Source organism: Cupressus sempervirens, chromosome 6, assembly GCF_028749045.1.
Source record: "Cupressus sempervirens isolate cs-2001-9-10 chromosome 6, ASM2874904v1, whole genome shotgun sequence".
Classification (NCBI taxonomy): Eukaryota; Viridiplantae; Streptophyta; class Pinopsida; order Cupressales; family Cupressaceae; genus Cupressus; species Cupressus sempervirens.
The window spans coordinates 640,252,574-640,324,662 of NC_143123.1; the positions used below are offsets into that span (position 1 = coordinate 640,252,574).

At 33.7% G+C, this 72,089-nt stretch overlaps 1 protein-coding gene and 1 pseudogene across 1 annotated transcript; both read right to left on the reverse strand.

The window, feature by feature from the left end:
• Positions 1-10,378: 10,378 nt before the first annotated feature.
• On the reverse strand, positions 10,379-11,317 carry LOC149553852 (purine permease 1 pseudogene; annotated as a pseudogene).
• A 1,548-nt stretch (positions 11,318-12,865) lies between these two features.
• LOC149553853 (geraniol 8-hydroxylase-like) lies at positions 12,866-34,746 on the reverse strand. The gene is made up of 3 exons (XM_089789210.1): positions 34,164-34,746; positions 14,588-15,963; positions 12,866-13,752 (listed from the first exon to the last, which is right to left on the reverse strand). Exons 2-3 carry the CDS (start codon positions 15,248-15,250, stop codon positions 13,120-13,122), a joined length of 1,296 nt encoding a protein of 431 aa, XP_089645336.1. The 5' UTR covers positions 15,251-15,963; positions 34,164-34,746; the 3' UTR covers positions 12,866-13,119.
• Positions 34,747-72,089: the final 37,343 nt, after the last annotated feature.

Genomic DNA, 72,089 nt, shown 5'->3' on the forward strand with positions numbered 1-72,089 from the left:
TCAACAATTGGTTACATAAGGATGCATCTCCAAGAAATCAAGCACACCTTGATCACTTCAGCCAGAAGTATCCCCAAGCACATAAGCTCATCACTGAAAAATGGAACTATCAAGGTGGTGGTCCAGGACCAGAGGAAAGAGGCATGCAGTGTCCCATCAAAGCACACAAATGGGAAAAGAAGTTAGGTCTAGGCTTTGGCATACCCACAACTGGGGGCACCAATACAGACGGTCATGCTTTTTTGAACATCCATTGTAACCTTGTAGAAATCGAAGACATTCCGAAGGAAGTTGAAAAGAGAGCCTACGATGATATCCTAGACCAAATTTCCCTGGGAGACTCTGTTCTCCAAGAACTATCCATCCATTTCATCGACCTACCACTTGCTCACCCTGAACTCATAGATTGGGACCAACCAAGCGTCATACACATTGATGTGTTCACATTAGAGGAAGCGCTTCTAAGATTCATGGGAGCCAAAAATCCTCACAAGAAAACAAAGCTAGATTCTGCCTATATCTATAAGCTAGATCTCAAGGGGTATTTTGGAGAAAATCCCCAACCTAGTTTCGATACACCCTAAACTAGAACTAAGGTGAATCCAAGACTAGCTCAGGCAGCGAAGAGAGCCCCTCAGCGAGAAAATCCAGAGTCACAAGTAGAACATGAGGATGTAGCATTGCCTCCTCAAGATAATTGACTAGAGGTGTCTTCTATTCTAATTGAGGTACTAGAGAAGTCAACATCGGTTCTTTAGAGATCCCCATACTTGTTCACATTGTTGCATCCCTATCACAAGACCGAGCTGATCTCCTCTTTGAGGTCTTAAGAAAGAACATTGGCCAATTTGCATGGTCATATCAGGACATGCCAGGACTTGATCCAAAGCTTGTAGTTCATCATCTTGTAGTCAATCCAAAGATCAGGCCCGTCAGACAAAAGGTTAAAAAAATGCACCCCAAGGTGGCATTACTAGTCAAAGCTGAATTAGAAAGAATTTTAGCTGCTAAGGTTATCCGACCTATTGACTACTCAGAGTGGATCTCCAACATGGTCCCCATCACTAAGCCTTCTGGTGACATCAGAATCTGCACTAATTTCAGAGATCTTAACAAAGCTTGTCCAAAAGATGATTTTCCCTTACCCAACATAGATATGATTGTAGACCTTACAGCTGGACATGAAATTTTGTCCCTCATGGATGGATTTTCTGGGTATAATCAAATCAGGATTGCAGAAGAGGATCAGCATAAGACAACATTCACTACCCCTTGGGGAACCTTTTGCTACAACATGATGCCTTTTGGCCTAAAGAATGCTGGAGCTACCTATCAAAGAGCTATGATAGCCATTTTCCATGATCTTATCCATAGCATTTTGGAGGATTATGTGGATGATATCTTGGTTAAATCTCACACCTTCATGGATCATCTTGCTGACCTAGAGAAAGTCTTTGATAGGTTAGCCAAATATCATCTCATGCTGAATCCCAAGAAATATGTCTTTGGGTCACATCTGGCAAGCTTCTAGGCTTTATAGTTTCTAAACGAGGTATAGAGATCGGCCCCAAGAAGGTCAAGGCTATCTTAGACATGCCTCCTCCCTAGACACTGCGACGGCTTCATACTCTTCAGGGAAAGCTTCAATCCGTCTGGCGCTTCATCTTCCAACTTGCAGATAAGTGTACGCCATTTGCACATCTACTAAAGAAAGATGAGAACTTCAAGTGGGATTCTTTATGTCAACGTAGCTTCGATCAACTCAAGCAGTATCTCGCCAATCCCCCTATCTTGGTTCCACCAGTTCCTAGTCGTCCCTTCATCTTGTACATGTTAGCAATGCCTATTGCTCTAGGGGCACTTCTAGCACAACACGATGACTACGACAGAGAAAGAGCCATCTACTATATCAGTAGAACCCTAGTTGGTTATGAACTCAATTACACTCATATGGAAAAAGCTTGTTTGGCAGTTGTTTTCTCAACTCAAAAGCTTCGCCACTACATGCTAAGTCATACCATCCAGCTAGTATCCAAAATTGATGCTCTCAAGTATATGCTCTCTAGAACAGCACTTACAGGTCGTTTGGCCAAATGGGTTATGCTCCTTAGCGAATTTGACATCCAGTATGTGGACAAAAAGGCAATCAAAGGGCAAGCTATAGAAGATCACCTAGTTGATGCACCTCTAGTAGATACATATCCTTTGGTCACAGAATTTTTAGATGAGCATATCTGTCTAATTGAAGAACAGCCCCCATGGAAACTTTATTTTGATGGCTCATACACATCTCATGGATCAGGGGCAAGAATATTGTTGGTCACACCTCAAGGAGATTACATTCCAAAAGCTTTTAAGCTACAATTTCCTAGCACCAACAATATAGCTGAATATGAGACTCTCACAGTAGGATTAAAGATAGCCGCAGAATGGAACATCACTGAGTTAAAAATCTTTGGCGATTCTCAGCTCATCATCAAGCAAGTCCTAAATGAATATCAAACCAAAGATGAAAAGCTATTACCCTACAAAGAGCTAGTTGATCAGCTAACCCAGCATTTTACAAAGCTTCAGTTTATACAAGTGCCTCGAATGCAGAACAAAGTAGTGAACACTATGGCTACTATCGGCTCGCTCTTGAAAATACCCCAAGAGGCTACGCAGTATGAGTTTTTAGTCGAGAAGCTCCTCACACCTGCCTATGCGAATGAGGATTCAAATCTTGTTTGCATCTTGGTTGGTCCCCAATCCCCTTGGTACCATGAAATCCATGCTTACCTTAAAGATGGTATCATATCCCCTCACCTCACACGAACCCAACGCCAAAACCTCATCCAAAAATCATCCTGCTATGTCATCATAGCCAATACCCTATATCGTCGAGGTTATCACGATACTCTCTCTAAGTGTTTAGACCAAAACGAGGCCGCGATGGCGTTAAAAGAATTACACTCCAGACTTTGCGGTGCCCACATGAGCGGTATTGTCCTAGCGCGACAAATCCTTAGAGCAGGCTACTATTGGCCTACCATCGAAGAAGACTCCTGTGACTTTTTCAGAAAATGTCTCCCATGTCAGCAGCACACCAATCTTGTGCACGCTCCAGCACAAGATCTACAACCTATTGCACCACCTTGGCCCTTTGCATGTTGGGGCCTTGATCTAGTTGGAACTACACAGCTCTCTCATCTGATGGACATAAATGGATAATAACAGCTACAAACTATTTCACTAAATGGGTGGAAGCAGTCCCCCTAGTCTCAGTTATAGGAGTTCAGGTCTCCAAGTTCATCTTGTACCACATTGTTTGCTGCTTCGGCATCCCATTCACCATCTTCATCGACCATCGAGGTAACTTTGAAAATATCAACATGGAAGAATTATGCACTTCCCTCCACATCCATCATCGCTTTGCTAGCCCATATTTCCCACAAGGTAACGGCCAGGCAGAGGCAACTAACAAAACCCTCCTCAAAATCCTAAAGAAAGTTGTCAATGATTCCAACCGCGATTGGCACCTACAAATAAATCCAACCCTATGGGCCTATTGAACCTCCTTCTGTACATCCACAGGAACAACTCCATACTCCCTAGTCTATGGTGCCGAAGCAGTACTACCCATAGAGGTTGAACTTCCCTCCTTGCACATATCTTTGCGAGGGCAAATATCAGATGAAGAATATAGAGTAGCTCGGTTCACCCAGCTAGATCTCCTAGACTCACAGTCTACTAAACTCATCTCAAAAGGAAGTTTCAAAAGAAGGTGCTTCCACGACACTTTCAGTCGGGCGACATGATCCTCAAAGAAAACATGAAAGTCCAAGCAGATCAAGAAAAGAAAGGTAAGTTTGAACCTACATGGCTTGGCCCTTATGTTGTCATTGCTTCCTTCGACTCTGGAGCCTATCAGCTATCTACACCAGAAGGAGAACTCTTGAATGATCCTACTAACATCATTCATCTCAAGAAGTTCTATGCTTGAAGATCCTTGGTATACCCAGCTTTTGAAAAATATAAAAAATAGTAAAGAGAAATAAGCGTCCAATGGTGAAAACTTGGCAATTCAAGCGCCTTGGATAGGTACCTTGGTGAAAACCTGGTAATTCAGGTGCCTTGTGTACTAAAGACTAATCCATTATCTATCACTATCTTATCCCTCATACATCCACTCACCATCCCATAAAACACCTGCTTGTTCCCTTGGTGTTCCAACCAAATATCCAAAATCTAATGAAGCTTGTAAATACCTCCTGTACAGCTTGTAAATCTTATACCTTAGCTTGTAAATCTTGTACCAAAGCTTGTATCATCCCTTGTATCATACCTTGTATATCCAAATCTTGTCCACAGCTTGTACCATATTCCAAACTTGTATTATATGCCATCTTGTGTCCCCCTCTTGTAATTATCCTTGTTTATATTCTTGCTTGTACCATATTCTAGCTTGTAAATAATCTTGTATCCTAGTTTGTATCCTATCACATGCACAAAAAGAATCCAATTTTCCTTAAGCTTTTCACAAAACCCTCAATTTATCCAACTATCCATCTATCACACATTGCAAACATCCAACACACTCTAAAACATTTCCATCTCACAAAACCAACACATGAACAACCTTGTACATTTATAACATATCTTGGTCTGTCAGCTTGTACATCCTCTTTAGCTTAGTACCATTGTATCTATCCAGCTTTCATGTTAGTTCATCCTTGATCAGTATCTTGCACACATCGCACAACCCTTGGTTAGCTATTCCAATACATCCTTTAGCTAGATCTCCTATCACCAAAGTGTTATCCTTATTAGTTCAGCTTGCCAGACGCATCACTCATCCAGATCCATTAGCTTAGGTGCTCTTCGATAGATCCTTGTAGGATATAGCTTTCCTCATGTCTAATCTTGGTCCGTTCGTACCTCGTCCTACCCATCTCGTTGGCAAACGGTTCTCTTTTGAATTTTCACTTTCTTTTGATTTGGAATCTTCCCTTTGGGTCTTGAAGTATCTTTTCCAAGCAATCTTTTTGTTCCCTCCTCAAGGTTGTCATGATCTTCCATATCATGGTATACTGCGAATGGGGCAATCTGAGTGTAAGGTTTTGATCAAGTTTTTTGTTTGTTTTTCTTTTCTGCTTGTGGATTACCTAGTGTCAGTTCCACGTTGCTTCCTCTGGAATTCATGTGTGCTATTGGGGCAATCCTTGCGTGTTTGTTTTGAGTCAAGTCCGTCAATCCTATAGACAGTTGGTGAAAAGGCCTTGATGTTCTTGGTAACCTTGGCGATTAACCAACAGTCCTATAACAAATCTAGTGCTCAACTACATGGTGGTACTTCTCTTTGAAGTATCCCCCCGCTCAAAAAGCTTCAATGGAATCCCTTCATCTCCATTATTCCCCATCCATATCCAGCATCTGTCTCTCCTACCCCAGCTTATGCATCAGTATCTCTTTGAATCAATCATCACTCTTAGCTTTAGGGATCCACAATCCTAGTCTTAGGATCCACCAATCAAATCAATCCACCAAGCCTCATCTTTCGAGATCCACAATCCTAGTCCTAGGGATCTCCGAAACCCATCTCTCGCCAATCTAGCTCTTTAAAATCCTGTTGCATCAGCTTTATCATCCCATCATCCATCTCCCTATCCTAGATTCTTTTTTATAGCACTCTGCTCCTTCATCCTCCCCCCAATCCTAAAAGTCTTAAGCTTATTTACTCTTGTGCCTATGATTTTTTCCCCTCTATCATTCTCCCATAGTGAGAGTTTGAGCTAACTAAACCTCTTCTCTTAAGCCACTCTTCATCGTCCCATCCACCAAGATTCTTGTACTTTTCAAGAAGTCGTCGAGCCTCGCTTTCTCTCCCCACCGCCTTCTTGAGGGGGCATCTCGTAGTCCATTCTCTCATCTTCTGCTCTAGCCTTGGGCATCTTATTTTCTTATCTTTGATGCCATACCACTTGCGGCATCACATCAAAAAGGGGCAAAATGTAGACACCTAAAAATCCTTTAGAAAATAAAATATTTTTATTTTTCTAGAAAAAAGTCCCTAATGACATCATCATTTATTAATTAATTAATTATTTAATTAATTAATTAATTAATTAATTTTTATGCCATTAAATCCCTTTATCTTAATTAAAAATATTTAATTAAGGAATCCCTCCCAAAAATGTTTAAATCTTATTTAAACATTATTTCCTTATTTATTAATTATTTAATTAATAAATTGACCAAAAATTTCAAAATAAATAATTAATTTTTTTTTGCTCAAAACTTGGCCAATTTCCTTAAGACCACTAACCTCTTCCAAAATCTTCTAATCCTTCTTTAATTTCGATTAAAGGCTAATCCCATCATTTCCTACCCCTAATCCCAACTCAAAATATTTAATTAAGATTAAATATTAATCCTCATGTTTATTAAAAATGTTTTAATAAATATCTCCTCAACCCAAACCCTTGAAATAAATAAAACTTTATTTGTTTTTTAAAAAATCTTTGTTATCCTCATCCTAGGAAGTTCTAGACTCTTTTAGAAAGTCTTCATCCTCATCCAAAGCCTAGACTCTTCTAGAAGATGTCAATCCTTATCTTTAATCCTAATCCTAATCCTCTCCTAACCTTGTCACATTCCCTAAACATGGGTTAAGACTTGCTAACCCAAGCCAAAGTTAACAAATATCTCCTCCTTCACCCACCCTCATTTATTTCCATCCACTTGCCTATCCCTAAGCTAATCCTAAACCATCCTAATCCATCCTCTAATCATTTGCACAATCCCAAGCAAGCTTAAAACCTTCCTAATCCAACCCAAGTCGAAATTCCTCACCCTCCAACATAAATGACCTTCAAATATCTTTTACACTCTTCTTCAATGCTCTTACAAAGCACTTATGAAGGGTCTTTATGAAGATATTATCCCTTGAGCCTCCTTTGTTGACTCATCCTTGCCCTTTCCTCCATCCTCTCACCCTGTGACACGTGTCACTCCCTGATTGGCTATAAGAAAGCACAATCCATGTGCTCTCCTCTCATTCAATTTGAGCCCTCCATAAGCTTTCTCCTTTCCTTCCATCTTAGCCCTCCATCTCTCAAGCCTCTTGCCTATAAATTGGATCCTTCCCCTTTGCAAAACAACACAATCTAGAAAGTAAAGCCATAATGCCATTTTGAGAAACCATTTTTTACATAAAATCTATTCACCAAAATCTATCAAAAATCCTCCATTGAAGCCCATTTGAGCATTTGAGCATTTGAGCATACATACATAATCAAGCCATCTTAGCTATTAGACACACCTCTACATCAAGTGATCATCCTCATTGAGAGAGCCTATCCATGGCTCATATTCTCATTTGAGGACTTCACTTTGTCTCTCATGAAGTTATGTTAAATTACTATACAAATACTTTTTGATTGTTTTAATTTAGTGTTTCTAACATTCTAAAGTAGCATATACACAAACAATGCAGAAAGAGCAAGGAGACTACAATGTAATGTGGAAAGCAAACTTGGGTCCGGACAACACGACCTGATGAGGTACCCAATCACAATCAAATCTCTATGAAATAGAGAAATAGAGAAAACTTAGGGGAAAAAACCCTACTCCAAAAAGAGATAGAAAAGAACGCACAAATGAAACATTTCAAGAGAATCTCTCAAGACCATAAGTACAATGAAAGCCTCCATAATAGAAGTTTAAGACTCCATAGCCCCCCCAGAATGGTAGAACTCCTATGTTGATAAACATACCAATGTGGTTTCAATCTGAAGGAAACAAAGGAAGTGGACAAGGATGATAAAACCTATGTATGTAAGGTGCAGTTGGAAGTCCTAGTTGATTCTCAAAGGAGAAAGCATGAGAATCCCGAAATAGAATCTCCAATGGAGGTGGGATAACAGGTGTGTTAATCTATCATCTAAGAGGAGATGCATGTCCTCTGATATATCCTCAACAACTGCAATAGGTGGCTCGATGACTGGAGCTGCAATAGTAGGCAATGTTGAAGAGTAATCATGTGCAAGAGATGGAATCTAAACATGAGGTGGAGCTGTAGAAGTCACAACATTGGTCTTAGGAATGACACATAAGTTCAAGCGACTTGACTTCACCTTAGTAGACTCTCGTGAAGAAAGAGAGTGAGTCTCCAATAGTGGAGATGGTGGACCAAAATGTGAGAAGGAATATAGGTAGGAAGCATGATCAACAGTCTCTATAGCAATAATATTGTCTGTCTCACTATCTTTGATGTGCACTGAATCTTGTGCAAACTCAATTGTCTTCCCTATCCCATTGTGTGTAATCTGATAAATAGAGAGAAGGTTAGAGGACAAAGATGGAACACAAAGTACATCATGAAATGTACCATCATCAATGTCAATATAACCTTTCCCACATACAGTCATAATAGTGTTGTTCCCCATCAAAATGTGTGGAGTAGGAGAAGCCTCAAAAGAAGAGAACAAATCCTGAGAAGATGTTATATTGTGTGAAACACTTAAATCTAGTAACCATCTAGAAGAATGAGGAATAGTAGTTGCACAAAGTGCATGACCCTTTCCTATATCTTTACCATCTAACTGAAATGATGATGATGAAGAAGATCTATGAGAAGTAGAAGGAATATCAATGTTGCTCTTCTGAAAGAGAGCTGTCAAATCTAAAACCTATTTAGCATAGCCATCTAACTTCTTCTCATAGCAATGTGACTCATCATGATTAGGCTTATTACAATAAGCACACTTCAATCTTTCTGGCTTTAGTTTACCTTCTTTAGGAGGAAGTGGCCTTGATGAACTGTGAGTGCTAGAATCAATTTGACTTTGTAGAATGAGATTTATGTGTCTTCTCCTTCATCCTCGAAGATGGTCAAGCTATTAATGCATAAGTCTATGAGCCTGTGAGAGAATCCAACTGAGAGAGCTTAGCTTGCTCTTGAGTCAAAAAATCACAAAAAATCTCAAAGGATGACATGGTAAATCTATTACCCAAAAGCATCTTTGGTGGAATAGAAGGTAGAAGCAAAAATTTAAAAGTTTCCATGAAGTTTCGAAAGAATCAGGTATATGCACTCAGTATCAGTCTTGGTCTTTCCATAACCCTACAATAAAGATCTCTGTTGATTGAACGTCATCAAGAAGTCCTTAATGGAAGGAAAAAAAATGGTACAAGAGAGGTAAGCTCTGCCTCAATCTAAAGTGCCCTGAACTCATTCACTGTACCAAACAAGTTTTCAAACTTGGTCCACATAGTTAGAGGGGTATTGCACCCATCAAGATGAAACTCTAGATTGTCAAATACATGTAAAGCAATCAACCCCATTGCCTCATCCATTTTGTTCCTGTGTTGCATGACCTCAAAAGGCCTCTGCAAAACTGGTTGCACAATATCTAAACAAGACCACAATCCTTTTGACCAAACAAGTAATGTCATCAAAGTCGTCCATGTGTGATAGTTATGAGGGGTTAGAAGTTCTAGACAAGAAGAGGTCGTGGTCATTGTTTTTGAAGGTATTGGATTGTTTTTTATAGGCAAAAAAATGACCAAATGTTTAAAGTACTACGTCCACTCAATATTACTCCAAACTGATACCAAATCTAGAAAGTAGACCAAAAATTGTGCACTTAAAAAAAAAAATAGTACATGAATATGTGTCCATATGAGCGTGAACGAAGCCTTTGAAGTTGCAAAAATTGAAATTTGCAATTTTTAGAAAAAATCAGAAAAATAGATTATAAACAACCTATAGCATTGTGTAGATCACGGAATTCTACCCCAAAACAAAAAAAAAATTGTTCAAAAAAAGGAGTTTGTATGAGTGAGATATCATTGTTTGAAAATCACCTCTATAATTTTTTTTTTCTGAATTGTCATCGTCGCATCTCAAAAAATCAAAGAAAATGCCCAAAAAATGTCAGATTTGTTTTGTCAAAATCTCGTTCTCTTTTTTCTCCAAATATCGAACAAGCTACAACAGCGCTAGCTTTGATACCATGAAGGATTTGAGCATTACAAATCTACTAAGCCCGAAGAATACCTGTATGTAAAAACCTATCATAGAGTAAAAAAAAAAGATAGATGCAAGTGTTTGCTTTGAAAATATGCAAATTATATTCCTAGAAATGAAAAAGATAAGAGATAATTACAAAAGATCAATCCTTATAGAGGGAGATTGAAATCTGAAAAAAAGGTAACCTAAAAAGACAAAATCATTTGATAATTAATAATTAATTATTAGATGTGAATGCATAAATGTATGAAATGAAATCTTAAAAAAATAGAAAAGGTAATTTAATAAATTAATTTAAATTAATTTTTTCCTCTAACATATATGCTTGCTTGCAAGTACATTGTCTTCAACAAAGCTTTTCGAAGATCAATGGTCTTCTTCGTTAGATGGTTGTCGGTCCTCATCTAGGCTTTTAGAATCAAAATCTTCTTCATACAAATATGAGGCAAAACCCCAAAGAGCAATTACCAAAGGCATGGCTTTCTCTCGAGTAAACTTCTCTCCTTATAACTACAGCCAACAGTTGGTTGATGGGAATGTAGAAGGCTATGATGATACCACTCAGTAGCGAATTAGTTGGAAAGATGACACCAAACACCCCAATAAAGAAAAGTTGCCAGCAGATGGCATTAGCTACAATGCTAACATAGTAACTAACCTCACCCATTGGGGAAGCCTTGGTCTCTCTCCCAATGGCCATGAAATCATGATTTGCAGTCATACCAACCAAACAGAAGGCAACTGCAGAGCAAGACATGATGAGTTGCATCTCCATAACAAGAGTATATGTTATCTGGCGTGAGGTTTCCTTATGCGAGCTCAATGAGTGGGAGAATCGATCCATAAAGGGCGGCCGCACCAAGTGTGACGATAAACCCTACTATATACTGCTGATGGTGGACTCCCTATGGTGTGTCGTTCCTTGTATTGAAAGAAAGCATAACGACAGCCATTGTGAGCAGAGTCACGGCATTGATTGAAAAAAGAAGTTGACTTCTGCCCAACTATCAGATAAGCAAATACTGCATTGAATGCCAGTTGAGTGGCAATCACCAAAGTTGGGGTTGAGAGAGGAAGGTAATTGAGGCCCCAAGCGTACATGAAGTTGACCAAGCCCGTGAAGAGACCCAGAACGATGGAAATAAGGCAGAGCTTGAGAATCACATGATTCTCTTCATAGCCCTTCTTTTTCTTGTAGACTGATGAGATCCGGATGGGCAACATAAGTAGGGTATTGAGGAACAGTAAGACAAGAAGTGAGGCAGTATGACTTAGCCCTGTACTAAGATTATATGCTGCTTGCATCATAAATTGCCTTCACAAATCCTTCTCCATACTATTAGTTCAAAGAGAATTACCCTATCCCAAAGGGGAAAAGAAAGCAAAGAAAGGGAAAACATGTCTAGCCGAGGAAATTGTACATTGTAATAGTGGAATGCAAAGAAACCCAAGCTTGTTTGGACCTCCTACTGGATTTCCATATTGGTATTGTTAGGGAGAATTATTTAGATAGTGAATATAAAAGGTAAACAAATTTGTTGATATTAGAAACCTAATAACTAAGAGACAACATGGTAACAGATCTGTTGCTGCTAAAAAGCTCTCCCATATTACTAGTTGCTAACTTTCAACTATCAATTTTTATTATTTATGAAGATGATATTTTTCAAGTTAAGGTAAAATTGATCTTCATTTTTCTTCTAAAGTGAGGAGATCATGTCAGATTCTAATGTTAGTTTGCGTAATAGTAAGTGTAACTTTGTGTTAGATTCTAGTAGAGAGAGATTGTAGAAATATGGATAAAAGCAAAGAGTGATAGCTGGAATGATGGAGCAAGTTTGAGGTATGTAAATAAAGAGAGGAGATAAAAAGTAGAGTGAAGGGTGATAGAGTTAGAGAGATAGGTGCAGATCTTGAGAGAAGAAGAGATATTAGATAGAGAGGTAGAGAGAGGGGATTGAGGAATGGCGATAAGGAACAAGATATGTATAAAGATTGAGAGAGATAAGGTAAGTGTGAGAATTTTGATATGAGCTTGTTGATAGCTGAAAATTTGATAGAACCAAGAAATTTATTAGTTCTATTAAACCCTAGAATCTAAATTATAACTTGCAGACATCTAAATCACTCTCAATCATCATATCGATATATATACAAGAAATATAACTTAATGTATAGGAAAGGAAAATCATATATCAAAATGTGACTTATTTGGTGCAACATTTTAAAAATGCATTCCATTTGATGCTCACTAATCTCTTTTAATTGACCATGTATAAGAATTTGTCATTTCAATCCATTTGACAATGGCCAAATTTGGCACAAACAAAATGCTTCTATAGGAGCCAAAAAGGTAATTTGACATTTTTTGGTACATTGTCTTTTTTACGGACCCAATAAGATCTCTAGTATTACCACTCCAATAGCTAACATATGTTGATGTCAAAAAAATCCAAGGTTGCCTCACACTAGGATGTATGAATAAGAAGTCACTCAACTTGTATATAACCTACTTGCAACTATGTAGAATCCAACAATGATTACATAACTTATCAAAAACACAAATATTTCACATACAAAATCATAATAAAATATAAGATCCCAAAATTCAATTACATTCTCTCTTTTCCTTAATATATTAAAACAACTTTCTATACAAAATTATACCATTTAGAAGTTCACCCAATCATTTAGAAGAGTTGATATTTCTAGATAAACCATATAGTTGTCATAATCTTATGTTCAATAAAAAATAATATACAAGTGAGAAAGATCACCAATGCACTAGTATTAATGTAATAGGGCATAATCTTATTATTAAAATTAACTCATAGTGGGATGCATAAAATCATATAAAAAACATATAACATTATATTTCCCACCATCATACTAATAATATACCAAAGTAAGATAATAACGCCCATTCAAAGATACACGCAACAAGAACCATATAAGACTCGAGTCTTTTACTAAGACGTTCCACCATCTCAATGTCAAGCACCTCTTACACATGACGATTTACATACTTTATAATAAGATTCAATCGTGATCAAGGAGATAAACTAAAATATGGTGACATTCATCATGAATCAATTCAGATTCAGATTTTAGTAGACCTGATGTGGTAGGCGTGGTGTGGGGATTACATGTAAGTCCACTTTCTTTTTCAATGTCACCCCAAAGTCTTCATTCATATCTAGATCCTCTCCATTCATTCCATCTGGAATAGTCCAATCAAAAGAATGGACAAGCGAAGCCAAAATTAAATTAACCATCCTATATGCCAGAGGAATGCCCATGCACATTCTTCTTCCTGTTCCAAATGGTATCAGTTCAAAATCATGTCCCTTATAATCTATCTTACTATTTTCACCCTCTAAAAATCTCTCCGGGCAGAATTTTAAAGGATCCACCCAATTTTTAGGGTCCCTTCCCATTCCCCACACGTTCACCAACACTTGGGTATGTTTAGGTATCGCATATCCGTTGATTTCACAAGATTCCTCAGCTCTATGAGGGATGAGAAAAGGAAGAGGTGGATGCAAGCGAAACCCTTCTTTGATCACAGCATAGAGATAAGGCAGCTCATCTATATCACATTCTTCCACCTTTTTAGAACGCCCTATCTTTTCTTCCAATTCTTCTTGGGCTCGTTTCAGTCCATTGGGATACCGAATTAGTTCTGTCATAATCCATTCAATTGTTGTAGATGTTGTGTCACTACCAGCCACTAATAGTTCCTGCAAAGTAAAAGTAAACATTATTATAATAATTTTAGAATAAACATAAAATGATTGTGAAAATAATTATAAATAATTTTTTTAAAGTATTTTGATCATTGACTGTAATCTAAAATATTGATGCACAAAGCCAAACAGTCTAATTTAGAAATCTACAGATACATTGAATTAATGAATTGATTAAAACACAGCCAAACAGTCTAATTTAGAAATCTAGAGATACATTGAACTATGGATTGGAGGAATCTGATCATTAATAAATTAATTGATCTATTAAATAGCTTTATTAAATTATGACATTTTTTATTAAATAGAAGATAATTATGATATTATTATCATAGTTTAATTTTATAGTTTTTGTATCAAATTTATTGATACATGCTTTATTAGTGGTTTAAAAAAGTATACGATTCAATTGATGAACTGAATAGACTCTATAATGAATGGTTTACAGGTCAAAATAGTACTAAAGGTTTTGCAAATGTAATAGAAAGTTAAGTGGACTTAAACTTGGAAGAAACTTCATTGTAAAGCACCCTTGAATTGGAGTAGGTATTCAGAGATTTCCTTAGACAGTCAAAAGGTTCACCTCTAGAAACATCACCCAAATGTACTATGCAATTATTAATTCTCCTAAAAAATGGATTATTATAAACCACTACTTATAAAATACAAATTATTAAGTTTGACTAAAAATTATATAATTAAATCCTAACAATAATATGATAATTTGACTAAAAAACTACACAATTAAATTCCCATAATAATATCGTCAGTTCAATCCCAATATCACCTTCTTAACAATAAGAATATGAGAAGATGACAGAAAACTTACATAAATGAGCAGTTTGATATCCGTAAGACTCAATTCACCATCTTTCAACTCGAGCAGCACACCCAGAAAATCCTCCTTGTCTGATTCTTTCCCCTCTAGCCGATTGCTAATAAATGAATCTAAAAACTTATAAACAATCTTGTAACACTTGGCCAGCTGACGTTTAACTCCCTGAGGATCCATGAAGGCCAGAAATGGAAAGGAGTCAGCCAAGTTGGGTTTACCAGCAAGCATGAGCGTAGTAGTGAAGGCCTCCTTGAAATCCATGGAGTCTTTGTCGTTGGGATCCAACATGCTTCTACTGAAGATCATGTTGGCAATCAGATTGAGGCCAGTGAAGAACACCATATGGGGAATGTTTACACTCTTTCCCTTCATCTCAAATATCATTCTAGTCATTCCACAGACTTGACCTATTCTGAGATGTTCCAGAGATCGCAGCATCTTTCCAGTGATGAGCTGAGTGGTAGAGATGCGCCTCAGTTTCTGCCACCGAGCTCCGTATTCACCCATGACAAGAGATGACTTGTGGTGAGAATTAACCATGGCTGCCTGTGAGAGTGGCCGCCCTGCAAATACGTGATCGTGGGTTTTGAGAAATTCCTTGGCCATGTCAGGAGATGAGACCACCACTGCTCTGTTCATGCCCAGAGAGAGCATCATGAGAGGCCCGTAGTGCTGAGATAGTGCAAACAGAGATTCATGGGGTTTTTAACCAATCTGAAATAAGTTTCCCACAATGGGCAAACCAGGAGGCCCAGGAGGAAGAGGAAGAGAATTCCCAACCTCTCTCTTTCTCCTCCATATCAGCAATATTAAGAGCACTAGAGCACTGCTAAGCAGCACTGAAAGCCAAGAAACTGATGTATCCCCCATCTTCAGGACTATATTAGATTACACAGCAATGAACGTGCGGGTGCTCGTTAAAATGGTGTGATTTTGTTGCTCGATACTAACACCGACATACTCGCCGACCTGAGGATCAATTAACTGGGCGGCAATGGTAGATTTCGTAAACCTCACAGTGGACAAAGTTGTTTGACCTATAGGTAGCGTCGTATGTGCCTGAAGTATAGCTATATTGAATAATATTATAATGATAGAACTTAAATAGGCAGTATGTGGGGCTTTGGAGATTTATTTTAACGATCCTGTCCAATTTCACTGTTTTTGTGACAGGTCTGTTTGTGGTTCTCTGGTTTTCTCTTTCAAATATTTTTTCTAATGATTGTAATGGGTTGCTTACTGTTCTATTGATAAAAACTGGCACTTGCACTAGTCGGATCCCAGGGTTACCCGGCTTGTAAATTACCCAGTGTTACTGTGAGAGCAGTGTCAGTCTTTCTCCATTTCACAAAGTAGTTTGCATTGCACTTCTGGAAACAAAAATTAGAAATTTAAATCAGTTGCTGCAATCAGTCTGCCATCATTGCATATTATCATAGTTTAGCAGTTCATATGCTGTAGTCATCAATATTGAAGTAAGAATAAAATTCAATCATTCTAACGGCAATTCAAACCAAATCAAACCAAATGTAGTGCCTGCCCCTAGTTTGCATTTTGTTATCATTGTTGAACTCTTTTAAGGCTAGTTTTATGTTGATGGTTAGCAGCATTGTTATGAGATTAACAGATATTATGTTATGGATTTAGTTTATTATGTGATAAGATTACTTAGACTCTACATTTCATGTATGTATGATGGTTATTTTTAGTGTTTACAATTATTGATGATGATCATTACATTGCTTTCAGTTATTAATGATAATTAGTAAGATGATTTATTATCATATGTGCTTTCTTATAAATACTTACCCCATACTTGCATGTGTATGGTGTGCGTGTTTGCTTTGCATGTTTGCTTTTGTATGGCGTGTCTGATGTGGTTAAGGAAGGGAGTCGTAGTCACCTGCTAGTCGGGATCTACACGATGCACCACTTCCTGCCATTGCCTGTTTAGTTTAGTATACATTGTGTTTGTATATGCATGGTTTTTATGCAGGTTGCAGGTACCGGGCATCGACTTCCCTGAATTGCCAGGATGAGCGTACCCTATCACATTATCTCAATGATAAGAGAAGAGAGATAAATTCTCAAGTCCAAATCCCAACCCCTTTAAGCCATTTGTTCTAATTGAAAATTTAGGACAAGTATCCGAGTTGAGTACCCTCCGAATACGTTGGATAAAATAATTCGTGATATTAACCTTTGGTTTGATTTTGTATGTATTTTGGCTATGATGGATTTTCATATTTTTACCTTGTGAGTCTTGGTGTATTTTCTATTAATTAAGCTTAATTAAAAGATTTAATTAATGGTTTAATTAAATGAAAAATTAATATGATATTTTAATATTTATTTTATTTAATTAATTGGAAAATTAATTAAATAAAATAATTAAATTTGAAGATAAAAGTTAAAAGTTTAAATTTGGAATGTGACAATATTTATTTTAATAATAATATATTTGGAATTCATTTTTAAATAAATAACTAAATAATAATATTATTAAAACTAATAAATATTTTAGCAATTAAGTTTTGGAAAATGAAATTTAAAAGTGGAAAATATATTTTAAATTATTAAAAGATTCTAAATATCATGTGATTAAAATATAAATATATTAAGATTAAAAAGTGGAATTATTAAAGTTAGTGCATGAGATTTAATAAATAAATAAATAAAATTGGGAAGAGTAAATTAAATATTATATTAATTAATGTGTATTATTTTAATATTTGCTCACATAGGAGTTTGTAAATTCTCGGGAGTTGTCATGTAGATAACACAAAAGTTTGCACTCTAAGAATGCATTAGTTGTCTACACTTAGGAGTTAGCATTTTTATTTGAGCACATGGTGTCTACAACCTTAAAACTTATCTAGAAGGTTAGAAAAGGCTCATGCTTGGTTGTCATGCTTATCTTTTAGTTGTTTCTAGAGACACTCTAGATGCATCTTAGAGGCCTTTAAATTGAGGCTCTCCTAGTTTGTATAAGTGGAATGGAAGCTTCAAGCTACAAGCTTATATTCTTCTTCATGCTCATATGCTTCTATATGCCTTCATGTTTCTTCTAGCACTTCTAATCACTCGGAAGATTTGGTTGGCTTAGATCTTAGAGGAATTGCGAATGACAGAGAAGGAAGGGATTTTCTATGGACTTCTGAAGCATGGTGGATTAGCATCAGTGTTCAAGTGCACTCGTGATAATCTCACACTCTATTTGCACTATTTCTCTTTCTATCTTCATCATGTCTGTTAGATGTGTCTGAATACTCTTGTGATTGAATCTATAATTGAAATTGGTATCTAGATATTTTATTTGGATGAGAAGAAAAAATTAGAAAACCCTAAATCCAACTTAAGGAGACATTAGATCTAAACGGGTTTGGGCTCGAATTAGAATTAAATTGAGAATGATGTTTTCAAATTTATAGTTAGACTTATTGGATGGATTAATAATCATGTTTAGAAAACAATTATTTAAAGGGGAAAATTCTTGTTTAGGAAAGCCCTTTTTGTTTTGATCTAAATATATGTTCTCTTTTGTAAAATCTACATAAATACAGTGATAATTGAAAATAAATTTTGTATATATAGATATACATATACATATACATATACATATACATATACATATACATATACATATACATATACATATACATATACATACATACATACATACATACATACATACATATATATATATATATATAATTGTGTATATTGAAGTGAGAAACTTAGTAAATCCGAAATCGCATTTAAAATGCGAGTCAAGAAACATTATTAACAAAAAAATGTTAATTGAACCGTTCTATGGATGAAATATGTATATATTATTGGGAGGGCGGATTACCACCCCCCCCCCCCCCCCCCCCCGTGCCCATTTCCTCCGTGGCGGAGTACTTGCGCAGGTCGCAGAGTACCCGCGAGTACGCAGGGTACTTGCGACCCGCGGGCCGCACGGCTCATACGTTTGATACAATGATTTAATCGCTTGGCCTCCCATGTGTGTTTCTTTCCTTTTTAATGTGATTCGACGGCATTGTTAAAAGTTTTATACGTACGGGTTTGTGTAATGATTGGTTATAATGATATTTCGAATTTGAAATAATCATTATATTGAAACATTTTTCATATTGAAAGTTTATCAATATATATATATATATATATATATATATATATATATATATATATATATATATATATATATATATATATATATATATATATATATAAGTGTTAAATATATTGAATATATGATTTAATTTTTATATAAATATATATATATTATTCTGTTGATATCTAATGTTATAGATCTAATCTAAATGAATTTAGGGGGATAATATTTGTTAATATTGAATTCACAATGAGTCTTTCTAAAACACAATAGGGATCTTTTCAAATATGGAATATACTTTTAGGAACATTTCAATATATTGATTTGATGGGGTTAATTTAATATAACTTGTTATTAGTTGTTAACAAGTTAATATTAAACTATTAATTCAAATGTTAACAGAAGTTGATCTTAGATTCAACGAGGCAACGCTAGTTGCTGTAAACTATTGCGAGTGACATTATTACAAGAAATATATATATATATATATATATATATATATATATATATATATATATATATATATATATATATTGAATTATTAATTTGAGTATTGAAGAATTAGAACATGAAGTCTAATGGTTGACTTTTAACGTTAATATATATTAAATAATTGTGAGATCATAATTTATATTATTGGATTAAGATTGAATCATTATGTTATTGGTTAACACGTTTGATTTATTAAATAGCCTATTGATATACCTTAATGATGTTAAGGGTAGTCAAATATTAACTAATGAAGTTTATGTAAAGATTCTCTAGATTGAATAATAATAGTTTTGATGAATGTTTGTTGGGTCTAACAAACTATTAATAAATTCGATTAGAGTTAATCTAGAAGAGATTATTTAATGATTGAAGTTTTGTAAAGACATTAGTTTCTGGGATTTGAAGTATAATTGATCAATTGATATGCATTGAGCTGATATCATAACCATGATATTAATAACTAAGTTATGCGATAGAGTTTTAACTTGAAATGATTATCATTAATACTAAATCGTTAAGAAAGATGAATGTAGTCATTATGGATAAGATTTTTAAAATAACTTGTTAATATTATTATTATTAAAATATTAATATTTGTGTATTGGATTGAAGATGACTTTTCACGTACAAACTATTGTTAGTCAACTGATATTCTTTGGGTTGATAATTTGGTTGTGAAATTATTAATTAAATCAATTAACTAGAGCTAATTGGATTTAATTAATAATTAAGTTATGTAATGAAGATTTAATTGTTATAAATCTTGTAGCGAGATTGTAAATTATCTATATTGAAGTTGATAAGTCTTATGACTTGAATTATGACCTTAGATATCATATGGATGTCAACGATGATAACGATTAAATTAAAAGACTCAAACTTTAGTAACCCTTAATTAAGATTCTAATTGAAGGCTATTAGAATAATAATAGGTCATGGATGGTGTACCTATGTTAATTGATGGATTTAATTGATCATTCTAAAGATATCTTATACGAAGAATGATAATTGGTTCTCTTATAATTTAACGATTAATGATCCTTGTCCTATGTGAAAAGTTGAAGTAACGATAAGAAGAGTTGATCAATTTGAATATGGATCTTAGTTAAATAAAGAGAACAATTTAATTAAAGGTCAATGATGAACAATTTAATGAGTAAATGTTTATCCTTAAGTTGTTCTTAGAAAGTAATTCTTAATAATGGAAGGATAATGTTATCGGGAAAACAAATGGGTTGACTTGTAGGTCAAATGTTGAAACTTAGACATTTGAAGTATACTTGAAAATGGAAACTGAAACCCCTACACTTGAAAATGGAAAAATGAAACTCTACACTTAACTCAACTATGAGATTATAGCAAAACCAAAACATGTGTTTGCATCGTTTATTCTTTATGCTTCTTGTTTTGGATTTTTGGGTTAACTAGTGTTGACCAGTCTTAGGTTGTTACTAGAGGCTCGGAGGTTATGATATGTGATGGCATGTTGATCTTATTTGGTCTTGATCTTTATAAGCCAAACCATGGTAATGTGATTGTATACTCTATGAAATGTTTGTATTTGTTCATCAGTCTTCATGTGTGAAGCTGAGATGTATATGAGACACTTGAGCTAACCATATTTTTGAGTCATCGATCAGTTATCCTTGGTTTATTTTCTAGTCGCCATGATGGGACTGAAATGTGAATTTATTCTTGATGATGTCATTATGTGACATGTTTGACTCAACCATTTCGAAGTCTTCAATCAGTATGATTTTGAGATATTTGATCAGTATGATTATTTCGAGATTATCTTGGTTGCTTGTTAAGAACCAATGGATGTGATGATATATTTTGGTTATTGAGAACCAATGGATACTTATGATTATCAGTGATGCCTTCAGTTGCCAATAGAGAACTGTTGTGGTCATGATTTTCTATGGATGCTTTTCGAATGCTCATGGAGATTTGATGATTCTTATCTTGGAGATTTGATGATTTTATTATGGATATTTGATGCTTATATTGTGGATATTTGATGATTCTTTTTATGGATTATCTTTTGGATTTTCTTTACAGTCGCTTGTACAGGACCATGGAGATTTATGATTCCATGAGCATTAGGGTAGGTAATCTACTTGTAGTGTTGGGAAGTGGCTTGCAATGGGGGTCGGGGCCCTAAGTGGCTGCCAGGGTAACTCATTGTAAGTTTGGTTAATAAGTGATAACATTTACACACTAAATGGAGATTAAATGAACCTAAAAAGATAAGAGTTTTGATGTTCTCGCCCATGCCTTGAGCGCTTGTACAGGCTAGGATGGGAGTAGTGAGACGCATGGTTGCAACCTTGCATTCCATAGTATGCCTTGTCAGTATGAGAGGATACTAGTGGCCGAATGAGATCTGTATGGACCCATGGAGTTTAGCTAACTGCTAGGGTAACTTGTACGAGATAAATGCGGTGACACTTTCTCGCTTGCAGAGTAGGTTTCCTACATGTCATTGTGTGCCTCTGGGAATTAGATGTTGGTTTTGTGTGATAGAACCTTAGAGTTAGTATACTTTTAGGTTTCCTGGACTTTAAGAGATTTATGCTTTGTGGTTTTGATAGCCTGTTTGGGACTTGAGATTATCTCCTCAGCACGGTGGGAGTGGACCACTTAGGTACCATGCGGTCGGGTGTTAGTGTTTTATCACTCTTATCATTTGAGATCCGTCCGAGACACCGTGGCTAATGCTTTCTTGGTTGGTATTTATCTTCACTCTGTTTTTGGATCATTATGATAGATGATATATCTTATGATGGATGTATTTACTGGTATGTTTCTTATATTGATGATTTGCATATGTTAAATGATAGTATCTTATGCTTTACTTTGCATGTTAGTAGGATGTTTTTATGAGTGGCATTCCTACTATGTTAATAGCCGATGATCTCTTCGATGCTTTGGAATGTTACGCACGGAGGAATGGCTAGGATCCATGATGGTCTAATGATGCTATTAATGGTTGGGAGGAACTGTGCACTTAGTTAGTTATGTTTTGTGATATATGGTTATCTCTTATGATGGATGTTTATATCTTTTGTGATGTTGTATCATGTATGATATGTGGTTTCATTTATGTTATTGCATCATGGATGATGATGTACTTTATTTACATGGATGTTTATTTTTTTAAGCTTTTCATACCATATGTCATGTATAATGGATGATTGAGCAATCTAAAAGGACACTTGTATATTGTTTAAGAACATTGGATGTATCATAGATGTGATGTTAGATGGATAGTTAAGATTAGAAGTAATTCAACGTTATGGGGTCTTTAAAGAATGTAACTTGTCATGTTATGTTATTTTCAGTTGGATGTTACTATTGCTTCTGCAAGTGTTGTGTATGGTTTTACTTTCATGTTTAAAAAAAAAATTGTTTGGCAAACTTAGTGAAATTCTTTGGATCCCTTCACGGGGCATTACATTTGGTATCAGAGCCCGAGTTTCAACATTGGGAGCTCTGGGTATATTTGAATACCACTATTTGTCAACTAGTTGAACAAAATGAAAACTTTGAACTATCATGTGTATCTCTTTCAAAACTGAAAACTTGAAACTAGGTGAACTGAAACAAAGCCTAAATTGTTACTTGCATATTTTTCATGCTTAACACTTAGTTTTTAAAACTAAAAATTCTACTTAAACCTAAACATGGGCAAAATTGAAAATTGAAACTTATTCTAGTTGCAAAACATGTATCTTTTATCTAAGTTTCAAGGTAGTATACCTTTGTTTATCTTTGCAAGCATTAAGTTGCTCTTGTTTAGAATGTATTAAGGGATATATTTCAATAGTTGTTAAAGGAATGATGTTGGATCGATATGGTTTTCGGTTTACCATTAAACCAGAATCATATTGCTCTAAAGGTGTTGTAATATCTTCAGTTGAATCATGCCTCCCTACAGAGGAAAAGGTTCAATGGGACCCGCAAAGTGAGTAACTTAGTTTCTTATTTCTTGTAGGCTTCCAGGAGTAAGCCTAATCCCAGGGGGGGTGGATGTAGTGCCTGCCCCTAGTTCACATTTTGTTATCATTGCTGAACTCTTTTAGGGCTAGTTTTATGTTGATGGTTAGCAACATTGTTATGAGATTAACAGATATTATGTTATGGATTTAGTTTATTATATGATAAGATTACTTAGACTCTACATTTCATGTATGTATGATGGTTATTTTTAGTGTTCACAATTATTGATGATGATCATTACATTGCTTTCAGTTATTAATGATGATTAGTAAGATGATTTATTATCATATGTGTTTTCTTATGAATACTTACTCCATACTTGCATGTGTATGGTGTGTGTGTTTGTTTTGCGTGTTTGCTTTTGTATGGCGTGTCTGATGTGGTTAAGGAAGGGAGTCGTAGTCACCTGCTAGTCAGGATCTACACGATGCACCACTTCCTGCCATTGCCTGTTTAGTTTAGTATACATTGTGTTTGTACATGCATGGTTTTTATGCAGGTTGCAGGTATCGGGTATCGACTTCCCTGAATTGTCAGGATGAGCGTACCCTATCACATTATCTCAATGATAAGAGAGGAGAGATAAATTCTCAAGTCCAAATCCCAACCCCTTTAAGCCATTTGTTCTAATTGGAAATTTAGGACAAGTATCTGAGTTGAGTACCCTCCGAATACGTTGGATAACGTAATTCGTGATATTAACCCTTGGTTTGATTTTGTATGAATTTTGGCTATGATGGATTTTCATATTTTTACTTTGTGAGTCTTGGTGTATTTTCTATTAATTAAGCCTAATTAAAAGATTTAATTAATAGTTTAATTAAATGGAAAATTAATATGATATTTTAATATTTATTTTATTTAATTAATTGGAAAATTAATTAAATAAAATAATTAAATTTGAAGATAAAAGTTAAAAGTTTAAATTTGGAATGTGACAATATTTATTTTAATAATAATATATTTGGAGTTCATTTTTAAATAAATGACTAAATAATATTATTATTAAAACTAATAAATATTTTAGCAATTAAGTTTTAGAAAATGAAATTTAAAAGTGGAAAATATATTTTAAATTATTAAAAGATTCTAAATCTCATGTGATTAAAATATAAATATATTAAGATTAAAAAGTGGAATTATTAAAGTTAGTGCATGAGATTTAATAAATAAATAAATTAAATTGGGAAGAGTAAATTAAATATTATATTAATTAATGTGTATTATTTTAATATTTGCTCACATAGGAGTTTGCAAATTTTCGAGAGTTGTCATGTAGATAACACAGAAGTTTGCACTCTAAGAATGCACTAGTTGTCTACACTTAGGAGTTAGCATTTTTATTTGAGCACATGGTGTCTACAACCTTAAAACTTATCTAGAAGGTTGGAGAAGGCTCATGCTTGGTTGTCATGCTTATCTTCTAGTTGTTTCTAGAGACACTCTAGATGCATCTTAGAGGCCTTTAAATTGAGGCTCTCCTAGTGTGTTTATATAAGTGGAATGGAAGCTTCAAGCTACAAGCTTATATTCTTCTTCATGCTCATATGCTTCTATATGCCTTCATGTTTCTTCTAGCACTTCTAATCACTCGGAAGATTTGGTTGGCTTGGATCTTGGAGGAATTGCGAATGACAGAGAAGGAAGGGATTTTCTATGGACTTCTGAGGCATGGTGGATTAGCATCAGTGTCCAGGTGCACTCGTGATAATCTCACACTCTATTTGCACTATTTCTCTTCCTATCTTCATCATGTTTGTTAGATGTGTCTGAATACTCATGATTGAATCTATAATTGAAATTGGTATCTAGATATTTTATTTGGATGAGAAGAAAACATTAGAAAACCCTAGATCCAACTTAAGAAGACATTAGATCTAAACGGGTTTGGGCTCGAATTAGAATTAAATTGAGAATGATGTTTTCAAATTTATAGTTAGACTTATTGGATGGATTAATAATCATTTTTAGAAAACAATTATTTAAAGGGGAAAATTCTTGTTTAGGAAAGCCCTTTTTGTTTTGATCTAAATATATGTTCTCTTTTGTAAAATCTACATAAATACAGTGATAATTGAAAATAAATTTTGTATATATATATATATATATATATATATATATATATACATATATATATACATATACATATACATATACATATACATATATGTATATAATTGTGTATATTGAAGTGAGAAACTTAGTAAATCCGAAATCGCATTTAAATGCGAGTCAAGAAACATTATTAACAAAAAAATGTTAATTGAACCGTTCTATGGATGAAATATGTATATATTATTGGGAGGGCAGATTACCCCCCCCTCCCCCCCCCCCCCCAATACCCATTTCCTTCGTGGCGGAGTACTTGCGCAGGTCGCAGAGTACCCGCGAGTACACAGGGTACTTGCGACCCGTGGGCCGCACGGCTCATACATTTGATACAGTGATTTAATCGCTTGGCCTCCCATGTGTGTTTCTTTCCTTTTTAATGTGATCCGATGGCATTGTTAAAAGTTTTATACGTACGGGTTTGTGTAATGATTGGTTATAATGATATTTCGAATTTGAAATAATCATTATATTGAAACGTTTTTCATATTGAAAGTTTATATATATATATATATATATATATATATATATATATATATATATATATATATATATATATATATATATATATATATATATATATATATTTATTTATATTTATATACATATACATATACATATATATACATATATACATGTATATGTATATATATGTATATGTATATATATATAAGTGTTAAATATATTGAATATATGATTTAATTTATATATATATATATATTATTCTGTTGATATCTAATGTTATAGATCTAATCTAAATGAATTTAGGGGGATAATATTTGTTAATATTGAATTCACAATGAGTCTTTCTGAAACACAATAGGGATCTTTTCAAATATGGAATATACTTTTAGGAACATCTCAATATATTGATTTGATGGGGATAATTTAATATAACTTGTTATTAGTTGTTAACAAGTTAATATTAAACTATTAATTCAAATGTTAACAGAAGTTGATCTTAGATTCAACGAGGCAACGCTAGTTGCTGTAAACTATTGCGAGTGACATTATTACAAGAAAAAAAAAAAAAAAAAAAAAAAAAAAACAAATATATATATATATATATATATATATATAGAATTATTAATTTGAGTATTGAGGAATTAGAATATGAAGTCTAATGGTTGACTTTTAACGTTAATATATATTAAATAATTGTGAGATGATAATTTATATTATTGGATTAAGATTGAATCATTATGTTATTGGTTAACACGTTTGATTTATTAAATAGCCTATTGATATACCTTAATGATGTTAAGGGTAGTCAAATATTAACTAATGAAGTTTATGTAAAGATTCTCTAGATCGAATAATAATAGTTTTGATGAATGTTTGTTGGGTCTAACAAACTATTAATAAATTCGATTAGAGTTAATCTAGAAGAGATTATTTAATGATTGAAGTTTTGTAAAGACATTAGTTTTTGGGATTTGAAGTATAATTGATCAATTGATATGCATTGAGCTGATATCATAACCATGATATTAATAATTAAGTTATGCGATAGAGTTTTAACTTGAAATGATTATCATTAATACGAAATCGTTAAGAAAGATGAATGTAGTCATTATGGATAAGATTTTTAAAATAACTTGTTAATATTATTATTATTAAAATATTAATATTTGTGTATTGGATTGAAGATGACTTTTCACGTACAAACTATTGTTAGTCAACTGATATTCTTTGGGTTGATAATTTGGTTGTGAAATTATTAATTAAATCAATTAACTAGAGCTAATTGGATTTAATTAATAATTAAGTTATGTAATGGAGATTTAATTGTTATAAATCTTGTAGCGAGATTGTAAATTATCTATATTGAAGTTGATAAGTCTTATGACTTGAATTATGACCTTAGATATCATATGGATGTCAACGATGATAACGATTAAATTAAAAGACTCAAACTTTAGTAACCCTTAATTAAGATTCTAATTGAAGGTTATTAGAATAATAATAGGTCATGGATGGTGTACCTATGTTAATTGATGGATTTAATTAATCATTCTAAAGATATCTTATACAAAGAATGATAATTGGTTCTCTTATAATTTAAAGATTAATGATCCTTGTCTTATGTGAAAAGTTGAAGTAACGATAAGAAGAGTTGATCAATTTGAATATGGATCTTAGTTAAATAAAGAGAACAATTTAATTAAAGGTCAATGATGAACAATTTAATAAATAAATGTTTATCCTTAAGTTATTCTTAGAAAGTAATTCTTAATAATGGAAGTATAATGTTATCAGGGAAACAAATGGGTTGACTTGTAGGTCAAATGTTGAAACTTAGACATTTGAAATATACTTGAAAATGGAAACTAAAACCCCTACACTTGAAAATGGAAAAATGAAACTCTACACTTAACTCAACTATGAGATTATAGCAAAACCAAAACATGTGTTTGCATCGTGTATTCTTTATACTTCTTGTTTTGGGTTTTTGGGTTAACTAGTGTTGACCAGTCTTAGGTTGTTACCAGAGGCTCGGGGGTTATGACATGTGATGGCATGTTGATTTTATTTGGTCTTGATCTTTATAAGCCCAACCATGGTAATGTGATCGTATACTCTATGAAATGTTTGTATTTGTTCATCAGTCTTCATGTGTGAAGCTGAGATGTATATGAGACACTTGAGCTAACCATATTTTTGAGTCATCGATCAGTTATCCTTGGTTTATTTTCTAGTCACCATGATGAGACTGAAATGTGAATTTATTCTTGATGATGTCATGATGTGACATGTTTGACTCAACCATTTCGGAGTCTTCGATCAGTATGATTTTGAGATATTTGATCAGTATGTTTTTTTCGAGATTATCTTGGTTGCTTGTTAAGAACCAATGGATGTGATGATATATTTTGATTATTGAGAACCAATGGATACTTATGATTATCAGTGATGCCTTCAATTGCCAATAGAGAACTGTTGTGGTCATGATTTTCTATGGATGCTTTTCGGATGCTCATGGAGATTTGATGATTCTTATCTTGGAGATTTGATGATTTTATTATGGATATTTGATGCTTATATTATGGATATTTGATGATTCTTTTTATAGATTATCTTTTGGATTTTCTTTACAGTCGCTTGTACAGGACTGTGGAGATTTATGATTCCATGAGAATTAGGGTAGGTAATCTACTTGTAGTGTTGGAAAGTGGCTTGCAATGGGGGCCGGGGCCCTAAGTGGCTGCCAGGGTAACTCATTGTAAGTTTGGTTAATAAGTGATAACATTTACACACTAAATGAGGATTAAATGAACCTAAAAAGATAAGAGTTTTGATGTTCTCGCCCATGCCTTGAGTGCTTGTACAGGCTAAGATGGGAGTAGTGAGACGCATGGTTGCGACCTTGCATTCCATAGTATGCCTCGTCAGTATGAGAGGATACTAGTGGCCGCATGAGATCTGTATGGACCCATGGAGTTTAGCTAACTGCCAGGGTAACTTGTACGAGATAAATGCGATGACACTTTTCCGCTTGCAGAGTAGGTTTCCTACAGGTCATTGTGTGCCTCTGAGAATTAGATGTCATTTTTGTGTGATGGAACCTTAGAGTTAGTATACTTTTAGGTTTCCTAGACTTTAAGAGATTTATGCTTTGTGGTTTTGATAGCCTGTTTGGGACTTGAGATTATCTCCTCAGCACGGTGGGAGTGGACCACTTAGGTAGCACGCGGTCGAGTGGTAGTGTTTTATCACTCTTATCATTTGAGATTCGTCCAAGACACTGTGGCTAATGCTTTCTTGGTTGGTATTTATCTTCACTCTGTTCTTGGATCATTATGATAGATGATATATCTTATGATGGATGTATTTACTGGTATGTTTCTTATATTGATGATTTGCATATGTTAAATGATAGTATCTTATGCTTTACTTTGCATGTTAGTAGGATGTTTTTAGGAGTGACATTCCTACTATGTTAATAGCCGATGATCTCTTCGGTGCTTTGGAATGTTACGCACAGAGGGATGGCTAGGATCTATGATGGTCTAATGATGCTATTAATGGTTGGGAGGAACCGTGCACTTAGTTAGTTATGTTTTGTGATATATGGTTATCTCTTATGATGGATGTTTATATCTTTTGTGATGTTGTATCATGTATGATATGTGGTTTCATTTATGATATTTTTTTAAGCTTTTCATACCATATGTCATGTATAATGGATGATTGAGCAATCTAAAAGGACACTTGTATATTGTTTAAGAACATTGGATGTATCATGGATGTGATGTTAGATGGATAGTTAAGATTAGAAGTAATTCAACATTATGGGGTCTTTAAAGAATGTAATCTGTCATGTTATGTTATTTTCAGTTGGATGTTACTATTGCTTCCGCAAGTGTTGTGTATGGTTTTACTTTCATGTTTAAAAAAAAAATTGTTTGGCAAACTTAGTGAAATTCTTTGGATCCCTTGACGGGGCATTACACCAAATTGTTTAAGTACAGAGCAGACTTTAGATTCCATTGTCCAAATCCTAAATTTCAAACTTTAAAAAGGGATGAATGATCTATAATTGAAATAAATCAATTTCAAACTTTAAAAAGAGATCAATTATCTATAATTGAAATAAATCAAGTGTCATAAAAATATGAAAGCACTTCTAATTTTTTAACATTATAATAGAAAATATCCGAAAGTCGGTTTTCCAAACTACATAAAAAGTTACCTTTTAATTATCAAACTTATTAAATATAAGTTATTCTAAGAATATTATTTATTTTTATTGATCAGAATAGAAATAATCACATTTCCAAAGTAATGTGTTAAATTATCCAAACTACTACTTTCTAATCCAGACCATTCATCTGTCCGCGAGAGAAGAAAATGGGATTCTTGACTCCTAGTTTCTGTGTCAAATGAGATAAGAACCATTTTACTTTTTCAACGACTCAATAGAGTGGAAATTGTTACTATTTAAAAACCATTCATGTATGCTCTTAAATCGCATAAAACTGGAGTGTATTCCGGGTGGTTTCCTTCAGTTAGAAAATTTTAACATTCTTATGTCATAGGACTTTTAAGTTCGATTTTTCGAAGTCTATAATTAGTTCATTTATTGGTGATATTAAATGTAGGAATTCATATACCTGCACACATATCTGAGAACTGTGATAGTTTATGCGATTTCCCGGGCCTAGAACTAGAACTCTCTGTGTATTATCGCTATTATCATCCTCAATCTTCCGGGAATCAACAGTACTTTGAGGCATTTTGTGAAACAGTTCGCGGACCTTTTCTATGTTTGCACATTTTATATATATGTATGGCAAGGCAAGCGCAAGATAAATACTTTGATGGATGCTAATACCCTGTTCCAACACTCTCAGTTAAATTGATGCTATACATATACAGTTGACGAAATAGTTTTGAGAGAGCTGGAGACCTCTAAGATGTAAGTAGTTGGTAAGAGCATCCAAACCAGATCTTTTCGAAGAGCTTCTATTGAACAAATTATAGCGAGCAAGGTACAATCCATCAAAGAGCTCAGAACAAATAAAAAGAACAGCAAGCTTAACTCTTAATGCTGTAGAAAAGATAGCACCATTTAATATTGTAACAGCGAAAGCAAGGAAACCATCCCTTACCAGCAGATCGCTGAAGAAGAGCACTCAATTTAGGCCTGTTGATATATTCAATCCACATGACATCGTTTAGAGACATTCCACAAACAATTCAGAGGCGTTGTCTATGATTGCACATTTTGAATGCATGTCAAACATTGCATTTCCAACTATAATATCTGACAAAAACCTCCCGAAATCATGTTTGCATTGGAAATAAAATGGAATGTCAAAATGGAAGATAACAAAAAAGTAAAGATCCTGCTTCTGTCTTCCGCAAGGGTTCAGACTGAAGCTCCCACTACTTTTAACAAGAAAAACAAAATGAATTGCAATGTATCCAGGATGTTCTTCGCATTTTTAAACAGTTCTGCAAAGCTTCTTCGCACATAAGATGCTGATAAATAATCTCACTCATCCATTATCCTATTCTTGTGTGACAGATTGTTGAAGCTAGAGTTGGCCAACTCAAAATAAAAATGCTGAATACAAAAGCCATTAAAGACTTATAGAACGAGATTTTTAACAAAATATTTGCTAGCCTTTGGAGTTGATCTAAATAGAAACGGATCAATACAGTTTTAGTTATTATCTGTCTTCTAAGAATTTAAATCACCTTTTCCTATTCTTTACTACTAACTTGTGGCATTGTTAAAACTCTTTTGAATTATGCATCTCAGTGCAAATACCAATTTGTTAAAAATATATTGATGCGTTCTAATGAATTTTAATGAGTAGATTTAACATACCTACTAAAGAACAGGGGATGTCAAGTATAGCATCTTCTAGTACACCTTCTATGGAGTCAATCTCTGGGTTGGCTGATTGAATATCTTCTGCCAATGTTGCATATTTCATAGCTACAAAGTATAATGGCTTGTCTTCATCTGTAACAATATAGAATGATGCAAGAGCATCTTGGGTTGTCTTGTATCCTGCTCATTTTTGTTCATTCTGCTAGTTGGTGCCGAGTTACTGTAGCACTCAGTTGGTGCCAAGTTACTGTAGTACTTAGTGGATACTGAGTTACCCAGTGTATGCCGAGTGATTCCTTCATGTGCCGAGTTACTCAGTGTATGCCGAGTGACTCTTCATGTGCCGAGTTACCCAATGTACGCCAAGTGTCAGCATTTGGATGTGATTTCTGCGAGCCAACTTGCGGGATTTATTTCGATCGCGACATTTATGTTAAGATCTTTTCTTGGGATGTGTCCATACTGTTGTTGGGTTGGCCTTCCTCTTATGTAATGTTCTAGAATAATCTGTAAGCCATTTTGGCAAGTATACATAGAGTGTTTAGGCATAGAGTTAGGCAAGTTTTTGGAAGAGGACTAAAGAGCATAATTGGAAGTGCAAATTTGCAGTTGGATCTTTGAATGTGAATGTATTTGTAATTGGCCGTAACCCAGAAGGCCTTACAGCTAAGCATGTATGAAAATGTTTTGATGAATCAATAAAAGTATTTCACTCTTCTTCCTCCTTTGGTTGTTGTTCTTTGTGTTTGCTTCCGTTGTGTTAACTCTTGCTGGATGGTTTGGATAGCTGGGTGAGCCTTTGGCCCTAGTTATTCATCCTTTGCTTGCGTCATAGGATATCCTACAAGGTCCATACTCATGCTCCTAACTGCTGGTATAGTCATGCAGCGATCATCCATTTCCATAGGAAATGCCTCATAACCATTGTAAAGGTATGATGCTAAGCCCCCAGATTTTTAGATCTTCCTAAACTGTTGGACAACAATCCACACATGTCTCTCATAATCCTCGTAAAGGTATAGTTTCTCCTATCCTACAGCACCCCAGACTATTCAAACATCCATCTAGCTTCTACCCTATGTTTTCCTATTTTCAAAGCGTTTATCTCTTCAAAATCAAACAAATTCTTCAATGAATCATAATCTTCCAATGGTTCTTCTCTAGACCTTATCTTCTTAACAACTTCTTCTCTAACACACAACTTAATAGGAAGATAACTCTAATACCATATTAGAAAAATAGAACAGCAGAAGCAAAGAAATAATATACTATTCCATCTTGTTATTCTTGAATAATATATGCATATTTATACAATAGCTTGACCCACTAATATAATATATGTATATTTATACGATAGCTTGACCCACCAACATTCTTAAATGACTGCTAATTAGATTGACAACAAAGTACATGATTGACAATACACACATAAACTTGACAGCTAACTGGAACTTATGGACACCTAACTCAAACACGTCTACAACTAGATATTGATTCAAACTAAAACTCTTTAACTTATACCTAAGCTGAACTTGTGTTGTCTGCAACTCAAACAAGATTTGCCAGGTGTACAACAATCATTTATATACTATTGTTGAAACATTACCTCCAACTTAAATGATTGGATTTCATTTCCGCATGTGGGATCACTCATATGATTCTGAAGGTTGTGTTATTCGGCAATGGATCAAACTTCACGCCTTGTCCAGTGCACAGGGAAGGCTAACCCTTGCCCAAATAAGAACAGATGTGATGTTTGGTCCTGTTTGGTCCTTGCAATGAAGGATTCAGAGCATCCAAATTATTCGTATTGACTGAACGTCTTGAAATGTCAGCTCCACCCACCTTTTCAATTACATTGTATTCAATTCCACAAGGCCCATACTGTTCAAGTGGGATCAGAAGATGTAGGTTCATATAAGATATATTAATGTAGTGAGATGGATGTAAACTACTCATTTCGATTCCAATTCCAAGGTTTGCTTGTTCGAAAACTTCATATGAAATGTTACCTGTTTTTTCTAAATTGAATAAAGTTCTATCATGCCCCATGATATGATGATCCACATGTACTGCAGTTGTTTAGGTAAACGCCCTAACCAACGGGGGTGATGTTGTCTCTGAAATGTCGCTTGAAATGTTAACAACATCACTTGTGATACTTGTGTTGGCCATATTCCAGGGATTTATCAGCAATTAAAAATTTAGGTAATCTACATGCACGGTGCACCAATGATGTAGTTATTAAATAAATCAAGCACTACCTTTATAGGATCTAATTTTAATATGAAATTAATAATGTATAGAAATAATTTAGGAAAAATAAAATTTCAATTCATGGAATAGATTTGCCATCACAAATATTGAATTTGTTAAATAAAGAAAAATAAATTAATTTGTACCGAAGGCTAGTTTCGGATGAAAATTACAAAATTTGCTACAGATAGAAGCCTTGAACACATATCCATAATAACTCTACCATTTGTGCATGTAGGTTATCTACATACCTGACTGCTGGTATATGGCGAAAACAAGAATACTCAGCGATGTTGTTACCATTTCAAGCGATACTTCAGAACACATCGGCCCCCTCGGTTGCAGCTGAGAAAAGAGCATCAAACAAATCAAGCGCCGCAAGCGAAGAGCATTGCCCCAAGCATACCTATGTTTCCCCTCCTGATAGTCAGTTAATTCCAAAGATAAATTTGGAAAAGATCTTATCAAAGGAGGAAAAGGCTTGTGAAGATTGGGGATTCTCTAACCCAATCATGGCTCTCCAGAGCATCTTCTACGCCGCCTGGAGTCCGCCGCGATGGACATAGGAAGAACACGATCAATTGGCAGTGAAATTGAAAACAGCACCTTGTACGACGAAAACGATATGCTCCTCTCCAAACAGCACAGTGGTCAAAAAGCCTCTTTCTGGCGAACTGTGCGGCTTGAGAACCCCACATACTCGGCAGAGACGAGCATATTCTACTCTGCAAGCAGCCCTAAATCCCTTTGCACCGGCCGGGCCCCTCCATCCCGGCACTCCATCCTCCGTTCAGGGCAGTCAGCAGGCACAAGTACAATCGTATTCCGACTCTGCCGTATTCTGACTCTGCCGTATGTTGTCAGACACTGCCCTCCGCCATCCCCTTGCCTTTATGTTGTAGACACTGCATTTCCGGCCGTTTGGTGAGCGGAATAGGAATACGTATTTCACAATAAGAATTCTGGAATATATATTCTAGAATAGAACGTATTCTTGTTTTCTGTTTGGTTCAGCCAATATTTGATGGAAATTTGCGAATTCAAAAATTTATGTTTTTTGAAAAAAATAAAAATGGAATAGGATTACGTATTCCAATACCACCTATTTGGATGGAATTGCAAAACCCTATTTTTGGGCCAAAATTAGAATACATATTCCATTTTTGCCTCGTATTCCAATCCTATTTTGGTGCATCCAAACAAGGAATTCGAAATTTTTAGAATACGTATTCCAGAATACGTATTCCTATTCCGCTCACCAAACGGATCCTAAGAAAGAGAGGACTTAGATTTTTTTTGAAAAGTTAGAAAAAACAAAATAAAGTGTATTATTTACATTGTTGTTAAAAATTATCATTTTTAGATTCTCCGCTAAAGTCTATTATTTACATTGTTGTTAAAGTTACAGTGTATATTTAAATTATATTTACATTGTTCTACAATTTTAAAAAATTCTCTATATAATAATATAATAAATATTAGTTATTTTAGATAAGTAAATAGAATTTATATATTTTTATTATAATAATTATATTATTAATTTTTTGTTTTAAATATATAGTAATATAGAAATAAAATAAATGTTCTTTATTTTATAGAGATTATAAATTTTTTAAAGAAAAATTAGTTGCTTGAGAGATAAGATTAAATCAATTGATTATTATATTAATTATATTATGAAATTCAATTAATAATTTAGTACATTAAAAAATAAATAAATATTTTTGTATAATTATATTTAACATAGTTAAGATTTTTAACTGATTTTGAAAAAGAAAATAATTTTAAAAATTGAAATGAAATAGTTTAAAATTAATAATTATAATAAATAAATAAATAAAATTTAAAAATATTTTATTTTCTTTTATAAATACAACATAAAAATACATATGTTTTCAAACTTGTTTATTTTTTAACATAGATGTTTATGTGTTGTCTCCATTGTCATGTAACATTAATAGTTCCACATTTATTTATTAAACTTATTTAATGACAACAAACTAAGCAAGTATCAATTTGTGATATTCCTCTCAAGAATTAAGTGTGTGATTTTGAGTCAAACTCATTGACCCATGTTTCATGAGTACTGATTCAACATGAATCCATCTCTCATGAGTATAAATGTAACACTTAGCACTCATTGGATCTAGGTGATGCTTACAAGGGTGAAGCACCAAGACTTTCTGAGAGATCACCCATCCTAGTACTACTCCAGCCTGAGTGCGCTTAATTATGGAGTTTCCTCCATGGAAATGATCTCCTACTTATCAAGTATCAATTTTTTCGTACAAAATAATTCATAAGATAACCATGTTGAATATAATTTCTTAGATAGTTAACCTACTTAATCATTTCATTTTATATATTCAATATCTTGTCATCTTATTTTCTTCTAAGTAAGAATGAGAAAGATTACATGATTCTTAACCATATAAAATGTTACAATTTTTTTTTCTTAATTTGACCATGTTATTCATAACCATACACATATATGTTATTTCAACATTTGTGTTATTGCAACACTAAAGTTGGATCAAATGTTACATGCTAACTTTAATCAAATAACACATGGAAAGTTCAAGACAACATAAATATATGAAGATGATGAACAACTATTTTACCAAAATATAACTCAAAGCATCACAATGCTTTCACTACGAGACAAAATCAAATCCCTTGTAAAAGCACAAAATCAAGGATGTAATATTTGGATGATAAAATAATACAATATGTTTTGAAAATCCTTCATAGTGAAGCTCTTAGTCTTGACTTATATTGACCTCTCTTCTAATTGGAACCAATTTTATCACTTTGATAAATTTACAAAAAAGTGTTGATCACCATCCTCCATATAAACATCATCAACACCTGCAAATGTATTGTGTTAATAATAAAATTCATTTTCAAACTAAAGACACAATTGATTGAAGTTCATTTCGTATTTTCCTTACCATCTCTACTTTGCATTGTGTTTGTTCTTGCTATTGTTTGATTAAGATCAATAAAATATGGTTGCATGTTTTTTTGAATTTTTTGTTGATCATCTAATTCAAAAAAAGCATTAACATTTAATATATATCATCAATAAATTTAAAATATAGTTGTCAATTTAATACTCATAATTATGTTTATTTCATAACTTCATTACCATATCTAGCTTCTATTGCATCATTTGTTGTTGATGCCTAATTAGATTCAATGGAATCTGGTTACATCTATTCTTGATTTTTCTATTCATCATCTAATCCAATAATATGAACATTTAGTATGTAAACTTTGGCAAAATAAATTTACAAACTAAAGACTCATAATTCATTGATTTATATAATGTCATTACCTTGTCTAGTATTTATCACATCCATTGTTGTTAATGTTTGGTTAAGATCAATAGAGAAGGGCAACGTAAGTTGTTGAGCATCTTGTTGATCATCCAAATCTACATAAAAAACTTATATTTAACATTTTAACTTATATAAAATGTTCAAGTATAAAATTAATTTATGTAAATAATCTAAACAATATTAAAATTACTATCTACCTACAATAACTTGTTCAAAGGTATGGGCAAGGATAGTATTGATCATTGACGGTTGATCTCTAATAATTGTATCTTGTACATACAGAAGTGGTTAGAACTACGAACCAAGTATTTTATTATAAAAGTAACAAAGACACTTAATAGCTAAAAGCTTACCATTTGGAAACTTCACTTCACCAATTGTTGTATGGTTTAGATCAATGGAGAAAGGTAATTGACATCGTGGAATACTTTCTCGATCACCCAAACCTACAATGAAATATGATTAATACATGAAATGAAAATAAGAATTATTTCTATGTAATTACAAAAATACTTTTTCTTAAAAATACACTCACCTTGTTGCCTGATAATATCTCTTTCTCCTTGAATAGCTATATTTGAGCGATTTGTGACCTTTTTCTTTTTTAATCCTATAGAGGGGAACTAGAAATTTTCATTCTCCTCAACTCTACTATTTAAGTTTCTAGAGAGGGATTTACACTTTTTGTAAATGGAATGACTTTTTTCATTTTACTTGGACTAAACCATGGTGCTATTCATCTCATAGATATGTTATCTAAGCCAGGGATTGGTTTAAATTTGAAAGATGAAGCAAGAGATGCATGAATTTCTCTAAATTTGTCAACATATTGACTAAAGATGTCTTTTTCATAATCACTAGTTGGTAAATTTTTTAGCAATGAATTTAAATAATCAACAGATTTTTGAAACTTATCATTGATAGTAGTAGATAAATTCCAACTATTTGCAATACAAATGTAATGACAAAGGCAAAATTACTGACAAATATTGAAATTTCATTAAAAATGATAGTTTTGAAATTTACCAATTTTTCACCTTCACCAACGTTAACCTCAAGCACATCTTGATTTCCAAAAAGTATACAACCATCTACAATTGAAATATTATGTAATTAATGTTGAGAATCATAAAATCATTTAATATTTAACTATAGAGATCATATTGATCATTACCAATAACATTAATGTCATGACTCGATCTTCCTATGACTTCCTCATCATCAACGACCAATGGAGTAGAAGCTTTTGTAATTTTAAATGAGACTAATATAGTTAACATATATTTTTTTAAATAAAATATAAATAAATTAATGCTAAATTTTAAATGATACTTACCAACAACTTTATCGTGTGTGTTTCTCTTTAGAATATATAAGATCTTCAACACACGTTTGCATGTGTTTCCTCTTTTTGCCCATTCACAATCACACACATGCAAATTTGGTCCAAATTTCCTTACGAAATACCATTTTGCTGGAATAATTTGACTTCTAACTTTGTATGTGTTTGGTAGCTGGTCATCTTAATAGCAATTAGTATTTGGTATTAATTTTGATCTTTCTAATGCAGTTATGTAATGTCTTTCCTTTTTGAAGTTGGTTAAAAATTCAGATTGTTGCAAATATCTTTTATTTTTATAGAATGGCTCTACCCTATGAAGAAGTGTATAGATGAGCCAATCCATTCTTCTTGTGCATTTCCTAGTATAATCACTTAGATGTTGACTCTTGATGTGGGAGTGATATGACTCTATCGAAGCATTAGTTTCTTGATTTGCATGAGGGAAGCTTCAAAAGCTTTTTGCCCACATCGCTAGAAAAATAAATATGACATCTTAGCATATAGAATAATTAATTTAAATTATATAAATTCATAATAAAATATAAAAGATAATCTTGATGGTCGTACCAATGCGACTCTCATCATGGCACCAATAATTTTGAAAGTAATTAATGAATTCCTTCTCTTCTTTGAATTCCTCTATGAACTTCATTATCAAATCAGTAATGGCATCTTCATTTTCATGCATTGCATACATTATCTCACCCAGTTTATCAAATATTCTTGTTCCAACATCTTTATTTTTAACAAATCTGGATTATATACAACAATATAGAGTTATGATGTTATGTATGTGATTTTTCATATATTCTAATAAAATATTAACTTACTTGTACACATTCTTCAGCCACGCCCTGCGCACATGCCAGATGCATAACAACACTCGACACTTAAAGGATAATCTACAAGACAATTAATTATCAAAGTTCATAAGTAGTATTCTAAAAAAAAAAATTCTTAGATTGAAACTTTTTTATGCTAAAAATTGGAAAACATATATCTATACAAACTAAACATTAAAAATTTGCATTCTTCTAACTATAAACTAAGGTTGGAGAAAACCTTATTGCTTCAATCTCGACACTAGCATCATCTGTCATGAATGCGTTGACATGCCAATCTTCTCTATATTGTTTCCCTCTTTTATAAATCTCTATTAGCCATTCATTTATATCCTCAACTTTATTTCTTGAGGATATAGCCCATGCAACCGGTACACTGGCTTCTTGTTCATCAAATACAAACAAGTATAAAGTTGATACTACACATGAAAAAAGCAACAATATATTAATTTTTTAGACAAATAAAACTAATGGCTAAATTAAAATCCATTAATAAAATTAAAATTGTTCTACTCACACAGTATTTGTTTGTTGAGAATGTGGAGTCCATTGCAATAATTGAATCATGTGAATGTTTCACTATCATCTCTTGCATCCATGGTGTTTGGATGCCTATGATAAATGAAATATTTTCTTTATTTTTTGGTATTTTATAAAAAAAGAAGTTATCTTTCTCCTTTATATGCCACAGACATACACTTTTTGCATCATCCTCATTTTTCTATGAATGTAGGGAATGTACTCTTTTCCATGCATTTAACACATCCTTTCTTAGCAAACAAGTATCCCTCTTATTCATCAACTTTGTCAGACCAGAATCTAGGTAATGTCATTCACATATTGTGTCAATCCCCACACCCATTAATAGTAAGGATTCAATATATGATTTACATTTAGTTGATAACCTTGGTGCAAAACTACTCCTTGGATCACTAGAAGGGTCATTTTTTCCATGACAAAATTCACCATTGGCATCTTGATGACTAAATTAATTATATTTAATTATTGCAACATCTGGTCTACCATACATAACCCTAACATTAAAATGAGTTTGACAACCCCTTTTTTGAATAAAGTTGTGACTTCTTTCCTCACTTTTTAGTGCATTTCTTTTATCTAGTGGCCCAAAAGCACAATGATAATTGTTTAAACATGTGAAAAAGTATAAGTTAATGGATATAAAAAAAAAGTGACATGCTTAATCAATTTATTAAAGCTAGACAAACCTTGAATACATCTTTGTGGCATGATTAGTAGGTTCTATCAAATTACCCTCCAAAATCCTTTTACGTACAAATGTTGTTTCAGTACTATCCAATAAATTATCCCCTTTGAAAAAGTGAGGGAGCCTCTCAAGAGGGATAGCAGCACACCAATCTATTTTTTGTTTACTATCATCTCCAATAGGTGTCCATTCAAGTTCACAACTTGAGAAATGACTTCCTTCATTTGGGATGTCTTGCACATCTAACTTGATAAGTGATTCCCACTTATTCTTTCTACCCATCCTAATTTTTTTTTAATATTGTTAGTGACCCTTAATATTGTTTAAATATGTAGAAAAAGTTTTATAGCAGTACCATTAAATCTATATTATAATACATGAATTTTTTGAAGTACACAAAAGTAAATGTAATTTGAAGATTAAAAAAAACCAAGATGATTATAAATAAAACAAAAACTTTATGAAAACATAGGTATTTAATTCCATTTCTTACTTCAAGGAAGTACAAATTTATGAAAGTAGAATGGATGTAAAATTTATATACATCTTAAGTATCTTACTAATTCTACATGGATGTAAATATACCAACATGTGTCAAAATGAAATAGTTAAAAAGCTTTTGGAATAAACTTTGTATGTATTTTCTTTTGTCATGTTTTATTATGCTCTAATTATTTTCATTTGGCAACCTCTTTTTTGTATAAACTTTCGTATCCTTTTCACCTTTTTAATGTCTTTAGGTTTTTTTCTATTATCCTTGGGCCCAAAAGCACAATGATATCTATTTAAGGACATGTAGAAAATAATATATTAATCAACATGATATATATATATATATATATATATATATATATATATATATATATATATATATATATATATATATATATATATATATATATATGACATGCTTAATTATATGGAAAATGTTAAGCATACTTTGAATACATTATGGTACTATGGTCAGTAGGGTTTTCAAATTTGGGCTCTTTATGAGCTTTATGTAGAAGTGTCGTCTCGACGCCATCCTGCAATATACCTTCTCTTTTGATAAAGTGAGCAAGTCTCCCAAGAGGGATAGCAACACATAAGTCAAGCTCTTGGATATTTTCATTTCTGATAGGTGTCCATTCAAGATCATTCATTGAAAAAAGATTTCTTTTTTTTGGAATGTCTTGGATATCTAATCGAATGAGTGATTCCCATTTCAACCCCCTACTCATTTTGTACAATATTTAGCTAATTAGTTCAAAGAGATCAATGCGCTCTTGAAAGAGAACGAAAGAAGGCAACAATGAATTTATCAAGGATAAGAGGCAGTGGTAATAAGATGGACAAGGATGAACAAATTTTCAATTTCATAAGTCAAATGCAGGACCAAATGACCAAACAACATGAGCAGAATAACCGGCCGATGCAAACATTACTGCAAACTATGAAAGACATGGGTGGCAGATCTGTGTCCAACAATGGGATGGAAGGCAATGGTTCTGAGTCATAGAACAAAGGCACATGCCCTACACAACCTTCATTCATACCCAAATAGGTCCTTAGTAATGGAGGCAGAGAACTAAGGCTTGTGAAAGGAGATCTCGATGCGAACATGGAGGCTTATATGAAGATTGATCCAGAAATAAGACAACAACTCCCATTTATCCAGTTTCACAACTTAAAGAATGGATCAATGGGAAGTCAAACGAACCATTTTTTCAATAAGGATCTGTAGAATAGGATGTCTAGATTGACACTACCAACATTTGATGGCACAAAAAAAGGTTCAGCACAAGCATGGATCCAAAAGTTAGACATTAATATTAATATAGTTGGCATTGGTATAGTTGGATATTAATATATATTAATATAGTTGACATTGGTATACTCACAACATATTTTTTTGTTGAAAAAGTGGAATCCAGTGCTATAATAGAGTTATGTGAATATCTCACCATCATCTCTCGCATCCATGGTGTTTGAATACCTATAATAAATGGAATGTTTTCTCCACTATTGGGTGTTTTAGAGTAGAAGAAGTTGTCTTTTTTCTCTACATGCCATAAACTTAAACTTTGGCATTAATTTCATTTTTTTGTGATCGAAGGGAATACACCCTTTTCAATGTATTCATTACATCTTTTCTTAACAAAAATGTGTCCCTCTTATTCATTAACTTCATAACCAAGAGCCACATAATGTTTCTCACATATTGTGGAAACCCCACACCCATCAATAAAAATGACTCAATATAAGATTTATATTCATTTGACAATCTTGGTGTAACTGTACTCCTTCGATCACCAGAAATGTGTTATATATGAATGTACATTAATTTAAGCTTATAATAATTTTGAATGAACTTGAGTACAACTAACATGGGATGTAATCTCAATGGGATAATTTTGAGATGACCAAGAGAGGCAAGAATAATGACAAAAGGAAAGAATTGTATTGACATCAATGACAAGACATCTCCAAATATGTGATAAAAATCTCTGAAGTACACATAATTTACACAATATTTTCTTTTCCAAGTACGTTATCTTTTCCAATTCATTTTGTCTAATTTTATCATCCATTGGGTGAGATGATTTAGGTGATAATCTAGGAGGAGCAAGAAATGGAGAGTAGTATTGATTTCCTCCAAAAAAATTATTTGCTAAGGTAGTTCCATCAATATCTTCATGCGTTATGTGAAATCTCAAAGTTTCAACCCCATGTTGCCTCAATAATCTATCATTTATCATCTCATCCATGCTTTTATCTTTGCTTCCAGTGAATAACATGTCTTGCTCAAAAAGTGAGGAGGGCCTAGGTATGTTCAATTTACTAAGATTGCTAGGAGTAAACTCAATTTCTATTTTCCCCTTAGGTGTTTGATCATGATAGGTTCTTTTCCTTTACATTTTTGACAAGTTGGAACTAAGGGTAATTGACCAAAGTTAACTTGAGGTTGTTTACCATGACTCACTTGAAACCTAGTCATAACCGGCATTAGAGGGAGAGGGAAAACACTAGTAAATAAGAAGACTCCAAGAAGCATTGGTATCACTCTTGGGTAGTAAATTAATCACTTGTCCAATTAATAAGGTGTAATAATGTAATTGTCTATCACTCTCATTAACATAATGTGCCAATAGAGGTCTCACGATTGGTTAACACAATATGACACTGTTGGTCTCACAATTGTGGAATTATCCAAGAGTTATAATGTTCTATAATAAAATGTAATAATATGAGATAAATTGATATGAGATGACTTTCTTCACTAGGGAAATCTCTAACTTTGCAAGTTTTGATGTTGGTGACAAGATAAGATAAGACTTACTAACTCAAAGATAGCTGTGATGCAAGGATCCAAAGTGACAACAATTTTAGACACTCAAGATTAGGTCCATAATGATAAAATAAACTCAAGAATGACAAAAACATGGTTACCCTAGAGTGCAAATGATGATTGATGAATTGTCCTTTTTTAACCAACTAAGATCAATTTTAGATTTATAAATAATAATCAGGCACATAGAACAACAATCAAGGATTTCAAGCAAATGTCTACAAGCAATGGGCAAGGGACAAAGCAACCTTGCACAAACAAAAATAGTGTCGTAGTATGAATCTAATCCCTAAAACTACTACTGTGTATGTTCTCAAAATATTTTTCAATCATGCACATAGTCTTAGAAAAGAAAATTTGGCAGCACTAAGGTTCTTAGTAATGGTCAACTCTACAGCTTTTGCAATCTAGAGTGGGTGAAATCCAATCCTGGCGTACCAAGGTTTTGACATATTCTGAGAATGTAATCAATCGGAGATACTGAGGAGATCCAAAAATCCAAAAAAAGACTACACTCATGAGGATTTCCCCCACAAGGACATTTATATAGCGGTTACTACTACCACGTCAAAAATGGCTATTACCGCTTGAGGTACCATCCACGTGGTTGATCCAATAAAGGGAATGTCCACTACAATTTAACCCCCTCTAATCAAGGAAGACTCACAAAGTCGTACCACATGGGGACTTGGTTTGGATTCAAGGGTTCTAAGTTTCTGATGTGCCAAAAAAGGAATAGAGCATACTCCTCTAGCCTCTTCACCTTACCCAAACATATTAAACAAGATTTTTTGACACGCTAATTTGAAATCACCTCACTAACTTTTTGAAAAATTCAACAACAAACACCACTAGTCTCAAAAGAGAAAGTACTAATGGATGTTGAGGACAAGCCCAAGCATAATAGTGAGACAATGACAAATATCCTTCCCTACCTACAAGGGGATCTATCGTCAAGAGGAGCTTCATATTTAAAGAAAAGGAATGAAGCTCAATCTCTCAAGATCTCCCAAATAGTGTTCATAGGGCCTAATTACTATATGAAACATATATGCATGAAAGCAAATCTAGATCCAATTTTAAAGCACAAATGAAGTGTGAATCTATGAAAGCATGTAAAAACACTCAAGCCAAACACATGAGATGTTCATTTTAGTTCCAAATCCAAATGCTATAGAGATCTAGCAAAATACTTAGTAATCCTTGCAATGCATTTTTCTCTATTGTACCTTTCGTTTATGTTTGAACGCTCGGTCACAACAAACAAAGCAACAAGCAAAACAAGCAAACACAAGATATGCAATATATATACCAAAGCCAAGAGGCATTTCCAAATTAGAAAAAATTAAATGAAAAGGTGTGACCCACTCTCGGTATAAAACTCTATAAAAATTATAAGATGAGGGGTTTTTTATTTAATGTAAATGTAAAATAATCCCTTTTCTTATAAAATAAAGCGTGTGACATTTATGTAAGTATTGGATCAATTGTACCACTTATTTTGGCTTCAAAGTAAGTGGATAATAGAATGATATAAAATATAATTCAAATGGCATTATGACCACTTTTAACATTTGCATGCATGAAGGATTCCACAAAATTCACCTAAAAGCTAAATCAATAGTTATGAGTAATTAAGTTATATACAAAGTTGTCAAATCAAAAGTTGTGCATTAAAAAAACATGTAGTAGGTTAGGTACAAAAAAAAATAAAAATAAAATATACATACATACATATAAGCAACTCAAAAAAGAATTATGTTTAGAATGTCATGAACCTATAAGTATGGCAAATAAAATCATTAAAAATTTCAAATTTTGAAACGTGTCATTCTAATTTACATTAAAGTTTTTGAATCACAGATCAAGCCAGAATCTCATGATAGATAAGTTCATAGATCACTTATCAGCAACTTGAGTTAAATATAAGACTAAGCAAATGGTCAAAATCTATTACATCATTAAATAACTTAGGATTCAAAATTACTATAGTAGCTCTTGGTACTCTTCCCCTAGTTTAATTACAAATTGCTCTTTAAATTGTGTTATTATTAGCTAAAAGATTTTAGATTATGGACATAATTAAATATTATCAACAAGAAAAAGAATGAAAAAAAATTCAATTTATTATTATCAAGTGCTTTGATAAATATATATTTTAATATAATTATACTTAATTAGGATATTATATTTTTAATGTTTCAAAAAGTAAAAAAGTAAAATATTGAAGATAAAAAATTTAACTTTATTATATTATATTAGTTATTAAATTTATTTTTATTACATATGCATTCTTATTAAATTATAAATAATAATAAAATATATTATACTTATTTTTATATATTAATTATTGTATAATAAAAATATCTAAACCGATATCTAAAATAGTTTGATCAATATCTAAGGAAAACTAAGTTCCTATTGAATGAGGAGGAAAGAGACATTTCATTTTTCCTCTAATGTTTTTAGCTTTAAACAAGAGATGTTAATAGTTTTTGGTCCCCATGTAATAATAATAATATCTTCCAATTTCGCAAGAAGTAAGGGTACTTTTGCAAATTTTTGTTTTTGAGACTGCAAAATTTCTATTTGAAGCTCTTTTATTCAACGGGTGAATATTCACACTTGGAAAGCTCTGGACATGTATTACATCATCTTATTGTTTAGGTAAAAGGTGATATTATTCATCCTACCTATCTATAGGCGAGACTATTATTTTTGCCTCATATTTGAGCATTTGTTTGCCTTAGAAGCAGTGAATATTTTGCACAAATTGTAATGTCTAGTGGTGTCTACTAGAAAATAAAGACTAAATTTTCCTGAAAATGTTGAAATCTAAAATTTTCATTGGCCAAGACAACTTCTCGCGGACAAAAAAATAATTTTCCATCTATAAAATTGAAGGAAAAAAATGAACGAATCAGGAAATAACGTTACCAATTTATTAAAATTTAATTCAATTTTCAAATACAACAATACTTTCTTTGCTTGGTATTTTAATCTGAATTCTTTTCTTTCAATTAAATTATAAATTTGATAATAATATAGATAGTCATAATTACATTAACAATTATATTTTGATATTACACTTTCAAAAATTTAATACAATCTTCAACATATATTACAATTTAATAATTTTGACATAATCTTCAACAATGAATACAAATTTTCAACATATAATATATTAATTTTCTAATTATTATTTTATGTAAAAAGTATAAATATACATAATTATATATTCATTGCAATTGTAATATCAAAAGTTATAGAAACTTAGTTAGCTATTTGTAAAATTAAATAATCTATTTTCCAATATTGGGATCTAATTTAAATGTTGGTGGTTTTTTCTAATCTATCATATCATAATTATTTAGGTTTTTCTTTATTTTTGCACAATATTTTAAACAAATAGAAGGTGACTTGTGAAGGTTTTGAAAAGGAAACTTTGGAACTTTTATGAACTTGAGCTTTATGAAGATGCTTTTATGACTCTTTCGAGAAAGGACATGTATTATATTTATGATGATAATAATAATAAAAACTATCACAATTAGCCTTTTAAGAAAAATCTAATAATAAATAAAATTTAAACTTTATATTCACTAAATATTTAATTTGAATTAATCTAAATATTATATTAAATAGTAAATAATAGATCTAAACTATAAATCATGTATAATTAAAATTTAATATTATCTATAAAATTAAAATAAAAATTATTTAAATGTATGTTGTTATAGTTTTCCTATTGAACAATAGATTTTAATTTATTTTTCTTAACTACATTATTTTTTTTTGTCAAAGTACCTTTGCAAAATTGCAAGTCTCTTACTTTTTCATAATGCAGACTATAGCTATTACACAACTCTTGTTATTATTGTTATTATTTTATTGAATCGCTCCAAAGCTATTTTAAGGTTGTCAAAAGAAAAAGGATGTTTTTCAACTGTTTTGGCTGCCATCTATTTAGCTTGATCTAGCTTTAAAAAATAATAATATCAAAGTTATGGACAATTTATAATAGTTGATGTCAATTTTTCTCATTAAGATTGTACTTATTTTTTGTATCAAGATTTCTTGATTTATATTCTTGAATTTTCTATTTCTATTTTCTATCAATTTTTTATAGTAAAAAGGCCTACAGTAAAAATCTTTTGTAAAATGAAGCTTCATTCTTTAGTAAGCACATTTCACATTCTTCATGCTTATTCTTCTCTTTATCCATTGTTAGTTTTTATGCTAATGTCAAATAATTGATGATGAATTGTTGAAATAATTGATACAAAAACTAAACACAATCTTAATTTGAAATAATAACATCAAATATATTTTTAACTTTAGATTTTAAAAATTTAAAATCATATTAATATTTTAAAAATACTATGATTAACAAATATAAAAATATTTTTTATAATATTTTTAATAAGTATTAAAACTAAATAGCTATTATAAAATTTTCAAATTATAATTAAAAATATTTATATATCTTTACCTTTATATTCTATCAAAATCTAAAATATAATTTTTTCTTCTTAATATATTTGATAATTAATAAAAAAAAATATTGTTGTAAAAAGTTAACCATCTAAACATGAGCCCATAAAATATTTTTGTTATTTGCAAAATCAAATTTGGAAAATAATTTAACATTAAAATGAATCAAGCTATACATAAATAAAAACACAAACTCTACATGATGTAGGGATATTCAAAAAAATATATTACAATAATGAAATGAAAATGGCATACAATGGCGAATGAAAATTCAAAAGTAGTTGTAATTGTAAACTACTTCTACCACAATGTCTAAACTAGACAATATTATGAAAATCGCATACAATGGCAAATGAAAATTCAGAAGGAAGTAATTGTAAACTACTTCTACCAAATTCAGACGAACAAAGGCGAATGAAAATTTAGATGAACAAAGGTAGTATTACCTGATGAATGCAAGGAACCCAACAACAGCGAGAAAATTCACCCAGTGGTGAGAACGATGACCCAGAAACTTAGCAACAGTGAGACATATGACCCAGCAAATATGATATGAAAATGACTCTAGCTTCGTTGATACAGACTCCACGAGAAAAATGGAGGGATAAACATTTATGGGTTTGGTTGATATTAATTGCAAAACAAAGGTGGGAACTATTGTGAGTTGGACAAGGTGGCAAGGGGATGGTGGAGGGCAATGTTTGATAACATACGACAGAGTTAGAATACGTTTGTACTTGTGCTTGCTAGCTGCGCTGACCAAAGGATGGAGTGCCAGGATGGAGGGGCCCGACCGGTGCAAATATGTTGCACCGTAGCTGGTGTCATCTTTTAGGGTCCATTTTGTTGATGGATTCAGAATAGAAAAATTGGAATACGATTTTTATTTTTTGTTTGGTTCATCCCTTAGAATAGGGAATAGGAATACGTATTCCTATTTTGCCTCTAAAATGAGCTTATACCCATTCCAAAATTTAGCTATTATTGGAAAAGCCATTCCTATTCCCAATATTACATGCCTATTCTCCATTCCTATGCCCACAGCCAAACAAGCCCTAAGAATATGTAATATGTATTAGAGTAATATGTACGCGTTTAGTGTTTGTTTTTATTTGAAGAATGGTAGATAGAGAAATATAAAATGGTAGATAGAGAAATATAAAACAATATTGCATGGGTACCATTGAAAAATATATTATCTATTGTGTTTATGCTTTGTTTGTGTGAAAGATGGACATTTTATGATTTATTAAAGATGCAATTTCTCTCGAGAAAGAAAAATCTTCATGAAAATTGGAATCTATATTATTTTAGCAGTGATTGTCTATTTATAACATTTAAAATTCTAAAAGATATTATGTTTATTATTAATAAAGATTTTAAAAGTTTAACTAATACACAATTCATCCTTTAATAAATATTAACATGAAAATAATAATTAGATTGTGTAAAAATGAAACTTTACTTTTAGATTACAATATTACAAAATAATTACATTCCATAAACATTTTCATTCCTTTAAACTATTAGCAACGAAAATATCAAATCTATCAATTTTCTTAAGAATTTATCTTCTATAAACTACAAACCATAAATCTATTAAAACATATATTTGAACTTATTAATTGTTATGAATATCATGCCACAACAAAAAAAAATACATAAAAATAGAAAATTTGCATTTTCTTTTCCCCATAAATTCTTCATAATTTTTGTCACTTAAATTGCCAATAATTATTTCCTTCAAAATTTATATGGTTTAAAAAGAAAGAAAGAAATGTGTTCCTCCTCAAATCGTAAAACTCATCTTTTTCTTCCTCGGCTACCAAGAAGAAAGAAATCAATATTTTTTTTGGTTAGTAAGGGCTCATCTGGAGTACCTTTCAAGACTTCTGATTTTAGTAAATGGAAATTATCATCAATAAAACAAAACCTACCTAATAACACAAGAACACTTAACTAGCAAAAATGATTTAAAATAGAAACCTTACAAAAAATTTCATGGTTGTCTCTCATTTATGTACAAAATGGTAGTTCAGTTCTCAATACATAACATGTGAACATACATATGATAAAGTGCATATTACAATTTTTTTGATTGACATGTACATATTTTGAAAAAATAAAAAAAAATGTGTGAATTGTTTTGATGTAGGCTAGGCTACCTGTAGTTTGCATAAGTTTTTGCATTTAGAATTTATATTTTATTGACATGCTATAAATTTTTATTTCAAGCTCACATTCATCATAGTTTAGGTGGAGATAGTTTTCTAAGACGTGGTGAACATTCCACATGTCTTGTCCATGCATGCACAATTGTCATGCATTCTATTGACAAATACAAGGTAAAGTATGGTAGTATTAGCAAACAATAATCAAAGTGAAAGGATTCCACATAAATTTGCTTCCTACCATTACTAGAGACAATGTTTATGGATGTGAATAGTTTTGATGGAGGCCATCCTTAAGGTTGCTTGAAGAGCTCCATATGCTGTGTTTGCTAATATCACTACATTTTATTTAGGCCCACAATGTACATTTTCTCTGCCTTTGCCCTATTCATAAATTGGGAAACCCTACTAGAATCCCACAATCGCAAGTTGGGCTTAAGTAAAGAATCTCTCTCAAAAATGCCATTTTTGAATGGCTTGAATAGTTGTGGCCATGAGTAGTGCTAAACAACATGAGTGTCATCCTACCTAATATAAGGAATGCTAACTAATGAAGGATATGTATCCTATCATAATAGGGAGGCTATCAAATAATTACTTTTATCTATGACAAAGACATAGCTTAGAAAGGAGTTGGAGGTAGATTAATTTATCTATATCTAGTACATATTTTCAATCCATGAGCAAAATTATTCTCCCAAAATCATGTCATAGTAGCATAAGTGCACCAAGTTGTGGTGCCAAAAGGGGGGTATAAGTGGCCACATTTTTCTTGAAATCAACAATTTCTAAAATTTGACAAGAATTTGAAGATAGTTACACTCAAAATTTTAAGATATGACAAAAACAAAACTAGTAGTCCTTTGAATCTAGTTTCTAAACTACTATTTTTTTTTCAAAATGCTTTAGATTTAGGTCCTCAAAAAAGGGGGCCATAGAAAGTGGTATTGTTTATTCAGAAAAAACATAACATAGTACAAAGTGGCACCCCTTAAAATTTTAACTTTTTTTTTGAAATTCTTTAGTTGTTTTGTTCAAAAGTTACCCAACACTGTGTAGTTTATCTTAGATTTTTTGGTTAATTTTATAATGTGTATTTTTTTATTGAATTTTTTAATTGGACACATCCCAAAAACATGAAATATCTATGTGCTCCCCCTAGAAATGATTGAAAACTAATCTAAAATCTAAAATTCTTTTTTCTCAAAGTTTGTAGAATGGAGTCTAGTTTCTAAAAAACCAAGTTGTTGCAAAATTTGATGAACAAGCTAAAATCTACAACCAAATTATTAGACATTGGTTTTTAATAGAAAATGGACATAAATTCAAAAGAAATTATAGTTGAAAGGCTTGAAATAATAAAAATAAAAAATAAATTATATGGTTATAAAGCTAAAACAGACACCTACAATGTCATGTAACCTAATTTTATTGATGTTCAACCATGAGAAAACTTGAAGGGGAGCACATAAGAAAAATCAATCATTTTTTGTATGTTTGCAGTAAAACACGTCTCAGACCAATTTAGAGACTCCAAACCTTTGGGTTGGACCCCCAAGGCAAAACCAAGCCTTGGGCTTGGTAGAATCCAAAGCTTTAAATAGCATGTGCGCTCAATAGTGCGCATGCACTATAGTGCACACATGCTATTTAAAGCTTTTTTAAATTTAGGCCGCAATAGTGTGTACATGCTTTAGTGTGCACACACTCTTGAAGCCTAAATTTCAATACAGAGGGAATGAGAGAGGTAGAGAAGGTAGAGAATGAGAGAGATTAGAAGATGAGGAGAGAGTAGGATGTGGGATAGGGAGAGAAGGAGGGAGAAATAGAGAGAGAGAGAGAGAGAGAGAGAGAGAGAGAGAGAGAGAGAGAGAGAGTAGGGGATCAGAGAAGGTGGGATAGGGAGAGAGGGACGAGGAGAGAGAGAAAGAGAGAGAGAGTAGGAGATGGGAGTGTGTGTGTGTGAGTGAGAGAGAGAGAGAAGGGGATGATTATGTGTGTGAGAGAGAGAGTAGGAAATGGGAGAGAGAGAGTAGGGGATGGGGGAGAGAGAGAGTAGGGGATGAGAGAGAAGAGAGAGAGAGGGAGTGAGAGAGAGAGAGAGTAGGGAGAGAGGGAGAGAGAGAGAGTAGGGCATGTGAGAGAGGGATGGGAGTGTGTGTGTGTGATAGAGAGAGAGAGGGATGGGAGAGAGAGAGTGTGAGAGAGAGTAGGGGGGTGGCAGATAGAGAAGGCGGTGGTAGAGAGAAAGTAGGGGATGGGAGAGAGAGTGAGAGTAGGGGATGGGGGGGGAGGGAGAGAGAGTAGAGAGTGAGAGAGAGAGAGAGTAGGGGGTGGAAGAGAGATATAGAGAGATAGAGAGTAGGGGATGGGAGAGAGAGTAAGCAGTGGGAGAGGGAGTGGGAGAGGGAGAGAGGGAGAGAGGGAGAGAGAGAGAGAGGGATGGGAGAGATAGTGAGAGAGAGAGTAGGGGGTGAGTGAGAGAGTAGGAGATGGGAGAGAGAGTAGGGGATGGGAGAGAGAGAGTGAGAGAGAGTAGGGGATGGGAGAGAGAGAGAGAGAGAGAGAGAGTAGGGGATGGGGGGGAGAGAGCGTGAGAGAGAGTAGGGGATGGGGGAGAGAGAGAGGGGGGTGATGGGAGTGTGAGAGAGAGAGAGTAGGGATGGGAGAGGGGAGAGAGAAAGAGAGTATCCTGAGAGAGAGACAAAGAGTAGGGGATGGGAGAGAGAGTGAGTAGGTAGTGGGAGAGAGAGTGTGTGTGAGTGAGTGAGAGGGAGAGAGAGTAGGCAGTGGGAGAGGGAGTGGGAGAGTGAGAGCAAGATAGAGAGAGAGAGAGGGGGAGAGGGAGAGTGGGGGCATAAGAGTGTGTGTGTATGAGAGAGAGAGAGTAGGGGGTGGGAGAGAGAGAGAGTAGGGGATGGGAGAGAGATAGTGAGAGAGAGAGTAGGTGGTTGGAGAGGGGGAGAGAGAGGGGAGGGATGTGAGTGTGTGTAAGAGAGAGAGTAGGGGATGGGACAGGAGAGAGAGACTAGGGAGAAAGAGAGAGAGACTAGGGGATAGGTGAGAGAGAGAGTAGGTGGTGGGAGAGAGAGAGAGAGAGAGAGTGAGAGAGTAGGGGGTGAGGGAGAGAGAGAGTAGTGGATGGGAGAGAGAGAGAGTGAGAGAGAGAAAGAGAGTAGGCAATGGGAGAGGGAGATAGAGATAGAGAGAGAGAGTGGGGAGATGGGAGTGTGTGAGAGAGAGTAGGGGTGGGAGAATGAGAAAGAGTAGGGGATGGGAGAGACAAAGAGTGTGAGAGAGAGTAGGCAGTGGGAGAGGGAGTGAGAGAGAGAGAGAGTAGGGGATGGGAGAGGAGAGAGAGTGAGAGAGAGAGTAGGGATGTATGTGAGAGAGATAGAGAAAGGGGATGGGAGTGTGTGTGAGAGGGAGAGAGTAGGGGGTGGGAGAGAGAGAGAGAGAGAAAGAGAGGGATGGGAGTGTGTGTGTGTGTGTGCAAGAGAGGGAGAGCAGGGGGGATGGGAGTGTGTGTGAGAGAGAGAGTAGGGGGTGGGGGAGAGAGAGAGAGAGAGAGAAGGGGGTGGGAGAATGAGAAAGAGAGTAGGGGATGGGAGAGCGAGTAGGCTATGGGAAAGGGAGTGGTAGAGGAAGGGAGAGAGAGAGAGAGAGAGAGAGTAGGAGATGGGAGAGGAGAGAGAGAGAGAGAGAGAGAGGGGATGGGAAAGAGAGAGTAGGGGGTGGGAGAGGGAGAGAGAGAGAGTAGGGGATGGGAGATGATGGGATAGGGAGAGATAATTTTTCACATAGTGCGTACATACTATATCTACTTGCGCACGTGCTTTATAGTGCGTATGTGCTATAGGCCATACACACTATATGAAAACACCAAAAAATGGTTATAATGAAAGTTTAGGTCCTTACTGATCCATTTTCTATTTTTTGTTTGTTGTGTGTTATGTTGTTTCGACAAAAAACATGGGTTTTATGCTGTTGGAAGTTAGGAAACACCATATTCAATCATTGGATACACTATTTGAAGGCTTTTTGAACATTCTTTCATTCTATTTGAAGCTAGCAAACACCAAATTCAATCATTGGATACACTATTTGAAAGCTTTTTAAATATTCTTTCTATAGAAAAGGTTAGTGCAGTCCTTTTTAAATATTCTTTGTTATTATATAGACACAAATTTGATTATAATTTGACAATTTGTTTAATATATAGTGAATTCATTGAAAATTGTATGTTTGAATAAATTGTTATTTGGAAATGGTTAGAAATTTGACAAGTTGTTTAATATATATTGTGTATTCATTGAAATAATTGTAATTTGTATATGCATTTGAATGATTTATAATTTACAAATTGTAAGTAATTCAAATGTTTGAATAATTTGACATATAAAAATCATCATCATGCCAAGGAAGAAACCAAAAAATCAAACAATGGAAGAGAGGGAGAGAGATTTGGCAATTAAAAGAGATAAATGAAACTACTACATGAACAAATAAAATTGCAAGGAAATAATGAATAATTGTCTTTCCAAGAGGAACAAGAACCATTGATACAAAGAAACAAAGAGGAAGAATTGGAAAGACAAAGAGAACAAAAGAGATTGTTACACTCAAGAAGACAATTGAATTGTGAAGCTACACCATCTTTCAATGTTGGAGTCATATCATCATCTCATGTTGAAGAGACACTGATTTGTACATCTGACGATGTACACACTCTATCATGTCATGTTGAAGGCACAACATCAACATATCAAGTAGGTGATATTCCATATTTTGCATCTTGTTGCCAAGGCACATCATCTTCAATTCAAGGTACACAAAACACTCGACCTTATATTGATGTTCAAAATGTTGAGGGAATGGAAGAGATTATAATACCTTCTAGAATTCATTTTAGAAGACCAAAATATTTGATTGATATTTATACTAACATTTTGAAATCAATGTTTGACAAGATTAGCAAGCGTACTTGTCAAAAAAAGTTAATTGTATGTGAAGATTATTCTTTGAAGAATTAAATATTATAGGTCAATTCCAATTATTTGTTGAAATGATGAGGAATTTAAAATTTAGGCCTATCATGAAGATTCTTGGGCTAAGAATCAGGATGATTCAAATGAAAAAAGTATTATAAAGAATCTAATGAGTGCTTATGACAAAGTGGGTTCTAAATCACACACCAAAGATAGTAATATCACAAGATGAGTACTTACATCGACAATAGTAAGTACCCAAATGAAGAAAGCTTGACTCATTAGAAAGACAAGAAAAACATTGAAAATCAGTAGAGGTACTCTAAGGAGAGCCATGCTAAGGCATGAGAGATTGGAAGATCCAAAAAAAAAGAGTTATGGACATTTAGTGGTAGACTATTGTGAAAGGATAAAGAAATTAGTGAAATTTTGAAATCATTGATTGAAGATTTTTGGACAAATAACATGTGTTCCCCTAATCAAAGAGATATTGTAAGAAGGATTGATAGCCAAAATTTTGACCCACATGCAAAACATTTTTTGGACTCAACTCAGACACATTTTTTTGCAAAATTTATTGGTATGTATCCTCAACTTCAAATAAGTCAAAGATTTTTTGAGATAGGTAAAAAATTTTATGTGAAGATAAATCACACATGCACAATTTGTTGTTGTAGGACACATATTGAATTTTCTAACCATTTTGATTTTTTTAGGCATATATGTGTATTTTTGCATTCTAAGTTTGTTTTGCAAGATTGTGACATGAATGAATCACCTAGATCTTCAAGCGAATTCATATCCAACATTTTATGTGAAATAGGGGACAACCAACAATTTTACAAGACATCATGCTTGGATGGTAAATGCTTGTTTTGTGGTTCTTTGCAACTTTTATCAACTTGTAAACATATGGATAGTACATATGCAATTGGAAATGAAATAGTAGATTATGGAAAATATAAGATAGTGACATATGCTCTAAAAGATGGGAAATAGGGTAAAAAATGTGATTTAGTCATTGAAAATATTTCAATGTATCAGTTCATAAAGATTTTTTGTGAAAATATTTTTTACGAGTATGTGAGCATACCCATAGAGCTCGATGGCTGAATTTGCAATTTAAGTTGTGCAAGGATACGTTTCCATTGGATACCATTGTTTTGGTTGTAGACTTTGTAGAGAACTACACACTACAAGCACAAAATGAGGTGTAAGCAAAGTATTATACTTCTCAACAGGTTTTCATATTTGTTCACATAACATTCATGCATTCACCTACAAGTATAGAGGATGATAGGAAGATTTTGAGGGAGTACCATTTTTACATCAGTGATGATCGATCACATTCTATGGAGTTTGTACATGGTTGTTTTCAACTATTTTATGGAGATTTGGCTAACATGGGCATACCATGTCGTTAGCACATTATTTGGTTAGACAATTGCACATCTCAATTCAAGACTGCATGGACGTTCTATTGGTTGAGTAGGATGCACAGGCTTTCTAGAATTTGATATGTGTGAAATTTCATAGAGGTTCATCATGGAAAGGGAGAGCACGATGGTGCAGGCGCATGCATCAAAAGAGCCTTAGCTCATGAAGAACTAAAGTACAAAGATGGAGAAATATTAACAGATGCAAAATCAATCATCCAATGGTGTAATGCTATAATTGGTCCAGATAAGGAAGGTGAGTCTACAGTTCATAGATTTTTTTTGTTGATAGATAATATTAACATTGCATCATATGAGAATTGTTGCATAGTAACATGATCAAGTGAGTTGCACTCTTTTAGAAGCTTTGATGTAGGTTCATGGAGTATCCATACACAAAAAATGGCATGCTATTGTCCATCATGTGCAGAGGAAAATTGGGATGAGTGTGAGTCGACTGAATGGGTGGACAAATGGGATATACATGCTTTGGACTCAATTGACATCTATCATGCTCGATAAGCATTGAAAATTCTAGAGATAGATTCATCCATTGACTTTGACTACTTATTTGATCTAGTGCAACCTAGTTATATATATATATATATATATATATATATATTTGTAATTTCAATATGTAACTTTGTAACTTTTACCTAAGTATTTTCTTAATTAATAATTGCATTTTGTACATTTATCACTGCAGGCCATGTTTTTGTTGTCATTGCACCTGAAGGCAATGAAGAAGGGATAGATTATTATTTGTGTCATTGTGTCCAAGTCAAACAAAAATTGGATCACTAGGTTATAGATGGTGAAGGTTTAGAGTACCATATCGGTGCGGTGGTTGTAATTGGCACATGGCTTAGATGATATTCTATGAAGAACCCTAACTTGTGGTTATTCAAGGATTGGAAAACAGAGAGGAAGATTCTTCATTATTCAAACCACATAATAAGACTCTTTGGAAAGTTCTCGAGTCAGACCACGAGGCAATACTTGAGACATTAAAATGTAGAGCAAATCTAGTTGGTTCATTAGATTGAATAGGGGGGGGGGGGGGGGGGGGGGGGGGGGGCGAGAGAGAGAGAGAGAGAGAGTAGGGGATGCATGGAAGAGATGCTTCTATTGATGAGATGCCAAAGAGACACAACCATCCAATAGGTAATAAATAATCATTCTGAGAATCTAAAGCAAGTGCATCCAATAAAGAAAAGGAACATCATTGAAGGATCTATATGCATATATGAACATTAACCAATAAAAAATATAAAGGAATACCAATATTGAGTATTGTATACAACAAATTTTTTTCCAAATCAAAGACAATAAGTCATTCATAATAGCCAGACAATTAAGAATCATATATATATATATATATATATATATATATATATATATATATATATATATATATATATATATATATATATGCACTAGATTATTCCTACATATGTATACAACATTATTGACCAAATTAGAATTAGCAAAATGATATTGCACATAATCTCCATTACAACAGCTCATGGAAGCTCTACCATTTTAATAATTATATTCTTTAGTCCCAAAAATGGACATTACAACTATTGCTCACTAATCCTTTACAATAGAATTTTTTTACAAAAAATGTTGTGTACTTGTATGAGGACATTATATATTATAGAAATCCTACACTGAAGCAGCTGGCTAGCCACTTAAAAATAATAATTGAATACGAGATCATAAAGATACCTTAATAAACTAGTATTCCCTTTACTCAAGCAACATCTTAGTCATCTACTTGACTCAGACATGTTTGGGAACTAGCAATCTCCATTTAAAATCAAGTTTCCATTTAAAGGTGGCAATGATTTTTTTGTTAGTTTGTTAAGATCATTAATATATTTCAATGAGAACTTTGAGGGATCATCCCTAGCTTGAGTATCCTAGCCTCCTAAGTCGTGTAAATGCAAGGCCATTGATGAATATGCATTTCTAATTGAAACATATGTGGTGTTGGAATAAAGTGCATGACTAGATTCTTTGCCTACTAATGAGCTAATTTGAGGCTTCACTTCACATTGCTCCATGGATAATTCTATAGCACTTGTTACTTCTCTACCTGAAAATTTTGTGTCTATGTACATGTGCACTCTTTCCCAATAGTTGTAGGTTTTGTCTCTTCATCCTAAGTAATTGGCATACCCTAGATGGCACCAAGATAACCATTTTCTGTTGAAATGTCCTTTTCTCTTAGATTAATCTCTCTATTAAGTAGGTTTTCTATATCTTCCTCTATATATTTAATAGATGTAGCTACAATTCCTTTGTATATTAAGCTTTCCTCCATAGGAATGAGAAGGCATGGGGAGTTAGGCCAACTATTGGTCATTGTATTAAAAAGGTAGTTCTTTGCCATGCCACTGATGGGAATCATTTCAGTCTTATTTTCAGAATGGGTACCTCATTTGTCTCAAAATAATAATATATATTATTTTCAACGTCTTTGAAAAATCTATAGCTGGTAGCCAATTACTTATTCATCACCTTTGAATATTCATGGGAAACTCAGGTATTTGGTTACCTAATAGATCCTAGGAATCTTAACTAGGGTCCTAGAATAGTCCTAGATGGACCCATTTAACCTAAATATGTAAAGAGGAAAAATTGCTCAAAAGTTGTAATGTTGCTCAAAAAGTTACTTGAGCAACTTTTACAATGTTTGCAAAAAGTTGCAAATGGAATTTTGGGAAGTTGTAACTATCCATGCTCGGGTATATGAGCATGGGAAACATATTTTCAAAGGTTAGAAATTTTCTAGTCAGATTTGCATTTTTAAGCAACTTTTACGACTTTTGTAATTTTGCACAAAAAGTGCAACTTTTGCAAAGTTCACTAGATTTCACTTCTAGGACTTGGAAAAGGTTCCAAACTATTAAAAAACAACTAAAAACACCTAATCCTAAGCTATCTGGACCAAAAACTCAAAAAGACCCATTTTTTCCTAATTAGCAACTTTTGTTCATATCTTGCACAAAGTGGCCTAGGCATATATATCTTACTCATATCTCTCTCACTGCTTGTCATGGGATCGAATTGTCTATTCCATTAACTTCAAGTTGCTAGGTAAACACTAGCCTGAAGCTCCTTCCATCTCGTTGAGTACTCTAGCGTTCTCGGGCACACTGAACTAAATCGTCCCTAAGAGTCACTAAGTGCCATAGGGCAATGTTCTTTGACAGGGTATATCTTGGAGCTCGTACGAGGTATGGATGTGATTCTAGGTGCTACAAGACCATGTTGCAGAGATCTACAATAACCTCTCTCTCTTTTTGGAGATATTATTCTATTTAGATTTTACGGCCCCACCTTGGGTGATGCTGAAACTTGTAGTGTTGGCTAGTACAAAGTTGCCAACTATTGAATCTCTCTCACCATTCATTGTGGAATTGAACTATCTATTATGTTAGCTTTGGGTGGTTGGGTAAACCTAGCCCCAAACTCCTCCTATCCCATTGAACACTCAAACATTCTCAAGCATGTTGAACTAAATCATCCCTAAGAGTCACTAAATGCCATATGGCAATAATCTTTGACATGGCATATCTTAGAGCTCATGTGAGGTATGGATGCAATTCTAGGTGCTACAAGACCATGTTGCAGAGACCTACAATAATCTCTCTCACTTTTTAGAGATCTTATTCTATTTAGATTTTGTGGCCCCATCTCAAGTGATGATGAAACTTGTAGTATTGGCCAGTACAAAGTTTCCAACTACCGAATCTCTCTCACCGTTCGTCGTGGGATCAAACTTTCTATTCTATTAGCTCTGGGTGGCCAGGTAAAATCTAGCCCCAAGATCCTGCCATCTTATTAAGTGCTCAAATGTTCTTGGGCATGTCAAATCAAATCATCCCTAAGAGTCACTAAATGCCATAGGGCAGTGATCTTTGACGAGGTATATCTTAGAGCTCATGCAAGGTATGGATGCAATTCTAGGTGCTATAGGACCATGTTGCAAAATTCACAACAATCTGTCTTACTTTTTGGAGATCTTATTCCATTTAGATTTTGCAGCCCCATCTTGAGTGATGTTGAAACTTGTAGTTTTGGCTAGTACAAAGTTGCCAACTACCGAATCTCTCTCACTGTTTGTCATGGGATCGAACTGTGTGTTTTGTTAGCTCTAGGTGGCTAGGTAAACCCTAGCCCCAAGCTCCTCCCATCCTTTTCAGTGCTCAAATGTTCTCAGGCACGTCGAACCGAGTCATCCCTAAGAGTCACTAAATGCCATAGGGTACCGATATTTGATGGGGCATATCTTAGAGCTCGTGTGAGATATGGATGCAATTCTAGGTACTATAAGAGTATGTTGTAGAGACCTACAATAACCTCTCTCACTTTTTGGAGATCTTATTCCATTTAGATTTTGCAGCCCCATCTCAGGTGATGTTGAAACTTGTAGTGTTGCCCAGTACAAAGTTGCCAACTATTGAATCTCTCTCACCATTTTTCGTGGGATTGAATTGTCTATTCCATTAGCTCTGGGTGGCTAGGTAAGCCCTATTCCTAAGCTTCTCCCATCCCATTAAGCACTCAAACATTCTCGGGCATGCCAAATTGAATTGTCTCTAAGAGTCACTAAATGTCATAGGACAATGATCTTTGATGGGGCATATCTTAGAGCTCGTGCAAGGTATGGATATAATTCTAGGTGCTATAGGACTATGTTGTGGAGTCCTACAATAACCTCTCTCTCACTTTTTGGAGATCTTATTTTGTTTAGATTTTACAGCCCCATATTGGGTGATGTTGAAACTTGTAGTGTTGGCCAGTACAAAGTTGCCAATTGTCGAATCTCTCTCACCGTTTGTTGTAGAATTGAACTATCTATTCCATTAGCTCTGGGTGGCTAGGTAAACCCTATCTCCAAGCTTCTCCCATCCTGTTGAGCGCTCGAACATTCTCAGGCATGCCAAACTAAATCATCCCTAAGAGTCACTAAATGTCATAGGGCAACAATCTTTGATAGGGCATATTTCAAAGCTCGTGTGAGGTATGGATGTGATTCCTAGTGCTACATGACAGTGTTGCAGAGGCCTATAATAACCTCTTTTTCTTTTTGAAGATCTTATTCCATTTAGATTTTGTGGCCCCATCTTAGGTGATGCTAAAACTTGTAGTGTTAGCCAATACAAAGTTGCCAACTATCGAATCTCTCTCATTGTTCATCGTGGGATCAAACTGTCTATTCTATTAGCTCTAGGTGGCTAGGTAAGCCCTAGCCCTAAGCTCCTCCCATTCCATTGAGTGCTTGAGCATTCTTGGGGACATCAAATTGAATCATCCCTAAGAGTCACTAAATGCCATAGGGTAACAATTTTTTATGGGGAATATCTCAAAGCTCGTGCAAGGTATGGATGTGATTCCTAGTGCTACAAGACCATATTATAGAGACCTACAATAACCTCTCTCACTTTTTAGAGATTTTATTCTGTTTAGATTTTGCGGCCCCATCTCAAGTGATGTTAAGAGTTGTAGTGTTGGCTAGTACCAAGTTGCAAACTGTCGAATCTCTCTCACCATTTGTCATGGGATTGAACTATCTATTTTGTTAGCTATGGGTGGCTGGGTAAACCCTATCACCAAGCTCCTCCCATCTTGTTGAGTGCTCAAACATTCTCAGGCATGTTGAATCGAATCATCCCTAAGAGTCACTAAATACCATAAGGCAATGATCTTTGATGAGGCATATCTTAGAGCTCGTGTGAAGTATGGATGCAATTTCTGGTGCTACAAGACCATGTTGTGGAGACTTACAATAAACTCTCACTTTTTGGAGATTAGATTTTGTTTTTATTTTGTGACCCCATCTCGGGTGATGCTAAAACTTATAGTGTTGGTCAGTACAAAGTTGCCAACTATTGAATCTCTCTCATCATTTTTCATGGGATCAAACTATCTATTTTATTAGCTTTGGGTGGCTGGGTAAACCCTAGCCCCAAGCTCCTCCTATCCTCTTGAGTGCTCAAACGTTCCCAGGCATGCCGAACTGAATCATCCATAAGAGTCACTTAATGTCATAGGGTAGATCTTTGATAGTGGCAATTGGATATGTCATCTCATCCAATGATGGAGTCTCATTTTAGAAGGTAAAGGGGTGATCATACATCTAATTTTGAACATGTTATTTTTTTATAGTAATAAGGTAATCCTTGTTTGTAAGGTCAAGGAACTTGAGGTCACCTATAAACCCAAGTTGCCTTAGTCCTAATGAATTTGTTGTTGTTTTTTTTGTTAATAAGTTGACTCAATAAGCATTTTGAGAGTCATTAAACCTTATATGGGTCCTATGTGTTACCAAAAACCACTTGGTTAAGTTCTAAAAAGAGTTAGTGCAAAAATTGCATTTTGCAATAAAAGTTGTTGATAACTTTTTGGCAAATTTAGCAATTTTTTGGACAACGTTGAAATTAACCTTGTAACCAATCAAACCAATAGGTAATCGATTGGAATGGATGTCAAATGCTGAAAATAACCTCTATGAATTTAGAAGAGGCATAAGGTGTTGGTGATTATTAAGTTCTTTTTATATGGCAAGGAATCACTGCTGATGTTAAACTTGTATATAGGATCATTGAATTATTGTCAAATATCATTACTTCCTATTTAGAACAAAAAAAATCATACTTTGTTAGAATGAAACACCACTATAGCTGCATGTTATCACTAAATGGAGTTAGTGGAAGATGTTGATGCAGGGACTTTACAAAGTCGTAACTTTTGACTCAAATCTCGATTTTTTTAGATTTTTTTGGGTTTTCTTCAAAATCTATAGTTGAGGTGGATTCCAACTGAGCAAGCTCTGTTGGGGCCATTTCAATTTATTTTTTGAGAGCCAAAAATTTCATCTTGACCTCCAAATGTCAGTTTTAAAATATTTTAGTTATTTTTTTATTTTTTCTGCTTTGTAATAACTTCAAAATTTCTTTCTAAATTTTGGAGATTAGTTGGCAATTTGCCTTTATGGTTTAAAGGGTAGATATAGGAAACTTTGAATTTTCTTTCAGAGTTTTTTTAGAAGTTACCAAAATTGGCATATTTTTCTAGTTGTCAAAATTTGCCAAATTTGGAAATTTTCTTATTTCTTATTTTGGAGTCAATTGTTATTTAATGGAGTTAGAGATCCATGTAGAAGAAATTTTTGATAATGAACAATTCAGATTTTGAATCTATATTGGGTTTTGTCATGAGTTATTAGTTCTCTGTGAATTGAGATTAGTGTGCTACATCAAATTTTAAGGATCTTCTTAGTTGTCTTAATAGCCATTTCATGGGTTTGAAACATAATCACTTCCCTTTGTGAAGGGTTGTCCAAAAATCAACAAAATACATGTTGTTGCAAAGAAAATATAGTCATAGGATGTTGGAAGATTGTTTTCACTCATAGGATGTTGAAGAATCTCTTGGAAGGATGGAATAGATGATAGACTAAAGTTTGTGAGATAATTATTAAGTGTTCCTTGAAGTTTCTAAGGTGTTAGTTTGAAGAAAGAAGTTGATTATGATCCATTTCTCAAATTTGCTCATTTTTCCCTTATTTCTTCCCAAGTCTTGAATAGGGAAAGTGATCAAGTAGTTTTGTGAAGTTGGGTAGAAGTTTGTTTAATGTTGTAACTAAGTTGGAAAGAGTCTTTGAAGGCACTTAGGAAGGTGGGAAGGTAGTTTTCCTTAAAAGTGTTCTTGCTGGGAATCCACTAGCTTTTGGTGTGAGCACTCTACATCATTTTGAATGAAAATTACATTAAAATGAAACACAAGAAATGTATTTAAAACGTAAACAAGAGAAAAAAGATATATATATATATATTATGATAACCAATAATGTCATACATGAACGGAGATATAATATATTATGAAAACCAATAATGTCATACATTAACAAACATATAATATATTATGATAACCAATAATGCCATACATGAAAAAATATATCATATATTAACCAATAATGTCATAAGTTTAATAATGTCATGCATCAAATATAAAATATCATATATACATCAAATGTATATTGAATATGTCCATTGACATAAAATCTAACATATATGTCCACTAATGCCTATACAAGTGTGTCTATCCCTATATCTTCTCCTTCCCATGAGGGGAAGGAAACAAATCCCTAGAGGTCTTTAGCTTCTCCTTCCCATGAGGGAAAGGAAAGAAATCCCTAGAGGTCTTTACGTAACCTACATGCCAAGATCACCTACATGCAAATAATCCGTCGAAGGGAAACCAAAGAAGAAAGAGGTGGAGCTTGGAAAAATCCTAAACGGACTTGAGAGAGAAGATATTGCAAAACAAGAAAATTTTATTTACTATATGCCTTGAAAATGAGTTGAAAAAATACAATGAGAGAGACCAAATATAAAGGCCTCATGGAAGCTTGTAGAACAAGCTAAAAAGTGGTAGAATATAAGGTTAATAACTAATCATACACCCACAAAAAGGTGAAACATGCTAGAAGGGAACAAACTTTCGTGTTGTCAACAACTCATCACTACAACTATTAACTACATGCATTAACCTAAGTAAATTTAAGTAAAAGAATAAATAATAAATAATTAATTATTTACTCTAATACCCCCCCTTAAGTGCAACTTAGGGGAATGCCTTAAGCTCACAAAACTAAGAGAAAATGTAGAATGGGTCCCGACAACAAGGCTATGTTAGGTACCCATGTACAATGCAAAGAAATGCAACCTCTAAAAATAGGGAAAGAGAGAAAACCACATGGGAAAAACCCTCCCCCTAAAAGAGGTAAGAACCTAGTGAAGGACTAAAGATGCCTCCAACTAGAGGAATGTCCCATAAAATAGGAACAAGGAGTGATCATGAAGAGCATCACTGAAGCATGAAGAAGTCATAAATTCTATCATTGGAAAGAAATTGCTAATTTGAAGATCCTCCATGGAAGAAGAAGGCACAAACAAGTGTATCTATATGGTAGATGATCCATCTCACTGAAATGCATAGGTAGTCAGCCACTATAATCACCTAGTATATAGAATCAACCACTAAATACATAGCTCACACTATTGAGCCATTGAAAAAAGGAAGCATTAGAACACCATAATAACCCCTTCTTAATGCAGATAGGGTGAGATGATAGGAAACTGAAAAGGTGGGCCAAAATCCTCCTATAGAAAGAACCAAGAATGATGAAAGAGTGGAAGAGGTACAAACACCTATAAAGACACAGTGACACTAATGTTGGATGAAGAAAAAAAAGGAAGAGGGAAAAAAAATGAAAAACAACTATCCCCCCATGGTGCTATATAAAATAGTGCAAGTACAACCATCTCAAAACAATGTTCATGAACTTGAAATGCAAGAGTGGCCTTTATCTCAATGCATGTACATAAAAATTCTTACAAATGATAGCTACAATGATTAGAAAAGGAAAAAAGTTGATACAAGAGGTAGTACAACCCAAAACAAAAGATCCCATGCCATGAAAATAATCCTTAGACCCAGAACACCCAAGATATCCACCATATAGAAAAAATGCCAAAAACATGATAGAAAGAGCATGGGGTAGAATTTGATGGAAATGGTAGCATTTCTAAAAATATGACAAAACCATCTTTCCAAAAATATAATGTTTTCAAGAAATGGACATGGGACGTAAAAGATATGCTTGCTAGAGTCAAAAATAGAACTTTAAAATTTGACTATAAAAATGAGCAAAAAAACTATATCAAAACCTAAAAATATCTACACCAATGTCTCCATCTTAGAACTAGCTTTTTGACGCTTGAATCGAGTCGAAAAAATACCTTCGTATGCTCAAGTTATGGCAAAAAAAAAAGTAGGTAAAAAAGAACCTTGGAGAGGTGTTGATGTAGGATGATGTCATGCTAACATCAAAAAACTATGACATTAAAATTGATGAACTCCAAGTTGTTGCAACAAAAAAAGCCATGTAGCTTGCCACATGACACCCACGTGGAAAAAATGCTGATGTGGCAGGTGACGTGGTAGGGGCCACGTGGCAAGTGCCAACGTTGCCATGTGTCACTTGTAGAATACTCCAAGTGTGCAGGAAAATTGCCACATGGGTACTGATTAGGTGGGCACAGTAGAGGAAGTGTGCTAAGTGTAAGACTGGCAGAGGTGGTGGCCTTTGATGTCACCACTGGTGGGGGTGGTGGACAAGCGGCCTGTTGGTGGCAACCGGGCTCGAGCTGCCCTACGATGACGTGACTGACTGCAGTAGTCTGCGAGTTGCGCATGAGCTACATAGCAGTGGCCGCATGGTGGTGTGGTGGTGGCCACTCGACGGTGCCCAAAATTTGTATTTTAAAATTTTTTTCTCCCAAAATTTGTCCGTATAGGTCCGTATGCTCCCGAGACTAAACTTTTTTTTTCCTCCCATAGCAACTTTCTCCAAAATCAAATTTTTTTATATGGATTATGACTGTAATGAGCCTTTTAAACTCAATGGTAACATCTGTTTAGGCCCAAAATGCTTCGAAAAAATGCTCTTCTCCCATATTGAAGAAAAATCACAAACAAACTAGGGTTTGTGTCTCCAAATCACAACTTCAAAAAACTTTCAGCCAAGAAGCAGTAGGGAGGCTCTGATACCATGTAGGAGTTGATAAAATCCAACTTCACAACTTGCCAAGATCACCTGCATGCAAGTAACTTGTCGAAGGGAAACCAAAGAAGGAAGAGGTGGAGCTTTGAAAAACCCTAAATGGACTTGAGAGAGAAGATATTGCAAAACAAGAAAAATATATTTACAATATGTCTTAACAATGAGTTGAGAAAATACAATGACAGAGCCTGAATATAAAGGCCTCATGAAAGCTTGTAGAACAAGCTGGAAAGTGGTAGAAGATAAGGTTGACAACTAAGCATATGTCCATAAAAAGGTGGAACATGCTAGAAGGGAACAAACTCTCGTTTTGTCAAAAAATCATCACTACAACTATTAATTACATGCATTAACCTAAATAAACATAAGTAACAGAATAAATAATAATTAATTAATTATTTACTCTAACAATTGTGTGGAGGGAGATAGTGGGGATGATGGGGTCTTCCTCACATGCTCGCTCATCCTCTTGTTTAGGCTCTTCTCTAACTAGAGTTGATAAAAACAAAGTAGATATGAATCAATAATTATTATACATTGAAATCAAATATATGTAAACAAAAAATTAATTATTTCATTACCACCATCAAATAGTCACTTTGTACATCCACCTTAAAGGCTCACAGAAGATCGGGTGTAATAAGGCCCTACAACAATTCAATCAATATAATCACTTATAAATAACATTTAAAATTTCAATACTAACTATTATAAACAACCACTAAAACTAAGAAAATTCTTTCATACCTCAGTCAATGGCTCTAAACTAGCCATCACTACAACAACTCCACGATCGATGGACTAGCGAAGATGAGGAGTCTCAAAAGTCAACAACTGCATGTCATATAATATAATTTACATGTAACATGAAACATGGAACAAACATAATCAAATGAATTAAATTAACATGAAATAAGTGTACCTCTATGAAGTTCATATCATGCCTAGGCTTAGAGTCCCTTGTGAATGTCGATGGTCTAGTAGAGAACTAATCCTCATGATTTTTTTTTTTGTCAATCCTTCATATGATTACTTAATAAATAAATGTATTAATTTAAATGATTAAATTGATACATACCTCTCAACTCATCAACAAGATGTAAAATGGGGTCAAGGAATCTATACTAGGGCCACAAACACTCTTACCTTGAATTTTGAACAATGTCAATACATGCTAATTAATTAGTCATTCACTATACATACAAAATGTGATCAAATTAGTTTATTATAATTATAATTTACCTATGTGTCAATGTCAAATGTGTCACTCAGGAACTCATCAGTGACTAGCCCATCATCCATATTGTCTCCAACATGACTGCCAAATGTACATAAGGATCCACATGATGTGCACATGTAACTGTGACACACAAAAGGCTCCTCCTCAACTAATGGATTAGTGCAATGAATGAGGGTCTACACCAAAGTATTGATAGTCCTTGGAGTGCTAGTCTCTACACATTCCTTCACAACTAAAGGAATAATCACATGCTCACCCTGTGGCTTGACAATATGTGCCCTAACTACATTAAGGTGACAATGTGCCACTGGCCTCTCAAATGATGATCCCCCACCTCTACCCTAAGATTCTAATATATCAAAATAATTGGGGATCTCCCCAAGGACAAATTCACAATACAATTTCTCTAAGAAATACATTGGAACCTCGTGATAATTGCAGGGAGGGGCACCAAAGACCATCCACCATATATCTCAAAAATTATTTCTAATATCATCATGTATGCACCAATGGATGGGAAACCTTTTAGTTGTATGTTTTACATTGTCTTCTTCTCCAGGCTTTTTAAACAATGCACAAATGCTACCTTTTGCTATTTCCTTTTTAAAAAAAAATCTTTATAGGATAATTTGTTTGCATAATATCTTCTTTGTTCATCCCTCTTAACACGCCAAATATCCAACTAACCACTAACAAAAGCTACATGGGTCATAATGGACTCAAGGGAGGATGCCAATTGTGCTCTTATTGGATTGGTTTTTCCACAAGTTTTCAACCTACCAATGAGTGCTTCTAATTCATGTTCCCCTCTTTCTATTTTAGTCATTATGTTGTCTTGGTTGCCAGGAGGAGATATTTCAATTGGTGGAGGTTGCAAACTTTCTTGCTCTTCTTGTGGAGGGTTTTGATTTTTATCTTGTGGAGGGTTTTGATTTGGATCTTATGGAGGGTTTCCATTTTGATTTTTTTGATCTAGCTAGGGATTTGGCGGTTCATTATTCACATTTCTTGATAAGAAACCAATTAAACTCTAAACAAATAAAAAAATTTAAAACAAAACTAAAAAAACCTATAAAACAATGTAAAAACTTACAAAACAATGCAAAAACATATAAAACAATGCGAAAACAAGAGTAGAAAACATACTATGTGATCCTGATCTTGATCTTTGGTGACAAAGAGGCATTTTGAGTGGGCGGTTGAGAAAATTCTTCAAGTTTTGCAACCCACGTGCATGTTGTTGAGGAGAAAGAATGTAATAACAAAACAAAATGAAATGGGTTGCGGGTTTGCAGCCCATATATAAAAAATTGGGATTTTAAAAAGTATGTGCATGCTTTTAGAATTTAAAAAATTGATTTTGTGTGTCATGTTTTGTCGCACCACAACTTGCTGCACTTACCCAGTAGTAGGGCAGTGACAACATTTTGTGGTTATCTCGCCTTAGTTAAAAATATAATATCTTTTTAAAGGTTTAGGGCTTCAAGCCTCTAGGTTTCTTCATGTGGGCTCTTTTTAGTATTTTGACTTCTACTCCTAAATTAGGTAGTGGAAGAAGTATATTATTTATTTTTTCACTTAAGGGTTTTGGGCTTTTACATTGTAGGATTATTAACTTATCTCTCATGCCACTTTATCCTTCAAATTTTTTATATGTTCAAAAATTGTAAGCTTGGTTGTTTGGTTCTTTGTCCTCTCCTCTTAAAATTTTTAAGACTTTTGAGATCTTGTCAACAATGGGGCATCTTTAGCAATTCAAATTATGATATTCTTGATCCTTAATTCCCCAAATGTGGAGTTAAAATTTTTTATGTGCATCCAAAGTAATTCTTTACCTTTTCCTAGGCTAGTTTGAGGCCTTGTGCAATGTCATTGCTAAGGAACATCAAATTCTACAAGAGACCCAACATTTCTTAGAAATTGATAGACATGTGCTTCAAGATTGTATGCTCTAGCTACCACTATAAATGATTGGTTGCCATTACAATGCATAAGTTTTTTGAGATACCAATGATGTGTAGAGAAACTTGTTTATTTGCATGATTTATTTAATAAGTAATTATTATCAATGAGCAAAGCATTGTACATGACAATGATAGAAGAGGAGAACTTAGGTTCTATGCTTTTGGATCATAGATTATTTCATAATGCAATATTAGATAGCACTGGGAAGTTATAGCCTTATTTATGTTCTTTTTCTGTGGCACATTAGCATTGTGTTTGTGGGAAGGAATGTACTTCCATTTAAGTCAAGATAGAGATCATGTTTTTTTTTATAGATGAATGGAGAATCACTAATCTGTTGACATGATTTTCTCTCAAAAGGCTAGTAACAATTAATCATAGAAAGACAAACAACTAGGGACAAGTAAACAATCACATATAAAACCTACTAAAACAAATCTCTTGAGGTTGACTTAAACTCCCATCTCTTATGCAACAAACACCAGTAACAATTTTCTCAATAAAATCAATTGAAAAAGGAAATATTGTACTCAATTTTTTGGGAATGAAGTCTAATGGTTACATAAACAATTTGTGCAACAAGTAAGTCACAAAAGTTGGAAACAAGAAAGCATGAGGCTAGGGCACATATTTTGTTTTCTAGCCCTTGCCTTAAGGAAATGGTTTTAAGCTAGTTAATTTTTAAGTTATAAGATAAATTTTCTATGCTGCATTAAACAAAAAAATAGGTAATAGGAAAACATGACACCAAAAGGAAATTCAGAATGTTCAACTAGCTCAATAATGCTTGGTAAAACTTATAAAATATTTTGAAACCTCAAAAGACCTTGTTAAAGGAGGAGATACACTTGCAAAAAAAGTAGTCCAAAAGCTTGAGAAAGTTGAATAAAATAAAGCAATGCAAATGTTGTTTCATGTAGATTACCAAAATCACTATTATGATGATGAAGAAAATGCCTATAGAGAAGAGAATAAAATAAGGAACAAATGCAAAGGCAAAAAATATATAAGAATAAAGAAAGTAATGTCTTCAACCATTCAATTTTAGGAAAAATAGGGTCATCATCATAATGAACAAGAAGGCTTGGGTTTCTGAAAATGGTTTTTCCTTGACCGTGAATCCATAGTTTTAGTGGGCTTTGTTTATGGATTATCTCATG

Coding starts and splice junctions, on each gene's coding strand:
- LOC149553853 (XM_089789210.1), bottom strand. CDS start 15,250: ATGATGCTCTCTCTGGGCATGAACAGAGCAGTGGTGGTCTCATCTCCT. Junction 13,753..14,587: donor ATATCAAACTGCTCATTTAT/GTAAGTTTTCTG, acceptor TTTACTTTGCAG/GAACTATTAGTGGCTGGTAG.